Source organism: Mastigoproctus giganteus, chromosome 10 (assembly GCF_048544385.1).
Source record: "Mastigoproctus giganteus isolate SK-2022 chromosome 10, ASM4854438v1, whole genome shotgun sequence".
Taxonomy (NCBI): Eukaryota; Metazoa; Arthropoda; class Arachnida; order Uropygi; family Thelyphonidae; genus Mastigoproctus; species Mastigoproctus giganteus.
Window position 1 is genome coordinate 175,823,367 of NC_143584.1, and position 72,089 is coordinate 175,895,455.

Here is a 72,089-nt window from a genome sequence, read left to right on the forward strand (position 1 = left end):
AATAATATTGAATCATAACGCCAGACACGCTGTGTACAGAATTAGGAGATACATACACGACAGAAACCCAATTTATAAGAATCGCACGAAGAAAAAACCCCTTTCCTATCATACTAAGGGTTTTGTGAGAGAACACGAAGAAAGAGAGAAGAATAAAAAGCTTTAATGGGCAAGAAAGCGATTGAATATGATCATTAAATTTTCCATGTATTCGCATTTATACAGAGACCATTAGGGCCATCAGTATTTATAATTCACAGACGAGGTAGCTCGCAGGAAGGAAAGGAAATACCCTATTCTGTAAGATCTGTGTACATCATCTATGGTAATAGTGACTGCAGCTGTCTGTGTCTTTTTTTAAATATACAGACCTATTCCTAGAATCCATTTTTTTATTCAAAGAATTCATAAAAACTCGGTGTATAAGAAATATGATAGACAATCTACGTGATATTTTTATGGCAGTCATTTTAAATATTATTTGTAAGTCGTATAAATCCAAACACATGACACCCAAACTGTATACAAAGGCGAGGAGAAAGAAAGTTTTAAGGTATTTATTCACAAGATGACAGATTTAGTCAGTTATGAAACAAACCATAACTGACTAAATTTTCTCTTGGAAATTCCAGTTTTTCATCTTGTTAGGCAATCAGATCATCATATGCACAATCCATGGACATGGTATACTGACGGCTCTTGCTCTTAGGGCGCAGATCAATCAGTACGCTATCATCACAGTCATTATCACTACAATTTCAGATTAATGGATGCAGTTATGATAGAAACGTATGTACTGACAGGAGGCTAAAACTCAGGGCTGGACTGGAAAGAAAGAAATCTCAGATGACCAGGTTCCCAGAGGGACCTTGCTGTCCATAATTCTCCGTATACCATCTTACGATAAGATAAGAATTCCGCATCCACTGGAAGGAAATAAGAATCCTGAATCCACAATACCAGTGGATGCCAAAAGATCCCTTACCAGTGGTACCAGCAATAAATTCCATCTCCGGAAAAACCCAGCCTCTAGCCAATCTGCTTTCTCCTGAAGGGGTTAATAAAATCATGTCGGCATCATCATCATCTGAGAGCAACTTTATTCCGGCAGTAGAAACAGCAAAATGATCAGTAGTAAAAGCAATGAAAACCAGAAGACAGCCAGGAACAGGAACACCACCACTAGACATTTCAAGAGAATGTAAAGGTCAGAAATTGTCTACGTTGACAGAAAATCTTCGCAGTAAAATCTTGAAGTTAAAAACTTTCTCCGGGATCCTAGGAGAGAAACTTCTGATCCAGGGATGAAAGAAATGAAATCAGAAAATTTGCAGCATCTGTTGGAAGCAGTTTGAGTCAACATAGACCAGAATCCTTATGGCACGCTTTCGACACTCCGTTGAGTCTATGCGACGAATAATGCAGGCTCTTTTGGGGCCTAGAGTGGGACACCATCTAATGTTCTTTGCAAGACAAGCCGGTGCATGGCAGTTCAGTGTCGTGGCAATTTCGCTTTATGTGACAATCTGGTGTATGATAGTTTCGTGAGGGACGATTGGTGTCTACAAAAATTCGATGTATCACGCACAGAGATCAGAAATTAACAAAATCGGTGAAGTAAAAGGTTTTGGAAAGAAGAGAAATTTTGCGACTTAGAAAGGAGGAATGCAGAAATATATAAAAAAGAAAATAATATATTTTTTATCCCTTTATTTTGTATAAAAGGATTCACACCAATAGGCAGGTTGGTAAGTGAGTACATGACTCCGTCCATACTGTAATACCTTAATTTCAGACAAGATTGTTTATTAATTTTTTAACATATGGGATTCGGACTCCAATTACAATCCCTACACAGTCTTCAGGGAGGTTTACACGCTCGTCCCTAACCCATCTACGGTAGTAGCCTACTATCAACTTCTTCCAATAAAAAAATTATTACTTTTGGTCTCTGGAACAACATCCACCCGCCATGTGTATTTACTAAAAAATACAACTTTAAGAAATGAAAGTAAAGAGGAATATAGCTTCTCTTGTATCATGCCCTCATGGGTAGCGCAGTTGGTAGAATAGAAAATTGCATATGTTCTGTGGTCGATTTTCAGTTGCTGGATAAAAAACCATAATTTCCGGAAGAAGAACCATGCTACGACCTGAGACCGACTAACTCGGCCACGTTGCGAAAAAGGCCGATAAAAATTCCTCACTTCATCGATGGGACTTGAACTCAGGTCTTTTCCACCCGGTGTGGGGAGGAGAGCGATTCTACCAACTGACTCATCGAATTGTCGTAGCCACCAACTGTCTTTCACAAAATTGTTAGACACGAAATTGTCTCGTACACCGAAGTGTCGTGCAATGAACTGTCTTGCAACGAATTGACGGGATCCCATTTCAGATGACACAATTTTCAAGAACTGAGGGGTTCTATGCTAGTCCGTGCGTTATAACAAACAAGTAGTTGTTTGTTACGTCAGCTCGTTGAAATTCTATATTCGAACAGTTGCTCCAACGTAGAATTTAAAAGTTCGCATACAGAATTATTTCGAGAAGTTGTTCGAATAAACAAATTCGCCTATTGCAAAATTCCCATATTTGACAACAACCAATGACTGACATCTTGCAGGCGTTCTCGACTTAAGACAGTTGGCGGTCCGATTCGAGGTTCAGCGTGGATGGTTCCTTTTCCAGAAATCCTTTTATAACATTATAAACTAAATCCTCATGTTCAAATAAAATAAATGACTTTTGTCTTACGTTTTATACGCAATGAATTAATGCTTTGAGTATTCGATTTGTTGGATCGCTAAAGACATCTAAAAAAAATATCTAAAGACAGTTTCCAAACAAATATTTCGTTTTTTTTAAATCCTGACGAGCCACAAGGCACCCAAGATTATGAGGTATTAGTATATATCTTGACCACAACTTGGTTTTATTTTGCGGTTGGTTTAGTTCGTTTTCAATAGACATAGATCAGTGAAAGTAAGGAAGAAAGTAGCTTCTTTGAAATATAATTTATGATGGTAGGTCGCCTCAGGGAGAAAGATCAGATAGACAGAAAACAGAGAGAGAGAGAGAGAGAGAGATAATTGGCTACTTCATTATAGGTTGTTGTTATCTGGAAATCCGATATCCAGTCAGGTAACAAAGACTGTTATTTAGGAAAGAAATAATAAAAATACACTAACATTTAATATAATTGCACGTTGCCATTTATAATAGCTCCCAGCAATTTCCTATTTCATCTCATAGAGTCATCCCTGGAATGGCTGAACTTTCAAAAACTTTCTTTGGTCCACTTGACTACTCCGAGAGGAATGAGTTCTTCAAAACTTTGGCTTGTTGGTCACTTTTAAATAATCGCTGCCAACATAATGACTTAATAAAAACCACTCTCCTGTTGATAACTCCAATATTTATGTGCTGAAGAAAATTTAATATATTTTTAATATATAATTAGCAAAATAATCTATTGTCTCCACAATGGCGACCTCTGGCGTAAAAAAATAATATTGTTAAAACGTGTGTCGCCATCTATCGATAATTTATAGAATTAGTTTTTTTTTGTTTTTTTTTTACTTTGATAAAAAAAATAATAAAAATTTAATATATTTTATAGTTTTGATATACAATTAGCAAAATAATCTATTGCCTCCACAGTGGTGACCTCTGGCGTAATAAAAATAATATTGTTAAAACGTGTGTCGCCATCTATCCATCATTTATAGAATTACAGTGAAAGTTTACTTTGATAAAAAAAATAATAAAAATTTAATATATTTTATAGTTTTGATATATAATTAGCAAAATAATCTATTGTCTCTACAATGGCGACCTCTGGCGTGAAAAAAAATATTGTTAAAACGTGTCACCATCTATCGATAATTTATAGAATTACAGTTTTTTTTTTACTTTGATAAAAAAAATAATAAAAATTTAATATATTTTAGTTTTGATATACAATTAGCAAAATAATCTATTGCCTCCACAGTGGCGACCTCTGGCGTAATAAAAATAATATTGTTAAAACGTGTGTCGCCATCTATCCATCATTTATAGAATTACAGTGAAAGTTTACTTTGATAAAAAAAATAATAAAAATTTAATATATTTTATAGTTTTGATATATAATTAGCAAAATAATCTATTGTCTCTACAATGGCGACCTCTGGCGTGAAAAAAAATATTGTTAAAACGTGTCACCATCTATCGATAATTTATAGAATTACAGTTTTTTTTTTACTTTGATAAAAAAAATAATAAAAATTTAATATATTTTAGTTTTGATATACAATTAGCAAAATAATCTATTGCCTCCACAGTGGCGACCTCTGGCGTAATAAAAATAATATTGTTAAAACGTGTGTCGCCATCTATCGATCATTTATAGAATTACAGTGAAGGTTTACTTCTTTGATTAAAAAAATAATTTTTCTGGCACGTAGGACCTACATTATTAATCTGTATATTTATGAGGGCGATTGACTACTTTAGTTCTCCACTTCTTGGTCTCTGAGATCGCAGCACGTCTTCAGGAAGACTACTTTATCACATAACACGACAAATTTGGCCACTTTTCCGAAGGCAATTTTGTTTGATTAAATGACTTGTAACAAATTTACAAACTTTTAACGAAGTTAAACTTTGGCTGTCCAATATATGAATATTCGTAACGTAAGACTATTACAAGAATTTCAGGTGCGGGCAGTATGTGAGTCTGCCATGTCACGTCGTGGTTGCTAGGCAACTGACCACTATTTTAATGTTGCTTTCATTAATCGTGCAGAAACTTCTCGAGCTGCCTGTCACGTGTATATCGCTCGTGTCTATTTAGTTTAAGCAATAACCTAGTGGTGCCATATGATGTGGCAAAATTATTGTACCCACACCTTCTTTCATCGCAAATTGCTAAGGCGCGAGACAGTCTTTGCTTGTAAAGTGTTTACTGTTTTATAAAGGTTGTCAGAGTACAGATTTAGGGGTTGGATCAAGTTAGGGTAAAAAAATTAAATTAAAAATAATAAAATTATAATATTTAACAGTCGGGATAATTTGAGCCATTTTTTGATCACTCTGGGACTTGAATAATTCTTGGGTTTACATTAAAATGTTAAAAGCAATAGAAAAAGAATGTGTTGAAATTTCGCTGTTCATTTCTGTGATTAGTGATGTCACTGAATTAAAAATGTAATGAAACGAGTCATCAGTGGATGGATTCGATGCTCAGCCTGCCATGGGAACTCACAAGTGTAAACATAAACGAAAACAAGACAGTAAGCAAATGGCCGCGTTTAGGAGAATGCAATGATTTTATGTAAAACTTAAGGATCCCGAAATGGTCATATCTTTGGGTTATCAGAAGCTGGATGGTCAACAAGACAAATTGCCGTTTGGCTGGTCGTGATATTTGAATTGTTGGACGCTGTTGGCAGCAATTGGTAAACTGGAAAGTGGAATAGCATTCTTGCCATATCTGCCTCAGATGCCATTCCATCGTACTCAGCGTCTGCAGTGGTGCAGAGAGAGAGAGCTCCTTGGAGACAAGAGGTCAGAGGTAATAGAATCTGCATGTGGAAATGGAATGCCAACACCTAGAATCATGGTGCTAGGAGCCATCAGTTAAAAAATCCGTTTATCTTATGAATGTTCAAGGTATTGCACACACTCTTGGACGATCATTCTGTCTCTTTTGTTTGCCTGCTAACAGTTACTGGACGATTTACTGCGTCACTCAGCCCTACATACACATTGGTTACGTCCATATAAGTCACGGCAATGCATCAAGGAAATCTGTCCATACACTCTAGGTGGGACAGTTTCACTGAGACGTTGCCCATTGAAATTGTTCTTATGCTCATGAGTGATGACTGCTTCTTTCGCACTAGATCTATTTCAAATTCACTTAACTCGAAATGACTTCAGTGATTCGATTCATTTCTCTATACTAGACTCGTTTTGCCCATCGATTATAGGGGATAATAATTAAACAATCAAGAACAGCTCCGGTAAACCGACTTTCATCGCAGTGATTGGGGAAATAGAAGAAAAGAATGTATCATGGATTTACCAACAATATGAAACGTTAATGATGAAATGTAGCTGCTCTTGATGCTAGATCTGTGCTATCAGTTATGACCTGTTTTCGACTGGCTCACGTGTCAAGTGTCGTAGTCACGTGACCATCGGTAGTGGTAGCGTCTGAAATTATAGAAGCGTGCATTAAGATCACTGAAATTACAATCGTGAACATCGCGTGCCTTGTCTGACTTTCCACTTTTGTTCCATGCTATACGACACGAGAGACGACTTGATTTGAAATATCACATGTAGCTTCCCCTCCCCTCCCCTTTCCGGAACGTGCGACGCATACAGATGGGGAGGGAGGGGGGGCAAATAAATGAAGCTACAATATGTGCTGCCTTTGCCATTAAGTCTTATAATTAAGAACGACTAGAGACGTTTGAAACAGATTTTTCTGTAAGGAGAGAGAGAGAGAAAGATGAGAAAAGAAATGGCCATCGTCGATGTTATCTGAACAGAGTCGAAAGAGTGAAGTGTCGCTTTAAAACAGATTCTCTGGAGAAGCTTTCAAATCATCATTTTGTAAAATGCTTCAGCAGATGGCGCTGTCATCACCGCATGGAGTGCATGATTCCAAAGAGTCTTAGTGGCAAGCGGGAAGTGTCTAACATATATTGACAAGGTGTCGACGTATATTACCACTACCACCTGGCAGCATGTGTTCGCATTTTCCAAGTTTCGCTTCGCGGGTCGTGTTGCCATGGTTTCACTTCGTTGTTTACGAATTTGTCGAACATCCTTAAAGTTTCAGAAACGGCTGTTATTTTGCTCCCATTGATTTGGTTCACGGAGTGGTACCCCTGTCGTTAAAATCAGATTTGGATATAAAACATAAACAGTGGATTTCGAAAAGGGCTAAGTATACGATTGACTAAACTCTCCTTAATGAAAAGAATTCCTAATTTTTTGTCAAAAGTCATTGAGTTCAATGTCTGGATTATGAACATTGTCATGAAAACAGTGTGGTCAAACAGACATGCAATAACAGATCGATCTCGTGGCGATTTTAGTGGGTGTTTAGATTTCGGATTTTAATGATATTTAGGAAATAATTTTTTTTCGCAGTGGCCATTGTATCAAAAAATAAAAACCCCAAGGACTTCGTGTAGAAAGGTTATTATAGTCATCCCTGCTATCTAAAAGGCATTATATTTATGAACGGTCAGAAAAAAATATGCGCTTTCTGAGTCAATTATTTGAGTGCAGATTTGGACTTGTCGTGGTGGCAAATAGATAATTGAAAATTTAATTATATTTAAAAAAAAAGATTTTGCTTAGTTTCAAGATCAATATTAATCGATCCAAGTTTCGTCCATTAATGACTAACCGTGAAAAAACTCCTCTTACTTTTGAAGAAGAAGAAGAAGAGGGCACAATGTGCCCTCTTCTTCTTCTTCTTCTTCTTCTGGTAAGGTGTTAGAAGTCCGGGAATCCATCTGGCAGTCACGTTACTCATATGCAACTATTGATGAATGATGTTCTCCACAGATCCTTCACTAATTTGAAGTTCTGCAGCTACTTCTTTAAAGCTAATACGGCAATCTTCCAGGATTAATGCCTTAATTTTTGCAACACTCTCTTCTGTTACAGCAATTGCTGGGTTTCCTGAATTTCTTCATCGTGCACCAAGGTTCTTCCACATTTGAATTGTTTATACCAATGTGCAACAACACTGTAGCCTGGACAGTCTTCTTCATAAACAGCGACCATTTCTTCGTGGATAGTTTTGAGTGTTTTCCTCTTGCAGAAGGAGGAACTAAATCACTGATCTGTATTCCAATTTGACCATTGTGGAACTTCACTTCATCCAGCGCTGCAAAGGAAAAAAAATCAATTGTCTGATCGAAACCAAAATTTGTGTGGTTTCTATAGAGATTTCAAAGTATCAAACAAAAAAAAAAACTTCATCTTCCTATCTCAACTACGTCTTGTTTAGCTCCCCTTGTATATTCCCTCCCTCCCAAAAAATAAAATAAAATAAATAAATAAATCAAGTGCAATTATCTTCGACAAATTGCGATGGTAAGATTCTACGAATCAGAACATTTTCTCCAAGTGTAACATCGACTTGAATCCATACTTTTTTTTGAAGGAAATCTAAAAAAAAATAGAAGCAATTTCAGTGTAAAATAACTTCCCGTGGAGTGTAAATAATTATCTTTGATTACATACAAAGTTGTGTTCTTTTTTAAGAAATTGAATATTTTTGTTTGCGTTGCTTTTCTCCCGACAATGGTTGGAGAATTGCGTCCGAGAAGATGAGCAAGATGACTGCAGGATATTAAAATGGAAAATTAAGTTTTATTTTGTTTAGCTTTTGCATTTCGCGCTGCATATTTTTAGAGTTTATTAGCCTCCCTTTATAAAATAAAAAGGAAATTAGCGTGATGCACATTCGTGATTTGATTGCATCATCTAAAGTAAATTAGTTGTCACGATGATGGTGTGATGAAGACGTAATGATAATGAGTTGAGTGAGGAATATAACGCCAAGGTCCATTCGCTGTTAATGATTTTAACCTTGTGTTTAGTACGATGGGATATCACGAAGAAAATAAACAACATTACATTATGAAATGGGATTATTATGCATTTTTTTAAATTTTATCTATAATTTTCTGGTACACTGCCCGGACACAAGTTAGATACACCCAGCAACATTCGTGTTTACTCCAACCTTCTGGAAATCCCAATTCGCGTTTTATAATCTGACCAAGCATCTGTAAGATTAATTGGAAAGACTTGTTCATCAGCACAGTCCCTTATCCACATCAGTCCAGGAATTGAGGACAATTTTTAAAGATAACAATTGAGGCTAAGAATCAGGGCTGTTTGAAGTACACGTGTCTTTTTTTACCTGAATTCCTTTGTATTTTGAGTCTGAGAAACGTGGAACTCAGTCCATTTTCTGATTTTATTAACCTCAAAGAAATCGACCAATGAGATATATACTTGCTAAGGAGTTGGAATCGTCTTGAATTGATGGACAAGTCATGAAAATATATGCAGGTCGGTATATCCATGCCAGGACTTCTGCAAGGCAAATGCCAAAAGCATCGCAAATATAACAATAAATCATAAATACAACGTGATAGCTAGTCTTAGGAAAAAGAATTCTTTCTTCCAGGTGCTCTGTTGCTCAATGTACATATTTCAGCAGTCTGCAGAGTGAATCGGGCTTCTTCTGAAACCAGTGCAATAGCCCATTTTTACAAATAAAAATGGGTTGTTGATGATGCTGATGACATTTAAACCATCGTGGAAGTACAGTGCAGATGGGATAAGATTTCCTAATACTTTTTTCCGGGCAAGATATAAAGAATGATGTAGAAAAATATTTCTTCCTGATTGAGGCATTTTGAGGCATGAGGCATTTTGTCATCTCACTTTGTACTGAGATTAAATAATAAAAAAAAGAAACTGCTTTTAAAATTTCTCTTTGACAAGAGATCGCCATCTTGTAAACAGTCGTCTGCTATTAATTTTTATCATTATTTAACCTTTACGCATGCGTACAAAAATTTTAGCTCACCAACTGCTTATCTTACCTTTGACATTTCTAATTTATCATCTCTCGGCTTGTTTTCGATTCGTTTTACACTCGTGATAAATTCCCGTCATAAGTCTTGACGTGTTATCGACATTCTCGATACACGACACCGCAAAACTAGAAAGATGGTAGTGTCCAATAAAATGTCAATGGAAATAGTTATCACAAAATTTTCGAAATCAGAAGATGAAATAGTGAACAACGCATTATGAATATTGACTCGCTATCGAATAATCAATTTAGAGTTAGTGTCAAGGCTGGAAGTCATCATCATCTGTGTGTGTGTTGTTATTGGAGAATTATTGTTAAACGTGGTTATGACGCTGTCCGGGTGTCATTTCTTGAATATGAATTTATGTTGCGTATATTGTCCAAAAGACATATTTATTAAATCTTGCGGCACTTAACGTCACGAACGCGCTACTGGACTGGCAGCAGATATGAACCTGTGACGTCACAAACAAATATTTCTGATTATTAACTACATCTAGCGTATGATTGCCTTATTAAGGTGAATGTCATCTTCTCTGCATCGAATTATAAGCTGTTTATTTGGCTTTTTAATCAATTTGACTATTATTAAAGATTTTTATTATAAAAATTTAAAATTTTAAAGTTCGGTTTTAAATTCTACGCAGTCAAAAATGTAAAATGATTTTTTGTTTATTTTTTTTTGATTCACCAACTTAACAATAAACACGATGATATATATTGAGCGAAGGTCAAATTGTTTCCCCAAATTATTTGGTTCCTATCGTCTGCTATTATTTCAAATAGCAGACGATAGGAACAATAATTACACTCAAAAGTATTGTTTCCGCGTTTGTGACGTCATTGCGTGATTCAGGCCAATTAGATCGTTTCTCTGATAATGAAATCAACACGACACGAGATAGGAAATAACTTTCATTGGATTATTAGTGACAATAATTAATTGTTCATTACATTTCTAAAAGCGAGAAGGAAACAACATCTACAATTACGCAGAACTGTAGTTAATACCAGGAGAAATGAAATCTAGATTTCTAAAGCTCTCGGTTGCCAAGGTTACAAGTGTCCGGATTCCCATGGTTGATACATCGATGTGAAAGCCATTACGTGTGTGTGGACGCATCAACATCATTGGAAACGAAATTAATTTTTCTACTGATATACGGTCAGCGTAATGTACAAAATAGAGGCATACAAGAACAGTACCGTATTTGGTAGTCACACTGGTTAACCAAGGTCATCTGAACTGTACTATTGTACCCCTATGTTAATTACCCGACTACGTCCATGTGGACATGAAATAACATGTTTGTGTAGTAATGAAATCAATATGAATCAGTATGAAATATGGCCTCCATCAACTAGACAACCCAATGACCCGATCCTTTTCAAAGTCCGTTAGCAGTATGAGATACATGGCGTGGTTGTTATGTCTGGCTATCATTATTATTGACTGAGGAACTCTTTGACCATCCTACAGGTTACAGGATTGCGACTTTTTGGAGTTCCTTTTAGGCGTTCCCTGAGATGCTTATTGCTACTATGTTCTTAATGTAGGCTCTTTGGCAACCTGTGGTTGACGCAGTGATCGGGATGGTCGTTACTTGTTCCATATGCCACATTTCTTTGACTTCCAGTCTAACGTCTGTGTACTTCCTGGAGGTTGCTGGTGTTGGGAACCTCTTTGTCCATCAGGTAGGTAGTCCAACACCAGCAACCTCCTGCCGGGGGTCAGACTTGTAATATGGTACACTTTCTTTGATCAACTACTATTTGTTCGCTAGCTTCTGATGTATTATCCTGGCACCTAGTTAAGTCTATGATTGTATTCCATCTGGTTGATCAACCTATCTCCTGCGGTGATGTGCTGGTTTGTTTCTGGAGCCAGGTGGCATTGCCTGCATGCATTATCCGTCAATCCGGAGTCCTTGGTGATGTATTTCTTGTATTTCCTATGTTGATTACCTGGTCTTGAACGACGAGCATGAATCCTTCCGTTTCGCGGAAGAGCTTCTCACTCGTGAGCCATGTGTTGGAAGGCATCTTATCTATGTAGTCTTGATGGACCTCATTATAGTGTCTGCCCTGGAGCGCCTTCTTCGTCCATCATTCTGTCTTTGTTTATTCAGCCTGGGTGGGTGGGATCCCCACATTGAGATTGAGTGGAGTGTGCCGCTTGAGTATCTTCCTTATGGAATGGTAGATTGGCGTTAGCCATTATTATTTGCTTATTTCTGAAGAGATACCTCTTTATATAGCTACCTAGCTGGGGTAGGGATGTAGATTTAATTGCATATTATAATATTTACATATTATGTAGAAGATCATATAATTCCTAAAGTATTTTCGCGATAACTGTAAAAGTTAAATCTATACATGCAGTTCAATGTATTATAAGAGACCATAAAAGTTTCATTAGATATGGATTCCATCCTCAAACAATAACTGTATTCGATGTTTATAAGATGGTGCTGAAGCAATATTGTTGCATAGCTTCTCCAGAATATTTATTGTAGTGTTGATGAGGGTGACCTAGTTGCTTTGGCAAAATCAATCAACATTTTGTCATAGATAAATGAAGAACTGTCCCATTATAAAATTGTCGATAAAGTAATTTACCTAATTTCCTCAAGGTGTGCGTTTCTCCCTTTATTAATGATCACGAGACACGGAGAGAAGGAATGGTTATGAGTTGGACAACAACGTAGCCAGTTGGTTGTTTCATCAGTCCTGGATACGTTCCTTGATAGATTCAAAGGTCAATCATTTGCCAATTAGCTAAACGTGTTGCTTGTCACGTCCCCAGACGAACAACACCTTCAGAGTGATCGTTTTCCTTACAAACACTTGCTAACTCTGCTGTCCAATTACCACCGGCTTAAACTGCTCATTAGATTTCGACTTCCTCATCTATTAGAAAAGGCAGTGTCATAAACTTCCTGTTGCTAATTTCTCCCTATTTGCAACCCTATGAATTAAACGAAACATCTTATCAAAATCACGTATACTGCCTCACCAAAAGTATGAAGGGGAGGAGACGTGAGTTGTTAACTAAGATAAATCGTTGAACAGAATTTTGTAAAGAGGACGCTAATGGCATTCTCAGCAAGGGATTTTCTTTCCTTGTGCGGTAAGTGGCTGCTGTGAATGTCTTCTTTTCTGCTCTAATAGATGTCCTTCGGTATTGTCGGAATCGTTCCTAATGAAGCTGTCAAGCTATCGATGCACTGTAAAGGTGTGAAATCTCCAAGTCGCTCACTAATCTTAAAAGCAATCAACAGCTTGAAAGACTTGTCAAGTAACGCACCGACTGCATACGACAGGGTCATTCGTCTTGTCGAGATCACATAGCAAACGATTCCATCAAGAATATTGGAGCGCCTTTCTTTATGAAAAAAAGTAGAAAGAAAAGACAGAAACCATTTTAAATGTCGTAAGAAATATTCAAGCTGTCGCACCACTAAAAGATCAATTCGTGTTAAATTTTGTTTAAGGATTCGCACGAGGTGGGATTAAGTGATGGAAGGAGAGAGAGAGTGAGAGATCATGCCAATGGTGGCGCCTGAAGTCCGTCGATAGTTTATCGGCAAATGGATAAGAGAATGTATTCTCAAGTGCATTTGTTGATCGATCCATTCCATTGACTTTTATCAAGGTAGAGCGCATATTAAGGAAAGAATTATCATAATATTTCGTTCCACCAGTGCCGCATACATTACAGACGTTGAGACTTGTTAACATCGTAAAAGGGTATTCAGAGATTGAGTAAAATATGGATGGTAAGTGAAAAATTATAAACTAACAGAAATATCGAAGAATTACGCATTCAGAATCCTTATTGGTCAAAAAGTATGATGTCAGAGAGTATGATAAACTGTTTTTAACTTTATGTCGCTGAGTTTGGCTTTTAAAAATAAATATGGAGTTATTTTGTACCGGTTCTGAAAGAATTTCGTATATTAAATGGTGCCATAAGTCTATTCTATAGCAGACGATTAATTTCAGCAAAATATTATCGCTCAAGTATCAACATTAGGTTTTTTCGTTACCTTAGTAACAGAAAAGATACATTGTTATGTTGTGTTGTGTTATGTTATTAGTAACGTAATATTGTTGCGTTACTAATAATCTAATTCCTAAATTATCGTCTGCTTTATTAGATGCCGAGTTTCTTGTTATTTCTATAGAGTTACTAAAAGAATAATTAATAGAATAATATTAATTATTCCAAGTTGTTTCATTTGTTTTTGTGTGCGTTGAATTAGAACTGTCTTATGGTTGAAGAAAAACAATTAGAAAGGCACTAAAAACAACAACAGGTTTTAATTTCTTTGTGTTAATTAAGAAAATTACCTAATTACCACACTAAATTAAGCTAATTACTATCTTTCCTAAAGGTGTTTGTTCTTAATTTATCGCTTAATTAGATAATATAGCGAAGAATCTAACAGCATTAGAAAATGAGATTATCGAACTAATTAGCAACAGACGACACAAATAGAACACAGTTGGTTAATATTCTTATTCCTATCAGGTGTGAAGGCGCTTTCCTTCTACGAAGAAGGCACCTAAAAGAAACCGCCTCTTGGAAGTTGTATAATTAATGCGAGTTATCTAACTTAACGATTTGCTTAATAGAAAAGCTCTTGAATTTCCCAACTCCTGTTCAGCTACAGTGTTTAAAACTGACAAAGAGTTGAAATGTTCTCTGTTGTTGCTTTTTGGTGTTTTTTTTTTTTTTTTGTTAATTCTGTGTTTTTTGTTTTGTATTTTATATTTTGGTGCTTTTAGTTAAGTATCTGTTCTTTTGTTTTATTCATTCGTCGTTGTTTTGTTTTGTGTTTTATATTTTGTTGATTTTTTTCGGTTTTCTTTTGTTTTTTTATTTCGTTGGTTTCTGTTAAGACGTTGTTCTGGTGTTTAGTGTTGCATTTTACATTCAATGCGTTTTGTTAAGTCTTTTTGCTCTTTTGTTTGATTCTTCGTTGTCGTTTTGTTTTGTATCTCATATTTTGATGCTTTTGTTTTGTTTTGTATTTCATATTTTGATGCTTTTGTTTTGTTTTGTATCATATTTTGATGCTTTTGCTTTGTTTTGTTTTGTATTTCATATTTTAATGCTTTTGTATTTCATATTTTGATGCTTTTGTTTTGTTTTGTATTTCATATTTTAATGCTTTTGTTTTGTTTTGTTTTGTATTTCATATTTTAATGCTTTTGTTTTGTTTTGTATTTCATATTTTAATGCTTTTGTTTTGTTTTGTTTTGTATTTCATATTTTAATGCTTTTGTTTTGTTTTTTTTGTATTTCATATTTTGGTACTTTTGTTTTGTTTGGTTTTGTTTTGTATTTCACATTTTGGTGCTTTGTTTTTTGTTTTGTATTTCACATTTTGATGCTTTGTTTTGTTGTTTTGTATTTCATATTGATGCTTTTGTTTTGTTTTGTATCATATTTTGATGCTTTTGTTTTGTTTTGTTTTGTATTTCATATTTTGGTACTTTTGTTTTGTTTTGTTTTGTATTTCACATTTTGATGCTTTGTTTTGTTGTTTTGTATTTCATATTGATGCTTTTGTTTTGTTTTGTTTTGTATTTCATATTTTAATGCTTTTGTATTTAATATTTTGATGCTTTTGTTTTGTTTTGTATTTCATATTTTAATGCTTTTGTATTTCATATTTTGATGCTTTTGTTTTTTTTTGTTATGTATTTCATATTTTAATGCTTTTGTTTTGTTTTGTATCTCATATTTTGATGCTTTTGTTTTGTTTTGTATTTCATATTTTAATGCTTTTGTTTTGTTTTGTTTTGTAATTCATATTTTGATGCTTTTGTTTTGTATTTCATATTTTAATGCTTTTGTTTTGTTTTGTTTTGTATCTCATATTTTGATGCTTTTGTTTTTTTTTTTGTTTTGTATTTCATATTTTGATGCTTTTGTTTTGTTTTGTATTTCATATTTTAATGCTTTTGTTTTGTTTTGTATTTCATATTTTGGTACTTTTGTTTTGTTTTGTATTTAACATTTTGATGCTTTGTTTTGTTGTTTTGTATTTCATATTTTGATGCTTTGTTTTGTTGTTTTGTATTTCATATTTTGATGCTTTTGTTTTGTTTATCCGTTGTTATTTCGATTTTTAAGGCGGTGCTATTTTTTTAATTCGGTGTTCTTTTGTTTTTATTTTGATTTTTGAGGCTTTGCTATTTTTATTTTATGTTTTATATTTTGTTGCTTTTTGTTCATTCGGTTTTCTTTTGTTTTTTATTTCGTTGGTTTCTATTAAGTGTTGCTTTTGTGTTTGACGTTGTATTTTATATTCGATGCCTTTCGTTAAGTCTTTGCTCTATTGTTTGCTTCTTCGCTGTTTGTTTTATATTTTACATTCTGATGCTTTTGGTTTGTTTATCCGGTGTTCTGTTGTTTTATATTTTGATGCTTTTAAAGTCATCGCTCTTTTGTTTTTGCTAATTCATTGTTTTTTTCTTTTGTTTCGTTCATTCGTGTTCTTTTGTATTATATTTCGATGCCCTTTTGTGAATTAGTTGCTATTTATATTTTGATTCTATTGTGAATTTAGTGAAATTTTTGTCTTTATCTGTTGTGTTATTTTTTTTAATTAACTTACTTATTTTTATGATGCTGTTATTGTAACTTCTTTCTCCTTCTGCATTCTTTGTTGTTCTGCTAGTTTTAAATATAACTGACCACATTATTGCTCCTTATATATGTTCTAAATTATTCACCTTGAAGAAATATCACCGGTTCAATATGTTTTGAAATCCTAAGAATTTTTGGTGCAAGTCATTGTGTTGTTAAAAAATACAGAAACACCGATATTTAGATATCTGTTTATTAAAACTTAAAGCAACTGTAAATGGAGAATACTTCCAAACTTTAAATGATCCTTCGCTTCGTATACATTTAAATTATCACATGGGTTTATAGTAATGAAAGAAAGTTAAAACTAATGAACCAGTCAGTAATCCCCAAGGCCCACAAATCTGGTACCATATTTAAGAAAAATCCCACATCTGATCGATTTTAATTTTATTTCTAATTTAAACGAAAAAAAGTCTTTAAACAAACGATATGAATATTTTAAGATTTAAACTTTTAGGGTGTTGAGCGTTGGGCAATGGCTAGGTGGCGCTAATTACTACCCAATTTCGTTTTCATTTAAACTGGAACCAGATTTGCAAGAAACTCGTGGATTTACTGTTCTCTGTAGAAGTTAAAAATCTAATAAAAACACAATATCTCCATGCGTACAAAAACATGGCTACTTCTTTGATATGTCATGAGGTGGAATAAATTTTCATAAACGAATCATTTGAAGTGAAGGCAGGAAAATCCGTCCATCTACTTGTGTACGTATTCATTTTTCTAACGTTCTACATTTCCTTCAGTTTGTACATTTCGGAAGTTATTTTATCGTCAAAGTCTTTCAACAAGGCAGGGCAGTCATTCCAGTTCTCTCCACAAGGTGGCGCTAAAATATTCTGCATAAATTCTTTAGAGTTTTTGAGCAAATCGAGAAACTGGACAAATGTTTGTAACACTAATACTATTAGTGCTGCTAGAAATTATTGGATCCGGACTAAATGCGAGAATCGTTCAACAATCCAGGTTCCAGGATATCATTGATGTGTCTGTTTTCAGTGTAATGAATGGTGCGTTGTGTTAATAGAAAAATAGTGAGTCCCAATAACTATCAACGCAATGGACGCAAAAGAAATTGAACTTACCTAAAGTTCACTTTGCTGTAAGGCTCCGAGTGGTCATTAATCGAACAAACTGGGTAATAGGACCAAGTGTAGAAGTTAGAAATGATAATCCATGGGTGGATGAAGTTAGTTCGTTGTTAATGACTTAAATAGGCCATCCGATAAATCTGATCTACTAATCCGAAGTGTATGTATTTCTTTTGAAATATATAAATTCAATTTTCAATTATCGACATAAGTTCGTGTCGTATTATCACAGCTGATTTGGGGATTACATTTATCTACAAGCTTGACGAGCACTGTTTAGATTATAAATTAGTGGGATGCAACTCTACCGGAAATTTAATGAATCGAACTGCAGGGGATTGAACATATCATAGTAATGGCCACTTATATATCATCGATTCTTAGTTTCTTTTCAACGTTGGTGTTTAAGTAACTAGTAACTTGGTGTCTTTCCAATAAAAGAGTAATCTTCAAGCAGAGCAACCCATCGGAGAAAACTGCTCGTTATACGAAATCAACTGGTAAATTTATAGTGGGAAAATCAATAAAACGTTTTAGCCCATCATTACTGAGCTATGTAGAAACTCCTGCTGTTCTGTTGATTATAACTACAATCCAGGCTTTTATGCTGGTCTGCCCTACTGAGAACCCGCTATTTAACTCATTGTTGCATCGATCGTCTGTTCTACCATTAGTCAGCAAACGATTAATAGCAGAACGTCTGCTAGAGTTAGAAATCTTATGCTCAAATCTTGTTAGGGTACGATTAAAAAATTTCTGATCGATTCAGACCTTAGATTATTTGGCAGTGGATATGAATCGGATTATCCTCTTATCGGTAAAACGTAATGGGCTTTCAAATGAAATAAAAAATAATAATTGCATTTAAAATAAATTATTTAATTAAATAATAATGTTTTAATAAAATAATTAGTTTTATAAATTACTCTACAGGACGGTAGCAATAGTCACAGTTTACGATTACAATTTTACAATATTTTGTGGCATCACGTTTCAAATAGGTGTTAAATATTAATTTTAAAATTATTATTAAATAATTACTTATACTGAGAAATTTAATATTAAAGTAAAACCATATATACAATAGAATTTAAGAATGATAGCAAAATAATAAAATTTTAATAATTTAAAAGAATTTTTTAAATGATTTTAAATTTCTAAATTTCTAAAGAACTTTTATATAAATCGTATAATAACAATTTCGAAAAGATTTTTAAAGGATGAAACTCATAAAAACTATAAAGGGTAAAATCATAAAAGGTAAAATTTATATAAAAAACTTTTAAAGGATGAAAATCATAAAGAACTTTAATATAACAATTTCAAAAAGTTTTTAAAGGATTAAGCTTTCTCTGCATTTAATTTTTCACAAGAAATCACCAAAAACCAATCGATGGAAGAGAGTAATCGTGCGAATGAGTGGTAAGATAGAATAATGAAATAAAAGAAAAACATTGATTTCATTAATGATATATCCTTCTCTCGAAATTCAAAATTTATTAATTTTTGTTTATTTAAATTTCTCTCATTCAATTATTTTCTTCATGCATTTTTAAGAATGAAATCAGTATGAAGAAATACGGGTGAATAATTAATAAACTGAAAAGAAAGATGATTAAGAAACTGAAATTTAAGAAAACGAATTCATCCTGGATAGAAATAAGTTCGAGCTTTAAGAAATAAACCGGAAACAGCATTTCTAAAAACAACACATCGAAAGGGATGAGGACGTTTGAGCATGGTTTCTTTCGGTTGGCAGATATTGTGGTTGGCCAAATGAAATTGTTGAAAGAATCTCGCAAATAACAATGGAGCTATTTGTGTCTCAAAGTACAACGTTGAATAACAATAACATGTTCTCTTTGGAGAATCAACTGTTCATAACATTCGGATAAAATGGGATCTTGGTGACAGCAACAATATTTACAACAGTGCACTTCGGAGAGGTGATTTCTAGAAAGTTCTGTCGGAGAAGATTTAGGGGAGTCTATCACTCCCCAGGATAGCACGGGTAGTTCTCAAACCTTGTAAAGTCTTTTTCTTCTTTCCTGTTGCAGTAATAGATTTCTGGCTGAGGGGAAGACAGATGTCTTCCATCTAGTTTGTTGAACTCCTCGAATTCTTCTTTGGAACAATTACCTTGAGTTGACCTGAAATAAGAAACAAAATAATAAGTATCGTTCAGCTGAAGTTATAAAATATTGTGAGTAGCAGGGCTCTATTGGCAATAGATTGGCAAAATGTGTATCATACAAAGTGAGTGGTAAATTACTTTACGTTTTTGACCTGAAGGTCGCTAAATCTTCTATTTGTAGCCCTGTCTTTTTGAGTTCCAGGAGCCGTTTAAATTTTCTTAGAAAGATTCTATTAGATAAAGAAGCATTAGAATCAGCAACTAAGAAACACTTCCTCGTCACCTATCCATCCCCTCTTATGTATAATTTATCTAATTCTTCCTTTTTAACTAAGGCCCGCAACAAATTTCTGGATAATCTCGATTACAGAAACTCTTAAAATCATTTCAATTGTCCTGGAGAGACTTCTAGAGTCTGTCTCTGCCTGTTCTTCTCACCCAATACCTGAGACGCGTGCACGGTTTACTGTTGATAAAGGTGCGCATTTTCATGGTTCTGTGAAGGAAAATAAGCCAGAGATTTGTCTGGGATTCAAGATGCCATTAACTGCTTTTCTGAGCACTATTTGATGTTTTTGAAATCATATCGTCCTTCAACTATGTTTCTGAGGTGGTTTTGTAGGGGATTTACAATCCGGGATACATAATACTAGGGATGAAACTGTCGAGGTAGATAAAAGGGATCTCATATTTGATTTCTCTTGCCTTTGCCAACACTATTGTACAGAAACTCGGTTTGCAATACGTTGTGTATTTATTGGTAGTTATTTTTATCTGCTACTCTAGCTGAACTACATTTTTGGCAGAACATTAACTGTTATTTATGAAAATAAAGACAACTTTTGTTAATTGTGAGCCATATTTTTTTCTATATCAGATAAATTCTTTTTTAATTTTACTCTATATATTTATCGTAGAGAAGATGTGTGAATATCTCCCTACAGTCCAGATCTTTCCCCATATGATTACAATATCTTTTCTCCCTTGGAAAACTATCTGAAAGATAAGTAAGAAGGAAGTTTTCGCTATCATTTTCTTTCTCTCTTTCTCAACGAGAGGTAAACAGCCTTCTCAGTGGGAGAAGGGAGGTCCTAAATTGGCACACACGAAAAAATGGATAAATAAAAGCATCTGGAGTTAGTGATCCCTTGGGAAAACTATTATTCAGTAGAACTTCCTCCACTGAGAGAACCCGCAGATGGTCCATAATTAATATTTCTTGACGCAAGAAATTCAATCATCTCTTAATCTTCATTAAAAAAGAAGGCTAGCAGAAAAGAGAATGAAAGTGCCAGTTAATTATCTAGCTGTAATATAGAGCTTATAAAATATCTACGCACACCAGATGTGCGCAGGACCTAATGTTTCTTCCCACCCATTTGATAAACAATACTGCCATTGGATTACTTCTGTTTTTGATGGAAATACAAGTGTGGAAAATTACCTTTGTTCGTTTGATGGCTGTTTAATGGTAGAGATGCGTGTTCTTCGGAAAGCCCTTGGAGATGCTGTGCTTAGGATTGCGCTGCACAATTTGAGTACGTGATTGTGTAGATAAAACATTCCAGTACTTCTGGAATGTCACAGAGCTGATGTGATAGGCTGCGAAATCGTCTAAACCCAATCTTTTAAATGGATGTGAAATCGTTGGTGGTCGATGGATGTGAAATCGTTGGACTATTATTTGGTGGTTGTTGGATCCAACAGATCTAAGTTGCTCACGCATCCTCCCCTACAGTTCAGATATTTCTCCATAAAATTATAGCCACCGTCAAATGGATTCTGCTGATGTGAAAAACAGACAGAATCGAGATGGTTCAAAGAGCAGTTACCTGAAAATGCACACTAACTGGTTTTCTTGTACAACGATGGGGCAAACGTTCAAACATCTACAGTGACTTTATGGAAATGACGTAATATAAGAGATGGCTGTAACAGCAATCTTAAGGCATTAAGAAAAAAAGATGTTTAAGATCAAATATGTATCACTTGAGTCTGAAATTTTGAGAAGAGTCAAAAGTTGTGGAGCATAAACGTCCAATGATATTGGAGTTTCTCTTTAAGCTGCATCTGAAAATGAAGATGGAATTAAGCGTAAAGGATTAATTTAAGCCGTCAAACGTATTAAAAATCGAAAAAAATATACTTACGTTTCCTCTTTATTTTGCTTTCCTAATCCTGAAAAGAATGTAAAATAATTTATTAAAAATAGAAGCACATGTTTATACAGTCAACTTATTTAGATGCTGTAACATCACAATGGAAATGACATCACATAAATGTGACGTTCCATTTGTAATCAAACAACTAATATTATTAAACTCCTTCGTTATATTTTGGAAAAAAAACTATAGGACCATCGCCAATCAACTATTTAGGAAAAACTGACTCCATATTTTTTGCTTAGCAGTATATATTTTCTCCACTTATCTCACGCCAGTTAATTTCAATTAGTACAGAGTACAATGAGCATCCTATTAGCCGAATGAAACAAACAGAACAAAAGAAAAGTTTTTTAGTCTCTAATTAGATGCTTTATCTCCCTCGCGAGTACGTAATTATTTTTTATTTCGTTAATTAGTTCTCAGATTAAGTTATTAATTAGCTCATTTCCTTAAAGAAATAAGGAAAATGAATGGATACTTTAGGTAAAATTGGTTCGCGGTCTAAAGCGCTAGCGTTGGGTTTTTTATGATAATTAAAGTGGTTTTAATGTAACGAATATTTAGATTGGTAAATATATGAGTCTAACCTTTCTTAATTCGGTATTTCCGAACTCTTAACTGGTTTATGAAACGGTTTTTCAGAGAAATTCTAGTTTTTTTTGTTTTCTAGTCTTTTTATCGGAATTTAGAAACCCCTAAACTTCAAATCAGGGTTCCTAAATTCCACGCAAGACACATTATATCATAAGTGTGATGTGTGTGTCACTGTATCTCGCGCAATGATTGTTTAAAAGCGTTGGAACAAGATTCTTAATTAAAACATAATTAACAATCTTGTTCCATCTGATTTCCGAGATCTTCATATAATACGATCTCTGTTTCCTCTAATTCTTAATTATTATTCGCTCTTAATCCTAAAAGAATCTTCTCTTTCCCCTTCTGCTTCCAGAACTCTCGTTTTTCCTCTTCTAAGATGTTCTAGTGTCCAATTATCATAACTTCATGCATCAATCTATCCACATCTATAGTGCTTCCATCTAGTGTCCTTTTCCCGAAACAATACTTCTAATTAGTTTTCGTCACTGATGATAGCCTCGGGGATAATTTTAACTAAAGGGAAACTGTCAAATAAAATTAATTGGCTCATATTGATTAACTATAATACTAGTGCTGTCATTAGTGTTAGATTTAAGGAATAAATCTTAGTTGATTAATGAAGCTACATAAGTGATAGGGGAGTTAAGATGAATTAAGGTAACCGAAGACTGGTTAAATGAAATTAATCGTCTTTGTCCGAGGACGCTTTGGCAAGTGTCGCCATCTGGTGGACGTTAAAAGAAATAAAAGTTAATAGTTTTGGCGCGTACCCAAAGCGAAATGCGAGTAATAAAACTACAATAAGATTATTATTCTTATTGTTTTTTTTTAAATTTAAAACAACGCGATATTTTGAAAATTAAACAATAAAAATAAATTCTTATTGTTTTTTAATTTAAAAAGATGCGATGTTTTGAAAATAAAACAATAAAAATAAATTCTTATTGTTTTTTAATTTAAAAAGATGAGATGTTTTGAAAATAAAACAATAAAAATAAATTCTTATTGTTTTTTTAATTTAAAAAGATGCGATGTTTTGAAAATAAAACAATAAAAAATAAATTTATTTGTTTTTTAATTTAAAAAGATGCGATGTTTTGAAAATAAAACAATAAAAATAAATTCTTATTGTTTTTTTAATTTAAAAAGATGCGATGTTTTGAAAATAAAACAATAAAAATAAATTCTATTTGTTTTTTAATTTAAAAAGATGCGATGTTTTGAAAATAAAACAATAAAAATAAATTCTTATTGTTTTTTTAATTAAAAAAGATGCGATGTTTTGAAAATAAAACAATAAAAATAAATTCTATTTGTTTTTTAATTTAAAAAGATGCGATGTTTTGAAAATAAAACAATAAAAATCCACCTGGCTGAAATAGATTGTTTTTTTGGCCACAATTATGAAGAAAATAAATCTTCATCAGAGCAGCCATTTCCTAAAATAAATAGAAGCTAACCAAACGAGAGATATATGTGCGCATGCGTAAGGATTATATTGTTAACTCCCGGGATTTAAGAATAAAGACAAATTGCGGCATATTTTGATTCGCTAGATACATAAATACATAAAAAAACTATATATAATGTGAAGCGCGAGTCACAATTCTTAACATTCATAATAAAAATTCTTATATGTTCCAAATTGAAGGTAAATGAGCTTTAAAAAAAAAATCTCACTTCGCTTTTGCCTTTAAGCCATGTCATCCTTTCCCTAAATAACTGTCTACATAAATCTCCTTTTAAAGAGATCTTACAGTTGTGGATGCTCTGTAGACATTCTCCTCATTAAAATTTACGACTCTCTCTCTCTCTCTAGCTAGTGGTTTTTACTTCTCGTTTTCCCTCCACCATCCCCATCTTTGACTTGGGAAAACGTTCGTTTAATTAAAGCAGTGAAGCACTTGTGACATGACGAGAGCACCGAATTTTCCAAGAAACACGAACTGGTGCGCTTTATTTGCTTTTAACAAGAAGGATGTGATGTCAGAGAGTGCAGTTGCAAAGTTAAGGAAACCTGTTGTCAAGTTAAATTGGAAATTGTACCTGAAAGATATGTCACATGATCGTAGAAGCTCTAGTGGTAAGTTCCTTTCCCCCCTCCCTCTTTCTTGAACGAGCTTGTTAGCGCCTTCTTCCAATGCGACAGCAAAGTGGGTCTTTTTTTCTTTTTTCCCAAGTCGGCAATTTGAAACCCATCATGCATCCGACACTCGTTTCTACTATGTTAATTGGAGTGTTTTAGTTTTCATTTAATTTTATCCCGGGTTTCTTAACGAAGCACTTTTCAGTGCCATTTGATAGTTTTGCAATAACATAATCGTTCAAAAATTCAAAATATTAGTTTATTTTAATTTTAAAAAAATTGAAAGCGTGAAATAATTTTCATATGTGATAATAGATAGCGCTATTAACATTAGATTTTGTATTATTTCCATTGGCTTTTATTTTTATTTTATTTTATGTTTTTTCAAAATGTGGTGGCCGAGTTAGTCGGTCTCAGAAGAAGGTGGCATGGTTTTTTATCCATTGTTTTTAATAGGATTTTAGGAACATCAGCAACTAAGGCCGTATTGTTCCGCGTATGTCTATAAATTGCTTGCGTTCTATGGTTTATTTTGTTTGGTGGACGAAAAATCCGAGTTTCCGGGAGTGAAAACCATGCTAAGTTGCTGATACGCTTAAAACCGCACAGAAAACAAAACTAAACTACAATATATAACCTCATAACTTACCTAATAGTATGCCTCTTTTCTTTAGTACCCTTGTTACGGCTTCAAATACGCCAACTAGGAACACGAGCCCCGCAACACTCCCACTAACAACCACCACAATGGTTTTCATACAGTAAGACGGCATCTCTCTAATGCAGTCTGCAAATAAATTTTATTCATTAGCTGTTTTACAGTTAAGACTTGATCATTAATAACTTTATAAGTACAAACTTAAGAAAGAGTCAGAAACTCAACTTCAATCGTGGAATTTATTACAGAAATAATGTCTGATATTCAGTATTTACTCTGCCCTTACAAAAGGTAGTCTAGCTCTCTGAATTGAGTTGATAATGTTGTCTTACAAGGTTTCATGAAGATAAGTTAGATGTCCATCTCCAGATATCCGGATGTGCACAGAATTGCATAATTCCAACACGATCCAGAAAGTGGAATAGCGATCTTCTTCTGTAAGGGTAAGGAGGTACTAGAGCATTTACTCATCTAGAAAAGTACGTGACGCTGTAAGAAGGCTATTCGTGTAAGTGATCCATAAGATTATCTGTTTATTTGAACAGCAAATAGAAAAGAGATGACTCCAGGGATGGTCAGAAAAGCTGCCACTTTTTTTGGCTATCCCTCAACTTATTCAAGTCTTGTTGGAGGTCCGCTGATTTGCATTGTTCGTTAATCACTCTCTCAATCTTGATATCATCTGCAATGGACTCATTCCCAGAACTGTGAAACTTTGCAATTTTTAAAAGTTGACTGTATTCAACGATATTTTAGAAGCCTTTTTCACTTGGTCTGGAAGGACTATGATTATAACCACTGTGCTACCGAGAGGGCTTCACACATTCAATCCAAATAGATGATCCAATAACTTGGCAATGATCTTTCACGATTTTCCAAAGAACTGAGTTCTACAGAAACATTCTAATTCAATTCAATCACACAGCTCATTCCTGATCTTCAACTCTTCGCCTCACTATATTCATTCGATGATTCGCTGCCTATCCCAATGCATTCTTATACACTCACTGGCCAAAAAATTAGAAACCATTATTCAATAACTAGTAGGGCAAACATTTTCCTGAATTGCTCCAATGCACATCGTAGTATGGATTCCACTCGTTGTCTCAGGGAGTCTATCTCCAGATTTCACCATTCTTCCATCAGGATATTTGTCGGCTGCCGTATTGTGGTCGGTAGAAAACTAAGAAGCCGAACTGCTCTTTCCAACGTATCTCAGCCATTCTCAACTGGATTCAGATCTGGAGACTAAGGCGGCCAGGGTAGATGTTAAAAGTATTCTCCAGACTATCCAGATATAATATTTGCATGGTGGATAGTTGCGTTGTCGTCTTGAAAGAGTCCAGCGCAATTCGGGTAAAAATGAAGTGCGATACAACAGGAAGATATTCATTGCTGGTAATAACACGATCTTTTAAGGGTATGAGCGGACCTATTGCATACCAACAAAACATACTGCACCATGATATCATCTTCAGCCGCTTGATAGTGGACACAATACAGTCTGGATCAATGGCTACATGAGTTTCACTCATATTTTTACCCTAATATAGGGTAATATAGGTACAAAAGCGTGTAAAGCTGGACTCGTCAGACCACATGATCCTCTTCCATTGTTCTACAGTCTAGTCATCTAGTTGGCGACCCCACTCCAGTCGAAGTTTTCTCTTTTTAGGAAAGAAAGAATCCCCCGTCTTCCTGATGACTGGAGCGACCAAGAAGCCCCAAGAAAGCGTACATTATTTATCTGAACTTTCTCATATCATGTGCAACTTATATTTGCATAACGTACGATGGTTTCACATTTAGTTTCTTTAGCCAAAGTGTTTCCATTTGGGGTAAAGGAGCACGTAGAGAGGTCATCCATGTCATGAATTTTCACGAATGCATTGCAGCCCGCACGCCTTTGATAACAAAAGAAAATCCACATTATCGACTCTTTCATGGCGCAAGGCGTAGAAGAAAGCTGAAGAAGGCTGAAATTGGACAAAAGGCTCTGGTTGATCTAGAAAGAGGGAACTTTAAGAAGCATGCTATCTCGCGATACTCCTGACACTAAGTATGGCAGTCAGCATAGGCTTTGGTCCTTTCCTGGACTTAGCAGGTTGTTTTTTTCCAGTAGTAATGAATCTGTTCACTTTTAGCAAGATTTATATTTATAAAGTGGATAAATACTGCAAAATTGAAAATGGTCGATATTTAGGAGAAATTATATTGGTAACAGATCGCAGTATGCGGTCAACATTTTTGTAATGTACTTTACTTATTTCCTCATGGGTTTTTATAATAATTGAAAGATAATACATATTTCACGTTTTGCTGTGATTAATATAATAAGAAAATAGTAATCAATCATGATTTATATATATAGTAAACTGATAATAAACTTTGACAATAAACAATCCATACAGTTACCTGGATCCTCGCCTGTATCGACTGTTTCTCCTGTTAATACTGTAACCCTGCTCCTTCCCATTGGATTTTCTGCATACACTAATAAGGTGAAAGTCGTATGTGAAGGGAGGCCATATACTGAGAATACCGGTTTTTCTTTGTTGCTGACGTTGGCAAATAATTGCTTGGTACTGGACTGATGTACCTCAAGAGTAAAATATTGAGACAAACCACCGTCATATCCTTTCTTGCAGGCAACCTGAAGAGATTCGCCTGTAGTGTTGGTTATTCGACATCTAGTAACAGGATCGGGAGGACCTACAAAAGAGAATGTATAAGCAGTTGATTTCTCTAAAAATCTTTAAGATTTCTCAGGAATACTAACGACATTTTTCCCCATTAAAAAAGAAGCTCATCATAATTTCCAATCTCCATATAACTCAAAAATGGTACATTCTATGCAACAATGGACACATATAAAACTATATGTCTATTGGATCGAACCATTTTAAATGCAGGAGGGGGAATGGGAATATTTTCTAGTCTTCATCTTAAAGGATTAGAAAAGGTATATTTTTTAAATTCAGCAATGGCCACAAGATTTTACAAGATTGAGATTTAACCTATGACAATACACGTGACTCTACAAAAACCTTGTTTTTGTAGAGTCACGTGGATTCGAATTGATGGTGTCTAAAATATAATATATTTCTTTAAAAATAGATTCAGCAATTAGATGTAATAACATACCTGAAGGGATGACTGTGAAGATACACGGGGTCTGTTGTTCTCCAACACTGTTCGAAGCCCAACAATACAGCGTTCCGTAATCTCGTTCGGATTTTGGCTTGTAGGTGGCGACACTGTGCAGTCCATGTCCGAAGAAAGTGAGGTTGTAACGCTGTTCTGCAGAGTTACTAAAACTCCACTGAAAGGTGACATCTGCTGGCTCAGCATCAACTGCGCAGTTGATTTTAACAACGTTGCCCATAGCAACACCATAAACAACCTTTTGACCATGGCTACAGACGGGGGCATCTTGAAAAAGAAACAAAAGAAAGAAAAACAAACAGAATAACCCTTTATTTCTTTTTATCTTTAAATATTAATATCAATATATTAATTTTAAATATATTATTAGCTTTTTATATCTCACTGTTGTCTTTATATGCACGCTATCTATATTATCATAATAACAATGCACATTTTCAAATATCAACTACAATAATAATTATTTTTCTTCTCAACAGATGGCAGCATCTGTTTCAAAGTCGGCTATTACAATAGGTATAATTCTCTCCACTAGATGGCAGCACAATAGCTTGTTTGAAATGGGACTTATAAAGGTGATATATCTGCTTTCTCTGAATTTTTACAGGGGATTCGAGCGTTGTTGTTGCGTCCCCTAGGGTTTCCCCCCATTAACTGCTTTTGTACATCCGCAATATGGCCTTAGTTGCTAATGCTCCTAAAAACCAAAAAAATTTGTACATAATGTGAAGAGGCTTTTGCCATATCCGCTCATCTGAAGTTTTTCAAATATGAGTTCACATGATAATCAACATTATATGATCAATACTCAAGGATAAAATTATGGTGGGAATTACTATTTAGTTAACTTCCGCCGAGTTGTATTATGGGAAAAGATACTTTTATTCATTTATAACAGAATTTATATCTAGTATTATTATTATTATTTTTTTTTTTTCTAAAATTGCTTCGTTGGGATATTAATTAATGAATTAGTTTTGTTCAGAAGTTGATTATAATTGTTTGAAAACTGCATCGAGGCACGTTAGGTCACGAGGCACCAGGATACTTTTTTAATTGCGCGGTGTGTTTCTGTTTTTCCTTTTAAAGGGGATTTTTCCATTTTGTTTTATTTTTAAAGGAAATGTTCTCCGTTTAAAGGGGATTTCATTTTTCGAAAGAGAACAAAACACTCGTTTTCTGATCAAAATCTATTCATTCACTTTCTGAGTAAGAAAAATACGTCACTTCCGAATTAAATAAAGACGTTTATAAATCATTCCATTTGTGTTAATTTAAACTCTGGTTTTAATCGACTGTTCAATAAAAAAATAAATAAAATGACGTCTTGATTATTTATGGAAGGGAGAATTTCCAGTTGATGGTTCCCCTGAATAGAGCATATGGTTAATGCAAAAGCAGTAACGCTCGATCTATGACGACATGTACTCTGCAGGCTTTCAATTTGTAATCCTCTAAACTGAAGTAAGTATACAGACTGAAATACACTGAGGATTACTTAGAAGAGATAAATGTATCTCTGCTTTGCACTGCTATTTCCTCACGCTCCAGCACATGTTAAATCAATCATGAAGCCTATTGGAGGCTCTAAGCGAAACCACTCGAACACAGGTAGTTGAACGTCAAAGAATGACGTCAATGATTTGGATTAATGAAGTGATCTGAAAGAAGCGATGATCCAGTTTTCGAGAACTGGTTGGAGAACACGATGAGAGAGAGAGAGAGAGAGAGAGAGAGAGAGAGAGAGAGAGAGAGAGAGAGAGAGAGAGAGAGAGAGAGAGAGAAATGCTTGGGAATTACGAAGACACTGAAGGAAGTTTAAGGAAGTCACTCATTGAATTATTGAGCAGTTAAACTGTGAGAACTCCCAGCTAACTATAGAATATATTAAGAAAGTTCATTCAATATAATGGAGTGAAAGAGGCAGAGATAATTTGAAGTGAAAGACGTACGAGTAGGGATGGAGTGAAAGGGAGGTGGAGCGAACAGAATGAGAAAGGGGGGATGGGGAAGGAAATCAGCGAGCGAAAGAGATAAGATTAATAGTCAGAGGGATAACAGAACGAGACAAGAAAGGGGAGAAAGATAGAGGAGGAAAAGAGAGGGGCACAACAGAGAAAGGGAAAGAGGGGAAAATACACAACGGGAATGCGGATAGGAGAGAAAGACAACTGTGAGGAGGAAGGAGAGAGACTGCAGATAGGGAAGAAGTGAAAAAGAAGACAGGGGAAATTCAACAGAGATGGGAAAAGAGGAGCAAAAACAGAGTAAAGGAAAGAGGGGAGACAACAGAGGAGGAAAGGAGAGAAGCAGCAGGGAAAGGGAAAGATGGGAAATATGCAATGCAGATGGAGAAAGAGCGAAAATAGAATGGGGGAAGACAGAGAGGAAAACAGAGTGACAATAGAGTGGGGAAAAACAGAGGAAATGAGAGAGAGCGATAATAGAGTGGGGAAAACAGAGAGGAAAAGAGAGAGAAATACAACAGATGGTGGGAAAGAGAGGGAAATAAAACAGATAGTGGGAAAGAGCAAGAAATACAGCAGGTAGTAGAAAAGAGAGAGACAACAGGGTAGAAAAGAGAGAGACAACAGGGTAGAAAAGAGGGAAAGAAAACATAGTGGAGAAAAGAGGGAAAGACAACAGAGAGAGAGAGAGAGAGAGAGAGAGAGAGAGAGAGAGGCAAATGAGTGGAGAAAAGAGGGAAAAGCAACAGAGATGGAGAGAGAGAAAGAGAGAAATAAAGAGGGGGAACGACAAACAAGAGAGAGAGAGGGAAAGAGAGACAACAGAGTGGAGAAAATAGAAAGACAATGTAGGGGACAGAAAGAGAGAGAGAGAGAGAGAGAGAGAGCAGAGGGTGGAGAAGGGAGAAAGACAACAGGGAGAGGAGACAGGGAAAAAGAAGACAGTGTTTGGAAAATGAGAGAGAAATAGACAGCAGAGATGGGGAAGGAAGAGAAGAGAGAGACAACACAGACGGAATGCACAACGCGGAGAAATATTAAAATAGACAAAGGAGAATACAACAGAAGAGAGGCAACATATATTGAAAGACAACAGAGATGAAAATACAGAGACAATGCAGATAGACAACATATATAGAAAGATAACAGAGAGGGACAGCAAAAGGAGACAGCAATCTGTGTGAGAGAGAGAACAAAAAGAGGAAGAAGAAAAAGACAACAGAGAAAGGAAGAATAAAGGAAGAGAGAGAGAACAGAGAAAGGGGAAATATGAGATAAAAGGAAGAGAGTAAAACGGAAAGAGACAACAGAGAAAGAAAGAAAAAGATAACAGAGAAATAAAGAAAAATACAATGGAGAAAGGGAGAATAAAGGAAGAGAGAAAGGGAGAATAAAGGAAGAGAGAAAGGACAGAGAAAGGGGAAATAGGAGATAACAGGAAGAGAGGAAAACAGAAAGAGACAACAGAGAGAGGGAAAGAGATGGCCAACGGAGAAAGGGAAAATAGAGAGAGAGAGAGAGAGAGAGAGAGAGAGAGAGAGAGAGAGAGAGAGAGAGAGAGAGAGAGAATAAATAAAATAAGAACTCACGTTTGAATTTGAGCAAGATTTCGTCACTCTTTCCCATTCCTTCTTTGTTTGAGGCCAGACAGCGATACCTTCCAATGTGACGTGCCCCCACTTTCTTAATGAGGACTGTTAAATTGTTTACTGTTACCCCTATGCTGGCGTTAGTGCTCAGAGGCTTTCCTTCAAACACCCAGTCCACCTTGGTCACCCACGGATTGGCATTGATCTTGCATTCGAAAGTGACGTCACTCTTTTCTATGACTGTGTCCGACTTGGTGTATGTCTTCATGGACAACGATACCCGGGGAATGTCTGCAACAAAGAAAAAGTTTTACTTTATTGAGCCAGTAAGAACCAAATGCAATATTTAACGATGATGGAATTAATGATGTTGACGAAATGAAATGCAGTTTCTTATTGCTAAAGAATCACTCATTCCAATGATGATCTTATTTGTCTTTGTCACTGGAAGAGTGGCCCAACTACTTACATAACTACACAAGAGATGGCACCACTATAGATAGCGATTTTCTAAGGTGGTGGGTGACTCAAGAAACGGAAAGGTAGCACATTAAGAAAACGAAAGATAATTCAACATTAAGTAGAGAAAGGCGAAACGTGTGTAATGAGTGTTAAGCGACCCAGATAAAACAATCAGGACATTGGAGTGTGAAGACCAACGAAGCGTGAGATTAAACAGCGCTCTTAAATTATTTCCAGGAACTCCTTGAGGAAAAAATAAACCAGCTCAGCAAACAGGTTTTTCCTGATAACAGATCTATTTGGTGACAGATCTTTAGGCGCAACTGGCATTCTATGAAATTCTTTTGTGGACTCCTCTTTGGACAAAGAATGGATTTGCACAGAGATACAATACATCTCTCTAAACTGCTTACATCCTTCTTCTCTTGTCACGATAACAAAGCCTTAAGTTTGGGAGGAAATAGAATATCCGCCAGTTGTAGTCTCCACTCTATAAACCGGGTGTACAATGACGCTGAACTGTCAACACCTCTCGCATTAGTAATTGCGCTTTCTTTCTTTCTCATTAATAAATAGTCGCTGTGGATATCGAAAAATAAAGGGTCAAATTATTGGCTCAGTCCTAGACAAAACGACTGTTTTTTATCATAAAGAAACCCATTGTTTACTTTTAAAGGAAGCATGCGATTTTATTTCCGGTATTCACTTCCGAAAAAACCGGAAATGAAGTTTACTAAAAGCTTTAATGGAGTCTGAGTTTTGTTTAAAATTTTAAAATATATTAACATCTACGTGCATTCATTTTGTTGTGCATTTTGTTTAAATGGAGCTGTACACTAAACACCACAGTTTCTTTCTAAGGCCTGGGTTCGGTTCTCAAGAATGGAGTTGAGAAATACTTCCCACCAGGACGGAAGAATCTCCTGAGGGCTTCTAATTAGAAGAAATCTGTATTTATTTCACAGGAAGAAGGAAATGCATAAAAAAACTGTGTTTGTGAGCAGTATGTGAACGTAGAACAGTAAAAAGACACTGATGAAGTGGCAGAAAATCATGCCACGAAACGTATGTTTTTATTTTCATTTCTGAGGAAATTCAGATTTATTTTAAAGCAGAAATAAGTGTTCATTTATTTTATTAAATTTAAACTCATCTTTGAACCAAATAAATGTTTTTTTTTTATTCTTTAAACAATGAAGAAAAAATACAGCGCTTAATTTCCTCTCAAATTGTATTTAATCCGCACTCGCTGTCAGAATGGTTCCATAATTGAATCTGGATTATATTTTATTCATAAATCGAAAGTCTTTGAGGGTGAAACCATTATTCTTAAATGATTCGCCATTCATTAAGCTAACTAATTACAGTTTTCATTTCGCCGATGTGTTTTGGTCAGAGCATAATGCGGACATTTTGAAATCATTTGACAGCAAAAGTAACGTTGTAAAAAAAAAAAAAACCAAAAAAAACTCTAATTTGTAATCCGATTTAATTGCTATGTTACAATCCATTTGGACACCGAGAGAGCGGTTTTGAGGTGAACGCTAACGTTTCTTGGAAAAGGGCCAAGTGGTATGTGGAGTGTGCCATTAGGTGGCAGAATTATTCTAACTTCATCTGACAGAGTGAAAAATAAAAGACAAGGAAAGAGCGGAGAGAGAAAGAGAGAGAGAGAAACTGTTATAGCGAGAAAGAAAATGGCTCAAAGCTGTTCCGTGTTATGCATACTAGATTCCGAGAAGATTTATCGTTAGTATTGTAGCGAGAGATATCCGATTGATGTTTATTTGGCTTTCCATCCCTCGGGTGCAGGCACGCGATAATCAATAACAGTTCCAATATAAACAAAGAGCCTTACTGCGGTTTTGTGTCTTGACTTCAAAATTCATTTCGGAACGAAATCTATCCGGCGTTGCCTCTGCTTCGCTATCAGGATGGTAAAGGATCTTCTCCAGGCACACAGAGGACAGCAAATTATGGAACAGAAATAAATAGAAAATAACTTCGAAATGTCGACAGCGCATTTGAATTTGGCATTAAGGTGAGATGAGGTTTGGAGTAATGTAGTGGAGTCTCGCTCTCTCTCCAAACAATGCAAATATGGGGTTTAAAAAACAAAAAAAGAAGTCATGGATCATTCACTGGAAAAGATCTCATTTGTATCCAGCTTGTGATAGCAATTGCGAAGGTCGCGACTGCGCATTAGGAGCTAACTAACTACCAGTTATCTTGGTGGTCTCTAGATGAACTTTACGCGTGTATCCTCTTTCCGTTTTCAAAATCCACCCTCCGATAACCATTCTAGAGGCATTCATAAGTGTGATTTCGGAGCACGGGCGATGTGGGATCACATACACACGCACGGGTCTTTCCGTTTCCATGGTAACCGGACAATCATTTGTGCTTATTAAATCTATCCAATAAAAGGTTCGTTATTCGCTGGCTTTGCAGAAATTACAAACCTAGCGCTGGCATTTAATTCTTTCCTATGCGTGGTAATAATTAGCATAATTTCCTTGATAAATTGTAATCCCCAGTTGGTGTATCTCTCAGCCGCACAATGGCCTTTAGCTTACAAGGCTAAATGTATTAATACCTAAGCACAATTAAAAATAGTTTTCATATTAGCTAACAACGCTCTATGTTCGCATCATTGAAGGACCTTATTGCTTAAGATTTGAGAGGACTGCACCAGAAACCAGTTATAGGACCTGCATTATTTTATTGGAGTTTTATCGGTCCACAATAAAAGCAGATCCAGCAAATTTCCTTGAAAGCTTTGTGACCATGGACGAAACGTGGTCCATCACTTTCAGCTGGAGATAAAGGAGGAGTCCGAAGAGTGGAAACAGAGCTCTTCTCCCCTACGAAGAAACCCAAGTCGATTCTTTCTGCTGGCATGGTGATGGCATCGGTTATTTGGGACGTTGATGGAGTGTTGCTAATGGATTACCTTCAGAAAGGCCAGACAGCCACAAATGCCAATGGAAACCCAGCAAAGGAGTCTTATTCTACCAGGACAAGACGCCTGCTCACAAGTCTGTCATTACCATGGCTGCACTGCACAAGTGCGGCTTTGAAAATCATAGACCATCCCCCATATTCACCAGATCTATTACCATTGAGCTTTCACCTGTTTTCTAATTTAAAAAAGTACCTGACTGTCATCTATTTTCCCACCGACAGTGATGTCATTGCTGCAGTGGATGCATTACTGGAAGCGTAAGAGAAAACTTTCTTCGCAGCTGGAATCAACGCAGTGCATTGATCCCAAAGAGGATTCCAAAGAGTGGAATTATGTGGAAAAGTAACATTACGAGGCTCCTCATACTCCACCCACCAACTTTTCAAACACACCTCTTATTTTCCATCGTAGTGATTGGATGTACTGGCATTTGTTGAATTTATGGAGGTCATGTGAAAGATATTAACTTTGGAGTAATATTGTTTCTGCTAGAAGAATATGCATATTATGTTCAGTCATCCGTGTTTCTATACTCAGATAAATAATCTGTGTAAGAACAATCAACAATAAAATTACAAAATTATTAAAATATAAGGGACTTCAACAACCACTTAAAAAAAATTCAATAATCCACTCACATGATATGTTCAACATTAATCGTTGTTCTACGATGACGTCCGATAGCCTTGGGTTGTGAGCCCGACATATGAGATAGTTTCCATTATCGCTTTCTAAAGGCCATAACCTCAATATACTGTGGGTCATACTTCCATCACTAGTTATACTGTCTGTGGAGTTGGACAGCCGCACATTTTCTTTCCACCATGTGATTTTGGCTGGTGGTCTAGAACCCCATGTTTGACACGTGACATCTACCTGCCGTCCTGCTGAAAGTGGTTGCTGTGGAGATGAAATGGTCACTTCTACGGGTTTCACTAGACAGAAATAAAATAGCCGGCCCTCACAATACAATCGCAGTTATTAAATAAACATATACGCATAAAGTACAACAACAATATTTAATTGTAACCCAAATTGTGACCGTATGTTAATTATGAAATTTAATAACCAAAAGTAAAAATATAAATTTTAAAATTTAAAAAAAATTAAAAATAATTTTAATATTTAAAACGTTTAAATTTTGTTTTTACAAAATAATTGTGTACACGCGACAAAGACGTTAAATGTAAAATATAATTTAACAAAATGATTTTAATAATAATTAAATTAATAATTTAAATATCGTTTAATAAGTGAATTATGTTATTTAACAATATTAGATAATTATTTATACTTTAGCTAGGTAAAAAAATGGTTTGGATTTTTCAGAATTAGCACTAAAATTCCATCCAGAAACTCCATGAATTTTGGAAACATCAAAATCTACGAAGTCCAGTTGCTCAAACTTAATAATGAAGAATGAGCAAATGCCCTGCCTAACCAGGATTATAATTAAGGCAGTTTAAGCTATATTCAACGATCTATATAAAAATATACAATTTGAAGAGGACTTCAAAGAGCAGTTTGAAGAGCACTAGGAAGACTTAAAGCATCTGCCGTGGTTAGTTCAATCTCTAGATCTAAGTCCCATTGAGAATTTATAGAATGGACTGAACAGGTGTGCTCAACAGGGATTGAGGACAGTTTGATAAACAAATGTTCGATTAACTTTTTGAACCTGCCCAACTGTCTTGGGGAACTGATTCGGCTAGCTCCAACGCGCTATTAGCCAATGTTTCTAATAAAGTGGTCAGGCAGTATATATTTTATACACGCACAAATATCGAGAAAAAGAACGGAGAAGAAGATACAGAGTATCTCGCATCGCATGCTTATTCTGTAAAAGAATAAAAGAATAGCGGCGAATGCTTTTAAATCTCAATGTTTGTTGCTCATTAGAAGCAGAACGAATGTTCGAAAGAGGAAGTTCTATTTGCATAATAAGCTAAGTAAACAGCTCAGGTTACCAAATTATGTAGGAGAAGAAAGATAAATTTACTTTTTCCCTACTGGAATACATTTTTCTCTGGAAGAAGTTGTTTTTTCCTCTCTTGCGAAAAGGGTTTAAAAAAGTTGTAGTGTAATTTGAAATGCCAAAGTACTTAATGATAAACAAGTAGCCAAAAACATCCAACCAAATCATATCATCGCTGTGGTTTCCCTTGGGGAACGTACTGGAGATTTCTTTCTCCAAAATAAAGAAAAATTAAAGCGAAATGGAAGGACCAAAGTGTCGAATTCCTATAAGAGCTATCCTACACTTTTCTCGATATCTAAGTTGCTCAATAAAAACAGATGTTAATGGTTGTATAACCATTACGAACTCTCTAATTCCACCATCGAAAGAGTAGAAGAACATTCCACTCACAGTTTAAATCTATTTGAATTCCTGAAGATATTGGATGGGTAATGTTATTATTAGAGGCTTGGCAAGTAAAGGTGGCCATGATATCACTTCTTTGTAGAATTCCAACGTTTGCATCGTTTCTAACTAGCCTTGGTGATATGATTTCATAAGTGTCATCTAGTAAAGTGGGTCCTTTCCACCAGGTTACGGCTGGGGGTGGAGTTCCTAGAAGAAGAAGAAAATGATTAATCAGCCACCAGTTCAAAATACTTTAAAAATAAGTTAATTAATTAAAAAAATAAATAAATAAAACAGTACTGGCTCGTTTACTGAATCGACTGTTGTTGTGCTGCCATCAGATGGCAGACAACATAATCACAGATTCAGTTCGTTAGAGTTATTGCAAGAAAATGGAGATATTTCAAATAGAATATATGTGGAACTTGTCATACCTCCTGAAGCTTCGCAGGAAAGATGCAGTTGTGATCCCTCATTATAAGGGCCCGCTACTTCTGATAACTTCCTTCCCATTTCGTCCAGAATAATCAGACCATCGGGTGGAACTGGGAACAATTGGAAAGAACAGATTCTTTTCAAATTATTGAAACTCTGACTTAAAGAAATAACTGTACTACATTTGCATTCATTAGAATAATTCTCATTAGTCCATTTCATTGGTTTATTCAATCATCGCAGTGAAAAGGATTCGAATTACCTTAAGGATGAATAGTGATGGACGAACAGGGAGGGAGGGGGTGGGGGAAAAAGGTTCACTGATAACCCGGAACGAATTTACTACATTCATTATAACAGCGTCTTCTCTAAGTAGCTTACTAAAATACCCTTGCACATCCATGCGGTTGTCATGACAACCGAGGGCGGCTTAACTTACAAAATAAACCCCGATAATAGGCAGAAAATAACTCGGAATAAATCCAAATTCAGTGGTTAATACAGTAGCAGAAACACGAAAGATATAAACCGAGCCACGAAGGATGCTTTGCCATATGTCAAACGTCGATAGACGTTTCCAACAACGTTAGATAAATTATGAAAGATTTCTCGATGGATGCTTTGCAGTATGGCAAAAGTTAGATCCGATTTGTTGTTCTCGAAAGAAATTGGCGATTTTATTTGCAGTTTAATGAGAGGAATAAATATAAAAGGTGACAGGAAGATGCTTTGCGGTATGGCATTTTTTTTTGTCTCATCACCGATGACTTAAAGTTGGTTGGAGGTTGACAACTTGCATGCGAGGGAATAGTCAACACGCTGGCGCTTAATCGATGCTCTGCAAGTGTCGTTACCCATCTGAAGGTAGATAAAGGAGTCTGCTCTCAGATAAGGGTGGTGTATTTATCTATTAGAAGGATCTGCTGCCATTTATGGGGCTCCTATTTGAGATACACAAGCCATTTTGGACTGACTAATCACACGGGCATCGAATGGGCATAGTTTATAGAAATATTTAAAGTTTTTAAATATGTTTTATTAAATGGGGCATCTTTGCATAAGAAAATCATCTGGAATTCTCATTTTCGAAAGAAGCGCAAGAGAATAATGGGGCTAAATGCATCTTACGTATTCAAGTTGGCCATCGATTATCGTTTACGGAACCACACCGGGTAACTGCCCTTCCCATAATTTATTAATTTGTGTATATTTGGAAAGCATCATTTATTTTTTTATATTTTTTGTTTTAACTCTAAACGATGTTCCTTCGTATTGTCCAACTGCTTACTATGAGAAATATCAAGCCCATTATTTTAAATCAAATTCGGATGATAAATTATTACTCTTCTAAGTTCTGTGCAGCAAATTGCATGAAATGAAACTAAAAAAGGAAAAGAAATCAGAGAAAAAAAATGTATATAAACACATCTTAGAAACGTATCACGTACATCTAACAACTCCTAAGCAAACGGGGGTTGTGTTAGTCTGATCACGCAACTTGCCAGGCAGATAGTGGTTAACTTTTAAAGTTTCTTTTCAGAAAGTTGTAAAGGAAAAAAAAAAAAACAAAACAATCTTCGTTATAAACAAAGAAGCCATCAACTGAATATACGTGTGTGAAACTCTCAAAGCGAAAAAGAAAACTTTATGTAGCGGTCTGAATTTGCAAAATTGTATTTAAACAACGTTACCTTTGACATTTAAGCTGGTGAGCTTTAATGTTACAACAGTCTTTGTTTTCTCTTAATAACAGGCGTCCTTCATTTTTTGGCAAGGCAGTGTAGATAAATTTGCTGGTCATTCTTAAAAAAAAAGAAAGACATTTCCTTGGGATAAGAGAAATAAAATATACCAGTATACTAAGTTGCCAAAAGTAATACGCTCAAACCAAATTACTACAAGCTGTGTAGTATGATATGGCGCATTGTAATGCTGAAGTAAAGTACGATTGTTCCATACTGCTGCAGCCACCGTGTAGGAAGAGTGGAATGCACTGCACGACATTCAAGGAACAAAACAGTGGTTCATACCCAAACCAGACAAACAACCCCTTCTTCCCCAAGTTTCTACAATTCTTCTGAAAAGTCCAATGGTATGCAGCTCCCTACACATCGCCCTTCTACTAATATCAGTATCTATGATCTTTCTAAACTTCTGATTGGCAGTAGTCGATGAAGATTGATGGTATTTACGTATCGGTCTTCTTAGTGTCCTTTAGTTTATATGGTCATTCATCGAGAGTCAGGAAATGTCTGTATTTATGAAGGCAACTGGAACTGGTACCACGTGCGGTACATTAACACTAACAAATCATTGTTGCATTTCTTCCTCCTTTGTATAGAAGTGTTCAAAAACTTACATTTTGGTCGCTTTTTTCAAGGAATAAGATCGGGACTTTAGGGAGATTGATGGAGTAATATCAGTTATCTCTTGAGCATACCTCTGGTAAGCTTTGTAGTCGTGTGAGGGAATTCATTATCGGGGTAGCCAGCGTCAGCAGTAAACATACGCTCTTGGCCCTTTTTTGATCTGTCTATAAGTTAAGGTGTTTAACAGTAGCGTTTAGAATGCATCTTGGTACCACGGGGAGGAAATTCTGAGTTAAAGTCCTGCCAGTTTAAAACAGGCGCATTGGTGTCTCACTACACTGTAATCCACCTTTCCCCACCTTGAACCTTAACCACATTATGCTCAATTTTTTCGGATTCCAATAATCGCTTTTTGTACTGCCACTATCAATCATCCAGTGGTTTTTTAACCACTGGATGATTCTTTCTTTTCGTTTGTTCTAAAAGTGAAACGATCGATGTCATAATTAGACTCCTTTTGAATTTACAATGACCTTGACGATACCACAAATACACTGGAGAGGTGAATACCACTGAAATCAGCGTCAACGTAGATGGCTAAAAACAGCCATCGACCAATTTCCTAAAGAGAAAATCTACTCCCTCTGTTTATTCATCTTTAACCGAGAGAGAGAGAGAAGGAAGCTTAAGCTCTCAATTACTGAAAACTTAAGTTTATAGCGTGTTGCTAACTATTAAAAGCTTCATCGCGCGTGCTCTGTGTCCGTCAGACCGCGAAACATCCCAATTCTCAATTTGGATTCTTTCCAACGAGTCCATACCGTGTTTGCACTCTTAATGTGGTGCAGATGTTGTTAAAAACCATATCGTTTTTTTAATTCTTCCAGTTTATCTTTAATTTCTCTTTAGAAAATCCTAAACGAAAAAAAATAAAATTTTAAAGAGTCAAAAACTACAGAAGAAAACAAACAAACAAAAAAAAAAAGATTATCCACTCTTTTATTCAGTTTCGCAGGTATCTCTGGGTAATATTATAATGTCTCCAAGGAGACACAAATCTCTTTGGATTAACGGATAATTTTTCTGAAACGGATATCTTTATTGTTTGCAAGAGACTACACCAGAGGTCGCTACAAGGCTATATCCGGTTGGAAAGTCTCGTAATATGGTATCTATAAGTACTTGAGATGAATATCTAAGTGTACTGAATTTTCTCCATTTTAAAAGCTTTTCTGCTTAATTAATGTCCTTATCCGAGGCTATGTTGTAGCCTCGTGTTAATGTTTTCTTAAATCTGCTATGTCGTTAAGTAGAGCGATAAAAATACGAAGCGAACTCACTATTGTTATTTAAATTATGCATTTGGATGGTTTATTTAAAAATAATGCAATTACTTGGCCTCTTGAATTATGCAAGTGCGTGTTGGTCGTTAATGGAATCATAAAAGTATATTATACTGTATTGGAAGAATGTTTTTCAAGGGTTTTTCTGTTTTTTTTATTTTATTGATTATTGTAGTTAAGAAAACAAGGTAAGAAAGAAATTTTTTTTTTAGTTTCGTATCTTGTACGCTTTAACGGTTAATTAAAATGAATTTAATATTTAAATAAAAGAGAGTCGTTTTGGAATACGATGTAGAATATTTGAATTTCATTATTTTATGCAAATTCAGAAAACACAATTCTTTAAAGCCTTTGTGCTTGGTTTTAGCAAACAATTACGATTGGGCAGCATCCATCATGTCGTGAATGGACATGTTCTGACATGTCTTATATCTAGAAAAAAAAAGTGGTTTCTTTTATACATGAAAGTAGTTTTGGCTGGTTTAAGAAGTTTAAAAAGCTCAGGAAAAAATGATAATGGTGGTGGATGCCCAATAATAATAAAAATTCAAAGAATAAGAGAATTGGTTCATTCAGGGAGATTGATAACTCTGAATGAACCAGTGCCTTAATGCTGAAAGCTTAAATTTCGGTAAACACTTATTCTGAAAGATAATACTTTTAACCAAATGAATGGTTTCTTCAATATGACAATGCGCCAGCTCACAAGTTTATAATCCGGCTTAATTTTCAAAATTGACTCTCTCTCTCTGCGACTTCTTTCCCTTTCCTAACTTGAAAGCATAATAAAAGCAAAAATACAGAAAGAAAGAATAATAATAAGCGTTGATAACGTTGAAGATAATATGACAGTTGATTTGAAGACTTTTAAATAAAAAGAAAAACAATTTAGTTAATGTACGCAGTGCTTTAACTAAATTTAATTAACTTTAACTGAGCATCCGCCATTTAGCCTATTCGTTCCTCCAATCAGCACATGGCAACAAACAATGTCCAGTGCTTCAGCTACAATATGCATATATGGATAGTCTATGTGAAAATAATAATAATGAAAATAATAATAATAATTGTCGAATTTCTTAGGTTCCGATTTTAATGAAATTTGGGACGGCTCAACAAACCTTTCTAATAGACAGAAATATAAATTTTCATGAAAATCTATTCACTGGAAGTCGAGTTGTTACATGCGGACGGACTGACGGATAGACACATTATACATATATGCTAAAGTGGCGAAAAATCGCCGAAATTGAACTATCAGGTTAATTTTAATTAATTAAAATCGATTTGGTTAACTAATTAACTATTTATTAGCCACTATTCGATAACAGATGTTTGCCTCTCTCATAAGTCGTATTTTATTTTTAATAACCAAATACGCAGTGAGGATAAATAAAGGCAAATTTGATTCAAAATGTACTAATGTTGCCCTTCTACCACTTCCCATATGCTGTAAGTAAAAGAAAATGATGTGATATTTAGTAAATTACCTATTGATTTTATTTTGGAGTTCTCGCATTCAAAACATGCAGATAGTTCTCATTGTTCCGATAAAGCATTACAGTTTTTTTCTTTTATTAACTCCAGAAAAGAAATTGTGATTACAATTGAGAGTCACCATTTAAAATAGGAGCTATCACTGCATGTTAACCTCGGTTTACAAAGAATTCCAAGAATGCATATTTATTTCTTTTTTTGTATTTAATATAAAACTTTTCTCGCTAAATAACAAATCAAAAAGCATCTTTCATTCTGTTCTTGTTTCTTGGATAATGCTAGAAACCATTACCTTGCACTTGCTAATGAAATTTTTCGCATTTTAGATAATAGCATTGGCAGGAAAGTTTTCTTATTATTTTTTTCCCCCTCGCAAATTTCAAAACATTAACGGAATAGAAATAACAGTCAAAGGAAAAGAATGAGAGCAAAAACAAAATCTTTAAAAGAATCAGGGATAAACTTCATGATGGTTTAATTAAGCATCGATTCATTTCCTTTTGTTAAAAATTACGCATATACAGAATTCTTTTAATGCATTCACAGATTGCTAACAGAAACATCAGTAGACGAAATAAAAGGAATCAAAAAGAAATTTGAAAGAAAGTTTTCTGTTTAAAAATTTCTTAAGGATTGAATACCTTAAATTGTAAAGACGATACATAAAGAATGAAGTTTTTTTAAAAGTATTTGATTCAATAACTGAAGTGTGGATACTCCACTCTGAAATAACAGACAGAGAGGTACGGTTATTGTCTATTGGACATTTATAGAGTGAAAACGTTTTCATTCATATATGGAATTGTACTTACCAATGATCCGCAGGACAAAACTGGTGATATAAGTCCTGGCCCACCTATAATCCACGCGGCAGAAAAACACCCCTCCATCATCCTCTACGATTGATGTGATTTTCAATAAAGGCGGTTTACCGAACGTCTCAAATCGAGCCCTGTTTCGAAGTCTACCAAATGGAATGTGGGGGGCTGCTTCCAGTGGAGATTTCCTGGCATCGACGGTATATACGGCGGTTACGTTCTCGTCTTTGTACCAAAATACGACAGTAACACGATCGTCTTCTGCAGGGTGAGGGAATTCGCACGGTAGTTCTGCTGTTCCTCCAACCACTGCGATATACACGGGAAGACCTACAAATATTTCAAAAAGAAAACAATCGAAATCAGTTCTTTCTATTTTAACTGCCTATTTGAAACTCTGTCTATTGTAACTGCCTATTTGAAACTCTGCCTATTTGAAACTCTGCCTATTGTAACTGCCTATTTGAAACTCTGCCTATTGTAACTGCCCATTTGAAACTCTGCCTATTGTAACTGCCTATTTGAAATAAGCCGACTTTAAAATATTTCAATAAAAACTTTTATTCTTAATTTTCTCTCCTTCGACCTCTATCTCCTTCCATTTCAGTTCTGGAGGACTCCTTTATAAAAGTTTATTTATAATAGTAATGCTAACGTAAGTCTGCTTTTATTTTTCAAGAAAATACCTTACAGTCGGGTTCAATTTGTCTGGTGATCGCACCGCAATAAAAGCACTTCGGATATTAGATATTTCCTGTGCAGGTTTCAAGTTTCTTTGAACAACCAAATGCATCTCAGTCCATCGCTTTAGAATATTTGAAAACTGTAAAAGAAGTTCTTCTGTTCTTCCTACTGGCTTCGCTTGTTATATTTACTAATTCTAGATGAATTCACTGAAGTATCAAAGCTTCCGGCATATTGATATATTTATTATTAACTACTCTATAGATTCTCTTGTTGTAACTGTTGGCGTATTCGAAAAATCCTTCTGTATCCATCGCTGATATTAAAAGGGATCTCCGAAACGTTTTTTCGCAGAAAATTAAGTGACTCCAAAATATTATGCCATGACTTTGTAGATTCCGACAGAAAAACATTACAGAAACTCTCACAAGATGATACAAAAAGCTTTCGAAGATGCCAAGACCATGGTAGGAGTTAATTGGTTTCATAAAATAGTCTCCGAATTGAGTCCATTTTATTATGTTGCTTTTATTCTGAGATTTTTTTCCATCTTGCAATTTTATAGTAATGTGAAGGCACTTTGCAAGGGCCTTTTGTTTACTTATTCGAGCCCTTCATCCATGAGCATGCGCACTGATACTTGGTTAACATATTACGCATCCAATCGATAAATATCAAGTTGGAATGATGGAAAAGTATAGGGTGTCTGTGAATGATTCACCTGATTATGAAGGTCGATTAAAATTTTATTTTAATAGGTATCTTACTGCAGTAACTCAAATAATTTTTCTCATGCGGGTGACAGCCTTAATTCCATCAAGCATTAAAATGGCGACAGTGTAAGAGAAAGCAGTGTGCGAGTTGAGGATGTAGGACATCAAATCTCCACTTACTGTAAAGAGATGTTTTCAACGAGGATTCCAGAAAGATCCATCTACGGACAATCAATGGGGCGATGGCTGAAGCAGTTTCAGGAAATGTGCTGCACCAGAAAGCAACTGGAAAGTCCCAAGGTAAACAGATGGTACGTACTATCCTTCAGCCATGTGATTTGGCCATTTTTTCTTCCACAAAAACCCTGTGTACTTGGCAAATTACCTCGAATTGTATGCTGTATCCCTGCTGGAAGATTAGCAGCCACCTGTATTCTATCAGCAAGATGTGGCACTACCACGCTGGAGCTTGCATGTGCGCAAATTTTCTCAATAAAAAAATTCATAACCGATGCATCGCCCATTGATGGTCTTATTCCATGGCCTCCTCATTGATATTTACGTGCTACCAAAGGTGCCCACGTGGAGGTTAACTAAAGTACAGCTGTGTGATAAGAAAACCTTTGAGTTGCTTTATTGAGTGCAGAAAATGTTACAATACAATTGCAATCCAGCTTCATAATCAGGTAAATAATTTATACACACCCTATACTATAGACAAAACTCGGGGGAATAGTCTGAAGGATATGCGAAAAGTCCAGGATTAATCTGCCAGAAGAATGAGTTCTAATGAGTTTTACGGAAACGTACATAAAGCGATTCAAAAATAGTGATCAATTCTGGAACCATTATCGTTTTACAGCTTCTTACTTTTATGACATCATTTATATCCCAACGGCTCTGATTTTTGGAGATTCTAGAACGACAAAACATTAATTGAGTTCCTTGTTAGGCAGTAGAAGAGAGAATCACAGTGTGGTAGTATTGCTAAGTGGTAATGAGAATTACCACTTAGTAATACATGGTAATAAACGAAGCCATTAAAGTTTTAGGTCGCGTAACCCAATAATGGGGTTTGAAATTCAAAATGTCTTGGAGAATTATTTGTTTATACTTTTATGACGAATCATTTTCGATATTTTTACTGAAAACGGAAGCTGGATTACAATGGAAATCCACCATGACCTCTGGAGTCTACTTCAAGTTCAAGAAAACCAAAAGAAATGAAACAGAGAGAGAGTGAGGATCTTCTCTAATGGTTTATGACATTTCTCACGTTCACCTACGATGCTAGCACTACGCATACATCACCATTAAACAACGCCATGTTAACATCTTATTCTTGTAGTCATTAATTATTAACAACACGCACCACAGCGCATGACGTCATTCATAAAGAATGATTTTCACAATAAAAGCACTCATTATTTCCAACTTTACACAGAAAACCTATTAGGGTAATGTTTATTCTCTGGCATATTGCAGTCTTACTAAAGTTAGCAGATATATTTAATGTTCCTGCAGTAATGTAAGTAAAAGTTAAAAAAAAGAAAAAATACCAAACCAACACCAACTTACATTGAAGACAGTACTTCTAATGAATATATATGCGTCTTTAATGAAGTTATTTCCATTTTGGAGAGGCTGCTTAAAGAATTTAGCCAAGTTTCCTAATTAACGCATCAAAAACAACTGTTGCTTTAATCATTTTAAGAAGGCTTCTTAAACATGCAAAGGGTAATGATTAGCATAACTCACAGGAGTGGCAAAAAATAGTTCGAGGTTTATTTTAATTCTGAATTATGTGAATAATAATGTGTGTTGTTATGCAGTAGCTTTTTTTAATGGAACCGGGAAAGATGTATTTTTTTAAATCGTTTATCACAGGGCTAGGAAAAACTTAAAAGTTTCCACCTAATTAAAAATACAGCAAAGAAATTTCCTCGAAATGAATTAAGATGTAATCTTAGTAAACAGTTTCTTTGGCTTTGATGGGATTAGGCTTAAACGATTTCAAACAAACTGTGGACTAGAACAAAAATGGTTCAATGTTAAAAATACTTCATCAAATAAACTTTTTGGAGATTAACGTGCATTTATCATGTTTCTTAAGAACATTTTACTTAAACTTGCTCGATCCACTAATGTCTTCTGTATTGTTTTATTTGTATTAAAGCTATCAGCAGTTCGAAATTGAATTCTAAATTTAAGGCAATTTTTTTTTTAAAAAAGAAACATGAACAATTATTTTTCTGACAGAATTGTACTTGGAACCTTATGAAGCTAGTTTCTTCTGGCTCTTTGGAAAATGGAGAGTCTGCGCGAGAAAGCTAATTAAAAACGTTTCTTTGTGTATTTTTAATTAAGGAAGCCAAATTAAAGAAATTTAAAAAGCATTGGCAAGATAGCTGGTATCATCTTTCGACGTGAAACTGAAATATTTTTTCTCAAATGAATTTTTAAAATATGTACAAGTACGTTTTAAGAAAGGTTCCTGATGATAAACATCCAATCAGTTCAGTAATTAAAATCTCCAAATAATCAAAAATAGAGTATAAAGATTACAACACGTATTCTTTCATCGATGTCAACGTGTATATAGATTTCTCGGTCTGTGAAAGCTAAACGTGTTCAGTGTCATCTCTTGGAGTAAGTAACATTGGCACTTACATTTGAAATTTAAAAAAAAATGGCATTAACTTGAAGCTTGACTTAAACAGACACGATGTGTTGACTTTAGTATACCTTTACATTTACCTTAGAGAACTCCACTCACGCCAATTCTAGTACCAAGGTAACGAGCGGAATTTCAACCTATCATGAAGAGACCTATTTATTTTCACTACCTGGCCACTGTATTAAGACCATGGGCTCATAATGTGTCAGACAACCATTTTCCATATCCTAGCTCACACGAAGTCAACAGAGTATTGAAAAAACACAAGAGGAATATTGTACCATTCATGTTAGGAATTTGACCTCAATTCTCGCAATGACGTGGTCACAAGTTTCTAGCATTTTTTCCGGATTTTAACCAATAGATGGTTAAGATCCGAGGATTGGGTTGTCTAAGGTAGATACATGAGGTCTTCCGTTCCTTAAACATTAAACCTCGTGTTCATGGATATCTTCGAAGGGCTTTATATTCGTTAAAGACTCGAAGCCTTTGAACAGTAGATAGGCACAGGCGTCTTTTCTGTTGTTGTGCCTCCTAAACGCACACCAACATATCTCTTTGTAGGTCTGTCGGAATCTGCCCATTTCCCATTGTCAGTAAAATGATTTGATCACTAGTTGAGTTGGCCACCTTATGACCTGTTCGATTTGTATATTTTTGTACAGATTATTGCACATACACTCAAATCTCCATGGCTCTAATCGAGGCAATGTAGAAATTCACCGGTACCATCATTTTAGTTCAGATAGCATACGATCCAACGAATAAGCATCTGAAAGTTGATAGTATTATAAGAGTAACAATAAAAGTAACATTTTAATTACAATATCAGTAAGTATCTTACCTTGAATTCCATTTTGTACGTTGAAATCATGAAGAACAGTTGATTCCGATTCTAGAAAAATAATTGGATCTTTTTCGTTAAAATACTTGACACATAAACAGCAAATTGTTGTGTATAAGTTTCCAATACATCCAATAATAATATCAAAGAGAAATACAAATTTGAATAAGAACAGATCTACACGAGATACGTTTCTTCGGGATTTGGGCATGCAATTCAAATAGCCAAGACATAAAACGCATCGACTGCTATTGAGAATATTTCTTTACCTTAAGAAATGAATTGCAAAATATTTATCGAGTGAGTGTCGTATTTTGCCCGATACCTAGCTCAGAGAATGTCATAAACGTACGAAATATTGTTCATATATTTCTGAAGTTATCGCCACTGACAAGTGATATGATGTATTCAAGTTATTCTACTTGGAAACCCTGGAGAAAATGAGATGGTACAATGCTACGCAATGGAGATCAATACATATTAGGATGTATAAGATGCAAATTAAAAATATGTATTGGTAATTCTATAAGTATTTTTAGAAGGAATGATATTGCAATGTCACCTTATTGGATACATCAGAGTAGGAAATCAATGTGATTTGTCTAGGGATGGTCGACACAAGTTACCTCTATTCTTGCTTAAGGAATGCTAATTTCTTTCAAGTTGTGAAAGTAACAGTAACTACTTCTAGAAGTTATCCAGGGTTGGTTATTGTTACTGTAAGTTGAAGTAAAGATTTACGTTTCTGTCTACTTTCAAATATTTCTTTTCAAATTCAATTCTCAGTTTTGAAAGGGCTAATAAAAATCTCGAGAAATTCTTGGCTATCAGTTTATTTAATAGCGTTGCTAACTGGGTAATATTTCATACATAAACTTATTCCGTGGAAGACGCCAGATGGTAAGGTAATAAGAGTAACTAACTGCTTCTATTCAGGTATCTTACTAGTTCTTGTGAGCTAAGTGATTTTTTTTTTTGTGATGGCGATATTGCAAAGATAGCTGTCACTGAAGAAGTGGTAAGAAAACACCTTGAAACGTGTGACTCCATTATTTACATATTTCTAAATCGGAAATGAAGATAATTAAACCAACGTAGGATTCAGTGCTTTATTGTTTTCAAATAACACAGTTTACCTACGCACCGTGCCACTCAAGGAATATCTTTGGCAATTTCTCTCTGACACCCTCGTCAAAATAATTTACGAAAATCAGAAAGAGGAGGACCAACACCGCACTCAAAAGACTCTACTCGTTACATTGGTCCACTTTGAAAACTAACCATTTATGGCAGCCCTCTATCTTGTAACTTTTAGTCAGCTTGCGATCCAGTAACCAATTTCTTTTAGTTTATATAGCAGCCTTTCATGAGGAACAGTATCAAAAGCTTTACTAAAGTTGGTATAAGATGCCAAAACTGTTACTTTTATCCAACTATTTAATGACTACATCATGATTTACCCTTAACTAACCCATGCTGGGATCCGTTCAAGATATATCAAGTTATGTCGAGATAGTTCTGAATTTCATCCAAACGATGTTTTCTGCCACAGAAGTTCAACTCACAAGCCTCTCTGGAGAGACATTATATCACTTCTCTAGTCCAAAGGGACCTTCCATGTTTCTAATTTCATTAACATTCTCACCAGTTTGATAGACTCAAATGAACTCTTTTTAGTTATAACTGAATATATACCTCCTTTGAAGCCTTGGCTTTCTCAATAGCGTTTCTAATAAACGCTTCTCTTGGATCATTATAATACTTAATTGACTGCAGCATGACTCCTAAACAATTTATACAGATTCAAGTTTGCTTTCGACCGTATCTTTGAGAAGAAACTGTTCAACTCAACTGCCATTCCTGCACGGATTTATATGGATCTTCCACTGCATCTAGTTAAGACCCGTGCTTGTATATTTTGCTCAAACTCTTAAACTCGCCTGTCATCTGTTACACCGTTTATGGGATTTGACCACTGTCTTGAATAAGTTTGTATTTTCGTGGATAATTCCGTTGAACATTTTCCGCAGCGTATTCGTATCCGACACCATACGTTAGTCACTCCAGTTAATCAAACCGAAGAAATATCTCAATCTATTATTGTCCTCTCTCCTGAAATCCAGCAAACCTGAAAACTACGTAGCTCCATCCATAGACTTGTCTCCAAACTGTAGATCTTCATCATTGTACACTATACTACCAAACGTCAAGGGACAAGTGTCTTATGATTCTGGTGGGATTGCTTACATTTTCTCCCATGTTATTTTCTTAGATTAATCATCTGTCTGCCAATAAAACACGTAATCTATTGAAATTGGACAAAATGACTCCATGACTCTCTTCATTTTTTGAATTCCGATGTTTTTCGATGTCTGCTAAAATTAATCTTACAGCAACTGCAGAATACGTTATTAACACTTCTATCAACTTCTCATGAACAGTTTTTTTTTCTTATCTCTCTCTCAGGGTCCTTTCATTGATTCTAAATGTCCGTATTTTCGTTTATTCACGATGCCAATTCTTTACTGTGATTGATTAAATCTCAAATTGAGAGAATCCTTTCAAAATAAAAACGCGTTAGAACTTGATTGTAAAAATGTAGGGGAAAAGAATATCAACCAATCTTTTCGCTGGTTCTTCATGCAAATACAAATTACATCGCAGTGTACGATTATTAAATTGAGAGAAAATAATTACGAAGAGCTTATGCGATCAGCTGTTTATTTGATAAGCTAATGTCTCATCAACTTAGAAATAATTATGCGTCCACCATTCTCTTAAAACAGATTTTTTCGCTTTGCTTCTTTTTTTTAGCATTATTTCTCTGATTTTCGGTAGAGATGACGAGTACATATTATGGACGAGTGAGCAACAGCTTCATACTCTCAACATCAAACGATGGGCTGTCCCACCATTTGATGTCTTCCAATTATGCAAGCGAATCGAATAATAATTAACAGTAAAAATTAAATAATCTTAATTAATTAATCGTAGTTAATAAAAGAAATTTCTAAGAATGCGAACTAATAAACCGACAAGAAATCTAAGACATGTTTAAAGGGTTTAATTAAAAATTTATGTTAGAAAACTTTTAATTGAGTCTTAAGTGATTCTGAAGACTTACCTGCATCAACCGAACACCAGATCAAGAGGACAGAAGTGAAAAATAGTTCGCTATATCCTACTTTCATGTTCAGAATGTAATTCATTAGCTGTCTCCTAAAGAGGCCGGACTAGTCTGTAAAGAGAAAATAGATTTCTCTTGGTTGTGTTCTTTTTTATACAATCAGTACAATTGAAGAAAGTGTAGGATTATCTTGGTCGACTTATTAAGGATTTAGAACTTGTATACTTTGCTCAAAAGAGTTTCCAGTAATGTAGGATGAGATAGGAGTTGACAGAATAATTATTTTAATAGGAATTTTAGCCATAAAACATTATTTACTATTATTTGATGGTTATATAAAATTATAATAATTACATTTTTACATAATTATACATTTTTAAAATTAATTAATGTTAAATGATTACTTTCAGCGATCTTCAGATGCTATTTTAGTTAAGAATTCGTTTTATAACTCAGAAACAAAAGTTACTAGACAAAAAGTTGTTGCAAACAACTTATGAAATGCCATCATGGGTACCACAGTTAGTGGAAACGTCGTCCTCCCCATACCGGGTGGAAAAGATCGGGGTTCTTGTCCCATCGATGACGAGAGGAATTTTTATGGGCCTTTTCACAACGTAGCTAAGTTAGTCAGCTTTTCATGGTCTTTTTCTCCCGGAAACCCTGGTTTTTCATCCAGCAAACAGAAAATCGACCACAGAACACGCAATTTACAGACAGCACACACGAAGCAATGTGGCCTTAGTCAGTAATGATACTAAAACCCAATAACAAGAACAACTCAAGAAATATATAGATTGACTGAATTCTAATCGATCCTTTTGTAGAAGAATAAATATTATATATAAACCTAGTTATGTTTGGATTTAAAGTAATTTAAAAACTAAATTAAATTTAAAATACACGGTTGTAATTTAACTTTAGGGCCCCCCCACTGTAGTTATAAGTTTTAAAATGGATGTTATAAAGATGTCCGCTACTTTTACTGTGATTCAAAATCTACAAAAATAAATATTTTTTTCTTACTAAAATTAATGAGATGGCGCCACTGGTGCATCAGTAAGAATAATGAGCATTGCAGAATTAGCGATGTCTTTATATCTCACGAAAAATAATTGTGTACAAATATACATAGTACTGTACACTGTAAAATATACACAGTATACTATGTATATGATTGATCTTATATTTATTTATATTTCAATTAAATTTATATTTATATAAAATATAAAAATAAATCTTATCGAAAATGCATACTTTTGTATCATGTTTATTTGCCAGTGCAAATACGAAAGCATTTCTGAGTGCTGGAGATTGTTTAATTGTACAAGTACACATATTTTATTGTACACAAAGTGTATTTGTACTGCATAAGGACAGGGATGGACCAAATCGGACTGAGGTGTTTTTCTAGGCCTACTGTCAACGAGATATTAATTACCCTACCTTGAAGAAGCTTTGTTCATTAGAGTCTCTTCACTGACCTACTTTCAGCATTAACCTTGTTTAAAACGAATCTTTGTAGAATGTTTACATCAATCGTTTTTATATTTTAGTGTTCATTCTTTCTTTCTTTCTCTGTGATGGATAAACTTTGTTTGAGATCACTGTATTTTATTTTTCTACTCTAATATATCCCCAACATTTCACCGAACTTTGAAAAATATTCGACCTCAATGGGAATGAAACAATATTACAGATCTCTCTCTCTCTGTTTGTCTGTCTGTTTTTAAGGTCAGAACAATGTCAAATTATGATCACCGATAGCTATTTAGGAAATCCAGATAATAAATTTAATACATAAAATAAAATTAATATAAAATAAAATTAATTAATTCAATTTAACATATAGTTGTTCATATATTAATAATAAGAAGAAGAAAATGCAATTACCCCCATCACGACTGATTCCAGTACATTCTTATCATGTACAGGTAGAAAGGGCCGGCAATGGGAGTTCGGGACAAGGTAACATTTAATCGCTGGCTATTGCAAAGAGCTGTGGGTGGGCAACAGGATAATTTTACCTTTCTCTTTATATTTTTCTAATATCGCCGGCAACTTTTCACGGTGCCTTAAATTTTTTTCAGGGGAGTGTATATTGATGTTCTTATTCTTAACGATTTCTTAATTGACGTCTGAGTGACAGAGGCGCTAAAAAAGCGTTCTATATCAGCCTGTCTGAGTGCCATCGTAATGTCAATGGTTGATAAATGCAACGAAGTATTTATTTTCGCCACCACTCTCCTCGGAGTCACTTTAAATGCTCTCGAGTCCGAGGAATCCGAGCCATCCATTTCCATCATCGGAATTACTCTTTGCATCTGCTTCAACTGCGGACATCAGCGGAATATTAAGTCCGTAATGTCTTAAAGACAGTGGCGCTTCGCGCCTTGCTAAATTGATGTGAGTAAGACGGATTCTCTGGAAAACAATGAATTTGTAAATAAGTGGGACCAGTTCCGGATGCGGAGGATCATTTGGAGCTATCGTTAGAGGATTTAGTACGATTGTTGCCGAGCACACTTTGGTCGAATTGACGTAGCGGATAAGCCATTGTGTACAACATTAACCACTTTGTCAATCTGGGCCGGCCCTGCAAGTGCGGCGAGCACCCATATAAGTTCCTTCTTAATAGTTATAAATTATTTCGGGCACCATTAAGCAAATTCCAGATCTGATTATGTCGCGCGAGTAACACGCGCGCGCGCACAAAACTCGCCAGCTAATCCCAATAGATGTCGGGGCCATCTGGTATGTGTTGTCGAGGCCGATTTGATAATGGCCACATGACATCATGCACGATACCACTTATCGGCAAACGTGATACGGCTAACACTTAATTGCATCACTGCTTCCGGCTAAAAAATAAAAAGCTTAATGTTGCTGCTGCGCGCTTCAAGATTAATGCGTTTCCTAAATTGCTCGTGCGTCTGCTTGCGTGTTGGGGGGAGGGGGGGGTGGATGTTGCGCGAAATACGAAAGAGTGAGGAGATGTTTAGGCAACTTTATGGAAGTTCGTTGACTCATCTTCTGATAAATGAATGCCCAACAAAACAGCTTCGATTATAAAATAAACATTAACCTAAGAGAAATGACAACTCCTCGTTCTCTTTCTATCCTTTCTTACTGTTTCTCTCTCTCTCTCTCTCTCTCTACATCTTTCATTCTCTCTCTCTCTCTCTCTCTCTTCTCTCTCTCTCCTCTCTCTATCACTCTGTCTTTCTTTATTTCATTCATCTTTTTCTTTTTCTCTATCTCTATCTTTCTCCATCTCTCTCTCTCATTTTATATGGTACTCTTTCTATCTTTGTTCATCTTTCTCTCTCTCTGTCTTTGTTTACCTGTCTTTCTCTTTCTCACGTTGTCTTTATCTGTGTCTTTTTTCCTTCTGTTTTCTTTTCTCTCTCTCTCTCTCTCTCTCTCTCTCTCTCTCTCTCTCTCTATATATATATATATATATATATATATATATATATATTTGCTTGATCATTCTGTCTTTCTTTGTCTGTTCTCTACCTCTCACTTTTTCTGTTCTCTCTCTCTTTCATTTCATACGTTTCTTTCTCTGTCTTTCTCCACCTTTCTCTCTCTGTCTCTATCTTTGCGTGCTCTATCACTCTGACTCTTCTATGTCTTTTCTTCTCTCTTTCTCTTTTTTTCCCTCTCTCTTTCTCTTTTTTATCTCTCTCTCTTTATCTTCGTTTTGTTACTCTGTATTTTTATACGTATTTTCTCTTTCTCTTGTTTCTCTCTATCTTCGTTCTGTCATTCTGTCTTTCTCTATCTCTCGATTTTTTCAGTTTCTCTCTCTCTCCATTTTCTTCTGTCTCTATCTCCATCTTCGCTCCTTTCCCCTTCCTCTGTCTTTCTGCACCTTTTTCTGTTTCTGCCTTTCTCTTCATCTTTTTCTATTTCTGCCTTTCTCTTCATCTTCACTCTATCATTCTGCCTTCATTTCTATACTTCTCTCTGTCTTTCTATACTTCTCTCTGTCTTTCTATACTTCTCTCTCTCTCTCTCTCTCCTTCAACCTTCTTTACAGTTCTCGCCTATATCATCATGACAGAAGTCATCCAATCTGTCTATTTTCTTTCCCTCTTTCTCTTTAATTTATCCGCATTTCCCACAGATACCGAACGATAACAAACCATCCTTCACCTCTGTGCAAAACAGTTCTATATTTTACCTAACACTTAACACTTGCAGTCCATAATGCCTTCTACTTCCCCAGCGATCTTTTCTCTCCACGTTTTCTTTCGTTTTTTTGTTTTTAATTTAAGTTATCATTTAAACATTAAATTTTCAAAAGATCATTTTATTTTACTACTCATAAATTCTTTGATTTACGTCACCTTAATTATACGCAAAACAAGCATACCCGCTAATCTCAAGTTCTCTATCAAACGCCGGGTAATATCTTAAAAGAATTCTAAGTGACAGTTAGTATGACAACGTCATTATCGTACCACGTGACAGGCATCTCTCCTGTATATTAGACATTAATTTGAAAATTTTAAGCCTCTCACGATTCTGTTTCTTTATCAACTTTTTTATTCAATTCTACTTAATTAAGAAAGAAACAAATCACTAAGTGACAAAGTCCCAACTCCCAATAAACAAGTATTTTAACATATTCTCCTATCAAGTATATGATTATCTTTCTCCTCTATAAACAGTAAAGAACACCAGCTATAAAAAGAAACGGCAAATAAGAACACGTTGAAAAACATCCCAAAATTTATGTTTATAAAAATTCTTTCAGTAATATAAACATAAAGAAAACAAAACGCGTGTATGGAAGACAGAAAAAGATTGAATTTACTTCCAAAGTTTAAAATAGGAGCGTACAAAGTTTGGTTGTTAAATAAGTCATGAAATGTTCCCGCTTTACGTTGCCTTATAGGGAAAGAACTCCAACTTGGAAACAAACCCAAATGGAATTAAAATTTCATAACTCGTTAAATCTGAGCTAACAGAAATAGCAAATGAACGAACGGATATAAAATTGATAGAAATACAAATGCAAGTAGAAAGGAGGAGAGTATAAATCTAAAGATTTATTCTCTCTCTCCACTTATTCTTTAAAAATAATAGTCAGAATAGTCTTGAGCAGTAAAACATTAGATTGGTGACAAAAAAGAATACCAAAAGAACTCAAAGAAACAAAGAATACGAATATATGTACAGTGTGTACCAAAATAAAATGGTCCAATATATTAATGCGTTTGTTGATAACATCCGTATACATTTTAATGGCTCTGTCTATTGTTTATTAACAATAACTTACTTTCTACAGAGAAAAACAGAACTGGAGAACAATTTTAAAAGTTTCCTTGGATTCTCAAAACTCGTAGAAAAGAAACTGTGGACTTCATGGCAGAATATTTGATGGTTCTAGGACCAATAGTCAACGTTACTTTTCATCTTTGACTACATCGAAATACGCTTGTGTAAGAAACCCACTCATATCAGTGTCATCTGGTTTACTACAAGCTCCGAAGAGTAAGAAAACTTCAATTTAACTTAAATTCAAACACTCCAGGAATCTCCGGATATGTTCTGGATTTCTTTAAGAGAAAAGTATTCTCAAATCGCTAAAGAAACTTTGTCAGTTTCGATGCAGTTTTCTATGACCCTTCTTATTTATGTGGGTTTGGATTGGCAACACTTTCTAACCCTAAACATCTGTTTGTCGTACATACTTCCGAGTATCCAGTTGCCTTTAGGAAAAATGAACCATGCCCGCCATCTGCTTCTCAGGAATAGGCAAAAAAACAACTGTATTCACAAAGTAGGTTAAATAAATACAATAGATGGGTCGAGGCGCCAAGTTTAGGGGGAATAATCATTGGATGTCATCTTTGATCATCTTAGCAATCAATCCGTGCCACTGCAGCAAAATTTAACATTCTAAATCAACGATGGCTGACGTAATCTCCAGCTGGAAATGTCATCATGATACTACAGCCAAAAAACATTCGGGCAAACCCCAAATTGACGGGAAAAAAATGATGGCCGGTCGTGAGAACAGTGAAATTAGATTCTATATATTATTGTAGAATGATATATAGGATCTAATTGTAGAAATAGTGGACATATTGTAGTAGTTGCAGTAGGGTTTTAGGAGCATCAACGACTAAGGCCATATTGCTCCATGTATATTGGCTGTAAATTAAGTGTGTTCTGAGGTCGATTTTTTGTTTGCTGGATGAAAAACCCATGTTTTCGGTTTTTCATCCAGCAAACCAACTCACGAGACCAGTGGGTATACTCGTATGTCCACCAGCGTTCTGTACATTCTGTCTTTTGAGAGAAAATCCGCCACAGATATTCGAAGTTGTTAAAAAAAATTATTGCCCTCATGGTACAATATTTGACAATTCTGGGACCAATAGCCAACGTTACTTTTCATCTTTAACTACATTAAAATACGAAGTTGCCTAGTCGTGGAGCATCTACACTGCCCTACCATTAATATCCAGACACCCCTCCATTGATAATTGGGCACATCCTACCAAACCACCCACCACTTGATACGCAGAACTATACATATGCTCGTAGATCTTCGATGAGAAGACAATATTTGTCTTTTTGAAAACAGTGGAAACAAGTTTTGGATTCTTGTGGTATTTTACCTTTTCTGCGGTTCCATCATCAACTTTTATCCTGTTTGTAAATGCTACTTGGCCAATTTATTTGGATTTGCCAACAATCCGATAAATTCTAAGTATTATTCTTTGATTTATTTGTACACCTTCCTGTTTTCTTCTTGGGCTGTTGTTTGATCTTTTATCTAATATTTTAAGTCGTTTCCATCAAGTTCAAAATCGTCTTACAGTTAAAACCAGTTCCCTTTTTTCTGTTGCGATCAAAAATCATCAATTAAGACGATACTTCATCCCCATTTTTGAACTCATAAAACATATTGAGTCATCCTTGCCTGCCTTCGACCATATCAGTAGACCTAAGTACAGACGAGTGATATTAGTTGGGATCAGCATGCTCTTAGAACAGCATTACCTGCGCCATTTACCTCTCCGAGAACTTTCTCAGTATCGAGACAGACCCTTATATCCTCCTCATAAAAAATGAACTGGGGACAGGTGAAGGTTCCTTATGTACTATGTTTTATTGGTTCTTGCCCTTGCGAAGTTGCGCCACTGTTGGAATAACCTCAATAAGTGACCGTGTCAGGCTGGATATTTGTGTAGTGCGCAATTTTATTAGCCTCTAAGGATATCTGAGTGCCTTACTCGGCTAACATCCCCCCCCTGTGACGGTAACTTCGCAGCAGTTTATCCGTCTATGTATCCTGTCAACATTAATGGTAGGACACCCTGTCTGTGACATCAGATGGAAGTTGCACAAACAGATAAACAGAATTACGATGTTAAAAAAACAGAGTAAACACATAAAAAACTCATCAGAGAAACAGAGAGAGAGAAAGTATACAAGATAGGATGGTATATACAAAAATAATAATATCTTAAAAGAGAATCCAGAAGAAAAACAGAATGGTAAACTTTATTTTATCATTGTACGTTGAAAACGGACTGGTTACATCTTATTTACAATTTTAATCTACTAATGATAGCCAGGCGTGAAGAATTTTCACAAAAATTCAACGTAAAATGATTCTTAAGTTACAATTTAAACGAGTTTCCACAGCATCACTGAAATTGAAAATTAAAATTTCCTATGAGATTACTGAGATCTGTTCAAATATTTACTCTGATTGTTTCAATACCTCCAGTGGGATCTGAGCTACTTCAGAAATTTGTGAGCAGCCACCATTAGGATAAAGAAAAGAAGGAAAAACGTACTGTAAACTGAGAAATAAACCTTTGGGGAAAAAGCTTGTTCTGGAGATGTTGATGAACACTTCACGCATGCGTACACTGAATTCCCGAATTCGTTATTCGTTTGATTATATAAATATGCGATTCTTTTGAAGTTAAACTTTGCCTGGATTATAAATGCTGATTGTTTATATTAAATTAAAAAAGGCGCCCGCTGCGCCATCTACCGGAATTAAAAGAAAATTACAAATTTAATTGGATTTAAATAGGCCTAAGTTGTATTAGATATTAATATATTTATAATCGATTATATATTGATTATAAATAAATATTGAAATATATATAATTCGATATAAATATTTTTATATCAATATATATTATTAGTTGATTTTATATCGATTTAAATATTTAATTATAAGCAAATATTTATATCGATATAAATTATTTGATATCGGTTTAAATTAAATTTAAATCGGTTTAAATTTGATTATAAGCAACGCTTTTTTTTTTAGACAATTTTAATTCACCTTATAAAATATTAATGCGCTAATGTTTGATTAGAACTGCAGGCACAATTCAATTTTCCAAATCGATGTCTAAATGACTTCATAGATTCTCAGATCTCTCCACATCTTGTTAACCTTTAGATCTCTTAGGCAATTTTCTAGGAAGATTGAAAATGGGGAGAAAAAAAAACTGTTACTGACACGTTTCTGTAAACCAATCAAGCATTCGTACAGAAAAATGACAATTGCAGATGAAAAGAGAGTCTGCAATCGTCAATTTTTTCTTTCTTTCTGCATACTTTTTTTTTTTTTTTTTAGGGGGTGCCTTCTAAATCTCATTTAAAACGAACTCCCTTTTTGTTCAGTTCACGGTGCTACCGAGAGTGAAATAGAATAGTAAGAACAGAATTTAACGGGAGAAATTCAGCCTTCATTTGCATAACTCATTATCTTTCCATTCTTTAATCACAGATAACCTTTTGCCTGGGTAAGAAGTCGGGTCCATCCTCATTATTTTCTCATTATGCCTGAGAACATTTCAAGGAATTTTTCGGCGCCCACTAGTTTCTGCTACGCTTTTTACAGATGAATATATTAAATTTTATTCGTTATCTTAGCGTCACTCGTGATCTCAGCTAATTAGATAGTACCAGAAGCGTAGAATACTTCGGGAAAAAAATCACAGGATATCATACTTTTAGGTGAAGAGAAAGGGTACAAATTACAAATATGTGTGGCTCGTATATGCATACATTTGAAGATATTAAGTCGACTTCATCGAGATAAATAGAAAGTATTGGTGCCTGGAACCAATTTGCCATGAAAATGAGTTCACCAGATACTACTTAATTATTATGGTCGGTTGTTCTTTGAAGAAACTTAATCATTTTATGAATAAATTTCTTTAATGCCTCATCTGGTATTATCTCAGAGGAAGAAAATCTCTCGCTCTATCTATCTATTTGTCTTTGTCTGTCTGTTTCTCTCTTGGCTTCCAATTTACAATTGAAAACTTTTCACCGGATTAATTGAAAAAATCGCTTCTCCTTCCTTTAAAAAGAACTTCGAATAGATTACTGATTAACTTTCCACACTGAGTTGTAACAGAATACCGGCAGGGACATTTATTACACTTAAAATAGACGCCCTCGTTGATTAACGTTTCGAGGGATAACCTCTAGGTCTTCATCAGATGAATAATGCATTTTAATATTTTAGAAAGTTTTCTCACCAGCTAGAAAAACAGACGGTGTTCTCATATTTTTGGAGTGTGCTATACACTAAAATCTTTCGTTATTTTAAGCGCGTGTATTTAATTTATAATTTTTCTTTTTTTTTTTAACCATTCTTAGTAATCTTTTTTTAAGACCAAACGTTTAAAACAATCAGAGGTTTACGGTTGACGTTTTTTTTTTTTTTTTAAAATGAGGGAAAATGAAAAATTTTCATCTTCTATCTTTCTAAGGTTGCTTTGGATAAACATCTTTTTTTGCGAATTAACAAGATGTAATAACAGTTCTTAGAACCACCAGGCACTTTGCTGTTAAAGTCAAATATCTGTCGTTCCATTTATCTGAAAGCACCGTTGGAATTATTATTCAATTAACATATCTTTGTACGATAGAGAAATGGGGGAGGGAGGGAAGGGGGGGTAATTCTTTTTCTTAAGAAACATTCAATAAAAAAAAAAAAAGTATTAATTACGTGTATTAGTGTTCCTAGAGTCTAAAGAACTGAAAAATCACCCTCTAGTTAAAAAAAAAAAAAAAAAAAAAAAAAAAAAAGTTAATTTCATTATAAATAATAATTCCAAAACTGGACGTTAGATGTCACTACAGTTCACTCTCATAGACAATCGGTGAATTAAAAAAAAAAAAAAAAAAAAGGTGGCGCTAGTGGTAGTTCACTCGAATTAGATATTTAACTCAATAATAAAATACTAAATATTTTTTTTCGGAAATCATAGATGGCGCTGTATACGTTAATAATACGTCTGCGTAATTTCGCTAATATTTCTGAAGCTTTTTAAACCTTTTTGTTAAAATTCGAAATATAAGAAACGGTACTTACGTTGCGTTTCATCTTATCGAAATCGAAGATAACCACGATCGGTCCCGTCCTCCCCATCGCCACTTGTCATATAATCCGTAATACGACTCCGTACCGCGGTTGGTTTAAGTGAACTTTTTTGCTCTCATCAGCGACACACGATCTACCTGTTCAAAGACAATTTCTCGGACCTCGCTCGCAGCCGTGTAGAGCTCATGACGATTGAGTCGTGGGTGCACTGGCGAAGAGAGAGAGAGAGAGAGAGAGAGAGAGGGAGAATTATCTGGCGTCATAAGAAGAAGAAGAACGTTCCATCCTGTGGAGCCACTTTGAAATATACAGTTATTATGTTGCAGCAGTAGTCAAACCGATAACGGTAACATATATTCCAACAGACCCGCGGTAACCATGGCAACGTGACTGATGTCCCGGCACACGCCGTAACAATGTCGGTAGTGATATATATCGGAGCAGTGCGTTAAAGTGTCAACAATGCACTATATATATTCAGACGATAACGCACTCGGTCATTGGTAACAATGTCAGTCTTGACAAATACGTCTGCCAGTCGGTAACCATGACAGCCATGATGTATATCCCGACACAGCTGGATGTAGATGTTGCAAACATTCCGGCATGTTTGGATGGTGAACATTTTGTTTTCGATGTACGAATTCCAATGTTGTTTTTTTTTTTTTTTTTTTTCGTTTTGTCTATTTCGGGCTTTATCCATAAGAGGGCGTGGTAGTGCTGATCTAAATGTGGCGGGATGATACAGACGTGGGTGACTGTTACAAATTAAGATAAATAAAAGGAGACCAAACGGTGTTGTTTTTTACTTTCTAGAATTATTTATTCAGCTAATATATATATATATATATATATATATATATATAGTATGAATCATAAGTTAGGAGCATTTGCCCAATTTTGGTTGCGTTTGGCTGGTCTCTTCAATGATCTGGCACTTTTATATTTCAATCACAATACGAAGATATTTCAAAGCACCCTAATTTCTTTGCTACATCTTCAACTAGAGATTTCGTCTCTCTCTTTTTCTCATTATTTCCCCCTTTCTTTCTCTCATTCACTGTCCCTTTATTTTGCTGTCTTAGTACTCTCTTTCTTTCTCTTTCTCTCTCCCCTTCAATCTAACTCTTTCTTTCATTTGCTCTTCTCGATCTCTTTTTTTATTCTTCACTCTCTCTCTCTCTCTCCCTTGCTTCATTTCTCTTTTTTCTCCATCCTTTGCTTTTCTCTGATTTCTTCCTTCTCTTCTTAACTCTTTTCTTTCTTATCTTCTGTCTTCTCTCTATTTGTTTTCTCTGTTCCTTGCATTCTACACCGTGTCTGTCTATCTGTCTCTCTCTTTTTCATCCCACGCTGTTTCTTGAATGTTTCTTTCACTCTTCTCATTCTTTTTTCCCCTTTCTTTCTATCTCTCACTGTCCCTTTATCTTGCTGTTTCTGGCTCTTCTCTCCCAATCTTCACTTTCTCTTCTCTTTCTTTGATTTAATTCTTTCTCTTTGTTCTCTCTTTCTTCCTTTCTTTTAATTTCCCCTCTCTCTTTTCTTTCTTTTCTATCTCCTTCTTTGCACAGTTTCGCTTATTCTCTCGTTTTCGCTTTCTTGCTTTATTTCTCTTCTTTCACTCTCTCTTTTGCTTTTCTATATTTCTTTCATTTTCCCTCTTTCTTCCTTTCTTTTCACATTCGCTTTCTTTCTTTAATTTTCTCTCTTTCTTCCTTTCTTTCTTTCTCTCTTTCTTTTCCCTCGTTCTTTCTTTCTTTCTTTTCTCTCTTTCTTCTTTTCACGGTTTCACTTTTTCTCTCGTTTTCTTTCTTTATTTCTCTTCTCTCACTCTCCCTTTTGCTTTTTTATCTTTCGTTTTCATTTTCTCTCTTTCTTCCTTTCCTTCTGTCTTTTCTTTGCCCCCCTTTTTTCTTCTTTTCTCTTCACATTCGCTTTCTTTCTTTCATTTTCTCTCTTTCTTCCTTTCTTTCTTTCTCCCTTTCTTTTCCTTCGTTCTTTCTTTCTTTCTTTCTTTCTTTCTTTCTTTTCTTTCTTCTTTTCACGGTTTCACTTTTTCTTTCGTTTTCGTTTTCTTTCTTTATTTCTCTTCTCTCACTCTCCCTTTTGATTTTTTATCTTTCGTTTTCACTTTCTCTCTTTTTTCCTTTCCTTCTGTCTTTTCTTTGCCCCCCTTTTTTCTTCTTTTCTTTTCACATTCGCTTTCTTTCTTTCATTTTCTCTCTTTCTTCCTTTCCTTCTGTCTTTTCTTTGCCCCCCCCCCTTTTTTCTTCTTTTCTTTCTTATCTTTTCATTTTCTCAAATGTTTGCTCGCCTCTTCGCACTGTTTTGCTCTTCGTTTCTTGAATTCCATTGTTTCATCTGTCTGTGTGTTTATCCATTTTTCGTCCCTCAGTCTTCCATTTCTCTCATTCTTTCTTCCCCTCTCTCTGTCTCTCTCTTTATTTTTTGTCACTCTATTTTTCTCTGCATTTCTCTTTATTTGATTTCTCTTTCTTTTTTTTCCCTCTCTCCTCTCTGTTTCTCTTCTTTTTTTTTCGTCACTTTTTCCCTCCACCACTTTTTTTCCTCTTTATCCATTTTGCTCCTCTCTGTTCCTTGCATTCTATCTCTGTGTCCATCCCCTTCTCTCTCTCTCTCTCTCTCTCTCTCTCTCTCTCTACAAATATGGAGCTGTAGCCAAAGAAGACATCTCCACAAGGTGTGTCTCTTTCCTTCATCTTTCTAAGGAACATTCTTCTCCCTCATGATTTTCTTATGAATGTAGAGAAAAGAATTTTCAAAGTATAATGTGAAACACACAAAAAGGAGGAAGAATAATCATACCATATTCGTAAATTTTTCAGCTTACAGTAAAAATACAAAATATGTATTCCGAGTTCAAGATTCCACGCTTCATAAACTTCTCAAGAAATTTTGCCGAAGCACACAACTCATGCACGTTTCATGATGTTTATATCCCATATTTCTGAATACGCGAAAGTCAGCGAAATCATGACAGCATTAACTACAACCCACAGGTGTATTTAATTTTCAGAATCCCTTCATTCGGCCAGAGGGCGCCAGCGTGGCATCGTTTTTCATTGGCTGCCTACTGAATAAATCGAGAACTTAGAAAACAACAAACACATCTGCGCGTGCGTCAATATCTCTTGTGAATTTACTATCGACTGTATCCGGAATGGAAAATAGAGAAGATAGAAAAAGAAAAAAGAATTTTTTTTCTATCCAGGGTTGTGTATTTAATTATTTACAATTTCATTTCCTTAGACTTCTGTTAAGTGATCTATCGCAGTCGCTTTCTGGATATGTATACGAAGTCCCAACTGAGTCCCGGGTCTCTTCAAAAACCAATTAGTATTAATAGCGATCTAATGGGCTATAAATAAAATGGCTTTTTCTCAATTACCTCAACCAGGAGCGAGAACTGTTGGCCAATATTTCATTTGTATCGGCCACATACTCTGAGCGAGATGCGCATTCACTTGGGAAAATGAAACATGTATTGGTTGTACATCGAGAGGGGAAGGCCAAGTTGGCTTTTTTACGATGCCGGGATAAATTGAAGAAATCAGGTTAGTATAGCACAATAACGTTATAAGAGAAAAATAGAGAGACACACACAAAGTCATCCTATTCAGATAAAGAAAGATGAAAGAAGGCAAGCGCAGCAACAACACAAGATAGAGGAAATGGAGTGTGCAGCTAAGTATCGGAGTAGAGATATGGATACAGAACGAATGAGTAGAGAGTTTTCGAACGAACAGAAAGAAAGAACTTGCTTGTCTTTGGGGAGTTTTCGAAATGTGAAAGGTTGAGAGGGGGAGTAAGTATAATGGTGAAAAAGGAGGAAAAATTGAATAGAGAGAAAAACATCTCCCTACAGTAAATAACATAAATCTCGTGTAGAAAATACTCGAGCACCAAAATCCCACATCACAAATAAAGCAGATCCGGAAACTAAGTCCACAAGAAATACTCAAAATCCTGAAGAAAATACTCAAAATCCATCACAGAAAAATTCTTTGTCCCAAATATTGAAAATGGCCCATGGAAAATGCTCAGAATCTTGTTTGGCAGAACTAGTTCCATGGAAGGATAGTGGAGTTGTCATTAGTTTGAAGATTTCTTAAATTTGGGCTGTTTTTCTCGTGAGTTAATCCGGGTTTTTCATCCTGAACAACACGAAAAAAGCGACCCTTGAGCATTCCCTTGTACAGTATAATACACGATATACCATGGCACAATAACCAAAGCAGCCAATGCCAAAATCAATCATTCCCAATCAAAGTCATTGGAAAAATACTTAAAAAGAAATCGTTTGTCAGGTACTCTAAGTCTCCATTATTCAATTACTAAAAATGTTCTTTTAATAAATATTCAAAAGTTCTATAACAAATTCTCAAAATATTCGAAATCCTTTATAAAATATTACAAATCTCTTTAACAGATACAAGATAATCATGCACGGTAAAAATACTAAAAGTCGTTTTTGCCAAATACTGAGAATCATCTATGGCAAATACTCAAAATCCCGTTTGGTAAATCTATTGAAAATCCTGTTTGCAAAACTATTGAAATGGTTTATCAAATACGCAAAATTCTCTATTTCTCAATTGTTCAAAAACAAACAAGAGAGAGAAATACATAAAGTTTTTTCTCTCTCTTTTAAGAGACACGCAAAGTTTTCTGTATCATATAAACTACTCCAAAAATCTTGTTTAAAATATTTTGGTAAACTATCAAACATCCTTTTAACAAATAATTGTAAGTACTGTTTCGTATTATTATTTCTAGTCAAGAGAATAATCCAAAAAGGGGAAGAAATGCATTCTGAAATCCTAACTGTGATATTTTGAACTAGCCTAAGGAATAACTGGAAAAACAAATTGGATATTGTAAAGGAACTATTGTTTCAATTTAGTAACAAGATATGCTGAATGAACTTATTGTTTTGGTTTATCCCAGTGAGGAATGTTTGTAATATGAAGAGTTTTGTTGATCAATTTTGTAAACCTTTAAGTCAATTTCTATAATTGAACATGTTAAACTTTTTAAGTGTGTTTGTCAATTGCCTCACTCAATTCCTAGCTAAAAATGCAATTAAATCTGAAATCTTGTAGAAGCAGTCAGAGACCCAAGGATAACTTGATAGTTTCCATAAATAAAATTAAAGTAGGGTTTAGCTTAGTAGCCAAGGGTATATGGTTAATAATAAAAACCAAAGAATTTATGCCTACAATTGGCGAGGCAAAGTATAAAACAATACCCTTACGATTACGAACCAACCAGGATTACAATTGGAGTCAATGCAATGAGAACTAATAAGTACTAATACGCCTACAATACACAAAAGCATCTTAAAGTCCTCTATGGAAACATACTCAAAGTCATTTTAAAATCCACTATGGAAAGAAATACTCAAAATCATCTTAAAAGCCTCTTTGGAAAAATATTTAAGATCACCTTAAAATCCTCTATGGAAAAATACTCAAATTCACCTTTGAAAAAAATACTCAAAACATCATCTTTGGCAAAAATACTCAAAATATCATCTTTGGCAAAAATACTCAAAACATCAACTTTGGCAAAATACTTAAAATCATCGCTGGCAAAATCATCTTAAATCCTATATGGAAAAAATACTCAAAATCATATTAAATCCTATATAAAAAAATACTCAAAATCATCTTAAATCCCATATAGATAAAATATTTAAAATCATCTTATAAGCCTCTGGAAATAATACTCAAAATCATCTTAAAAGTCTCTGGAAAAAATACTCAAAATCATCTTAAAAGCCTCTCGAAAAAATACTCAAAATCATCTTAAAAGCTTCTGGAAAAATACTAAAATTCACCTTTGGCAAAAATACTCAAAATCATTATGTTTGGCAAAATACTGAAAATCATCTCTGGCAAAAATATCCAAAATCATCTTAAATGCTCTATGGAAAAAAGTACTCAAAATCATCTTAGAAGCCTCCATGAAAAATATACTGAAAATCATCATCTCTGGCAAAATACTGAAAATCATCATCTTCGGCAAAATACTCAAAATCATCTTAAATCTTCTATGGAAAAGTACTCAAAAGCATCTTAAAAATCTTCTATGGAAAAATACTCAAAATCATCTTAAAAGCCTCTATTTAAAAAACACTCCAACTCACCTTTGGCAAAAATACTGATAATCATGTTTGCATCTTAAAATCCTCTGTGAAAAAAATACTCAAAAGCATCTATCTTTCTCAAAAGAATCTTTGTCAAAAATACTAAAAGCTTCTATGGAAAAAAATACTCCAAATCGTCTTTGGCAAAAAAATACTCAAAATCATTTGGAAAAAAATGCTTAAAATTATATGGTCATTTATCAAAATCCCACATTCCAAATATAATTAATACTCTGTAGTAAATAATGGAAATAAGAGCGAATTACACACCTAGCAGCAACTTTCACCATTTACATCTCGATGGATAGTTTTTATGCGTCAAAAACCTAGAAATGTCTTTTAAAAACACAGCGATAAATAAATAGAAGAACAGAGCTCTTGTCCCTCAATTATGTTCATTTTTACCACATAATTTGTCACGAACTTCTTTCATTATTCAGATGGCAAAATTTGCTACGAAATGTATAAATACGGAATGCGATAAATGGATTCGAAATGACAGAATGGTGTCAACGTTGATGTTAGTTTGTGGAGTGCGAATGCACGTGTCTGTCTAATGACATATGGATTGTGTTGCCGTTTTAAATCAAGTGATGAACTGCTTGTGTCCGAAGTGCTTTTTCTGCCAACCGTCTGGAACGTTGTTTGTTTTGAAAACATCCTAGCACCATTCCACTTAATGAGCTTATTATTTATTATAGTGAAGTTGATGTAGAAACTTTAAATTCTCTCTGTCTCTCTCTGTATCGGTAGATAATTGGTTAGAATACATGCATTTCCAATGACAATAACAGACTCTACTTATTAAAATGCGAATTAGCAATTCTTCAGAGAGTTCACAAATATTGCAGATTTTTCTCTTCAAAGACTCATACACCATGAACTGTAGAATAGTAGAATTATGGGCTAATATTAAATTGGAATACGAATGTATAGCACTTTCAAATCTCCAAAAGGACAACGGCGTCAATTCTTAAAACTCTCCATTGAGAATTAAATGCGTTATCTTGAAATTACACGGAATTCATAATTTGCAATTAGGATGAATTCTAGATGGATAACAGGGTTCCAATTATTCGTTGGGACTCCGTTATCCATCTGAAATCGTAAACATTTGGAAAACTAAGGCAGATTCAAATATTTTCGCCTAAAGACTTTTGAATGACATTGCGCACAAATAAAATATTACTTTCAGTTGAATAATTAACTCAAAATTCCAGCTGAAAATAACTAGGTAATTAAAAGTAATTATTATACCGCTAATTATAAAACACTTTCTATTTTTAGATGCTGAAAGAGCCTTTTCTAATCCTGATAATTTAGGGTACATCGGGGAATAAACGGAAGTCTGCATTGATTTGATACTATTTATCTTTCTTGAAAAAACTTAATAATAAATTCTTTTTCCAGAACAAAATCTTTATGAATTGCCATGTATATAGATCTCGGTTTCTTTTTCTTTTTTAAATACTTTGTTAAGTCTCTTATTGATTGAGATGTTCTTTTCTCTTTTCTAGAATAACTACTTTCATCTTAAGAATACATTTTACTTTCTTCATTGAGAAAATGTATTTTTTCTTAAGAAATCCGTATTTCATCTTCGTTTAAGCATCCCATTAAGGACAGTGAAATGTGCTATTTTCTTTGCAGTGACGCTAAGCGTGTTTACCAAACACATCTATAACTGTCAAGAGGTAATTTATATTTTTATTGTAAGATTTGTAAAGTCTTCACATCTATTAACTTAGATTTCTATTGGGAATCGGCGAAAAGTGTACAGATCCCTCCAGCGGATGTTCCTTATGAATTCTATAGGCTTCCTTTTATTCGCTTTCTAAGAAAGCTGGGTCAATTCTAACAAAGTAATCTTGACGTCTCGTTTCTTGTTTGAGTAAGCAAACACATCCTAAACTAAATAGAAGAATTATAAATAAAACATGATTTGGTATCAAATACAGGCGTAGATGTTATTGAAATTTTCAAAACGGCAATGTTTAAACAAATCTTTACATGGTTGCAGCCTTTTAGCTACCCATCTAGAAAAGATCTGGAAAAAGAAAAACAGATATTCTACCACAATTGCGCGAGAACAACTTACGATACATAATCGACCTTGTAGAAGGAAGTGGTCATGTGGGCAACTTCTTCACCCGGTGTGGGGAGGACGGCGATCCTACTAACTGTGCTACCCACGAGGGCTGCCATACATGTCTTGGCATAGACCCAACTGTGTTTCAGGGTGTCCTGTGATAGTGATACCCAAGCGTTGTATAATGTGTCCAATATTACACGCATATTGTCAAGCGGATGGTGGTAGCATTGAACTTCCTTTTTCAGCAGGTCACACGTATCCTCAATTGGGTTGAGATCGGTTGAGTTAGGCAGACATGGAGGACCGAGAGTTCATTGTCGTGTTTCTGAAACCAGTTAGCAATCTGTTGGACTTGAAGGGGGTGTACTTGGTCGGCTAAGATTGAATAGTAGGTGTTCCCATTGAGCCGTAGGATGCCGCGAACGGGATTCATTATACCAGGCGACAGATTTTCACATATTGATGGTGCAATGTTGGTGATTACGTGCCCATGCAAGGAGCAGTTTCTTGTTTAGTAGTAAGCATGGGTACCTGTGATGGACATCAATGGCCATAGCCTATATGAGCTAATCTTCGGCGCATACTCCATGTGGATATTGGTACAACATTCCTACATTGTACTAAGTGTTTAGCTGGGTTACTTGTGCTGCATCGCTGCTGTGTTACAAGATGAGACACAGGACGCTCACCACGGTCATCTACCGCTTATGGCTGTTCCATGTGTGACCTTCGGCTGGTTGTTCGACCGTAGTTGATCCAGTCGCGGCACACTCATGATACCATGGAATAGGAGCACTTAGCCATGTTGACTGTTGTCATGTTGGCACTTGTACCTAACGAAAAAATTCATTATCTCTATAAACGACAAATTGCTTTTCATTCTGGTCTAAGAAAGTGTGTAGCGCTGCCGCAAAGAGAGTGGCAGAGAGGACACTGCCTTGTGGGACACCCCCTTTGACTTGGTAGGTCCCTTTGGAGGTTCAGTTAACGGCAGTGATTTGTATCTCCCTCGGAATGCTCTAGTATGTGTCCAGTTATATTTCATTAAGATGATATTAATGGCCAAGATGGAAATATTGTGCAAAGCAGATGCAACGTCAAGAAAGATAATGTCTAATTGCTGTCTGAGTTAAAAGGTCATGTTGAATTCGAGATATTTCCATGAGATTTGGGGTAGTCGATCTTTGAATAATCATTGAATGCAGGTACTGATGTGTATGCCAGAAGCAGAGATGGTTGATAGTATTTAAGATTGACTTCTCAAATATTTTTCGAAAGCGCATCTAACAGCTATAAGCCTTTGGAGGATTTGGAATTACTACTTTTGGGAATTGGCTTAATGTAATATGTTTTCCATATCTTCCGAAAGTGGTTTTCTCTTAAGATTTTATGAAAAATGAAGTAGGTCTATGACGTATATGCTGCTGATGTTAATCATAAAGAATGGGAATTTATCAGGCA

General features: G+C 35.0%; 1 protein-coding gene across 1 annotated transcript; it reads right to left on the reverse strand.

Annotated features, from left to right (window-relative positions):
- Window positions 1-19,044: 19,044 nt before the first annotated feature.
- On the reverse strand, window positions 19,045-52,085 carry LOC150079547 (nephrin-like). The gene is made up of 12 exons (XM_090382494.1): window positions 51,978-52,085; window positions 48,854-48,904; window positions 43,930-44,265; window positions 37,968-38,078; window positions 37,537-37,740; window positions 35,807-36,103; window positions 31,742-32,032; window positions 28,165-28,452; window positions 27,436-27,732; window positions 25,012-25,149; window positions 21,665-21,692; window positions 19,045-19,530 (listed from the first exon to the last, which is right to left on the reverse strand). Exons 1-12 carry the CDS (start codon window positions 52,060-52,062, stop codon window positions 19,371-19,373), a joined length of 2,286 nt encoding a protein of 761 aa, XP_090238620.1. The 5' UTR covers window positions 52,063-52,085; the 3' UTR covers window positions 19,045-19,370.
- Window positions 52,086-72,089: the final 20,004 nt, after the last annotated feature.

What these genes read in the sequence shown, in the direction of transcription:
- LOC150079547 (XM_090382494.1), bottom strand. Translation starts at nt 52,062, where the DNA reads ATGAATTACATTCTGAACATGAAAGTAGGATATAGCGAACTATTTTTC. An exon ending in CGTACAAAATGGAATTCAAG is followed by an intron (nt 44,266 to 48,853) that starts GTAAGATACTTA and finishes AAATATTTGTAG; the next exon opens with GTCTTCCCGTGTATATCGCA. An exon ending in AATCTTGCTCAAATTCAAAC is followed by an intron (nt 28,453 to 31,741) that starts GTGAGTTCTTAT and finishes TTCTTTTTCAAG; the next exon opens with ATGCCCCCGTCTGTAGCCAT.